Genomic DNA, 72089 nt, shown 5'->3' on the forward strand with positions numbered 1-72089 from the left:
GTTATGTATAAAACAAATTAATGGTGTTCAATTATTAATTTAATTGGCTATTATTATTATTATATTTTAATTAAGCAAGGGTAAGAAATTAAGTTCAATTGGTTTTATTATGCACCATAAGATGTTTTTGTACACATTAGGTAATTTAATTTGTATATACTTAGGATAACCATTAACTTACAGTTTGGGGAGATCCAATTTCAAGGGGGGACCCGATTTGTCATGACACCGGTCCAGAGACACGAAAGCACAGAGTGAATCGATACGAGACACAGAGTGAGAGGAGAAATGATAGCACAGAAGGAATCATATGCCAGCATAAAACATATCAATCCCATTTGAGACATCTTTCAATCAGCAACTTAAAAAATATATATGACATCGTGATATACATGGTCACATTGTAGTTACCTATAGAAAACGGCAATTCATTTTTCAGAATTAACATATAGGCTATATCAATATTAAATTACATTGCTAATAGCTTGCCTGGCATGCAAAGCATTTTTTGTTGTTATTGCGTATCAGTGTGAACGGGGATCGATTTGGTAACGTTGTCATCTATACAAAGAAAAAACATTTTTTAATGTTTTTTTAAAACCGTTTTAAAACATTGTTGTCGTGTAAACGTACCCTAAGAGTCTTAGGCTCAAGCAGGTTTGAGTCTGTCCTGCATCATACTCTTAAATGTTTTTTAAAAAAAATCACTTTTAGCAGATTTACATTTTAATTGTTCAATTTTGATGTTGATGACTCATGTTGTACTACACATATTTTTAACCAATCAAATGTTTTCTAGAATGAGAATGTCCCGCCCCCTAATACTACCTGCAGCCCTAATACTACCTGCAGCCAATCTCATAGCAAACCATGGTTAGAGTATGTAACTTAATATTACTGGTTTTAACAAAATAGTGGATAAACCCTTTGAAACGGTCCACCCAAACATCTAGTTTAAACAGTAAATGCATCAACACATAAAAGAAAACTGTTCACCAAGTTATTTCAATAGATTTATATCAGGCATACACTGTATATTGGTGTGAACTTTAATGCATACAGGTGGCAAAATGGCATCCCATAATGCCTGGAATGTCACCATATTTTATGGTGAATATCCCTCAGTTGCAGTTGCTATAAAAATTTTTAAAGCAACAAATGGATATAAATAATAATAATAATAATGGATTCAGAATGTATTTCTAATTAAATTGCTTATTCTTGTAATATCTATAAAATGTCTTTCCAGGCATCTATACACACAACACAAAGGACCTTTCTGATTAAGTAACTCAATACGATCCACCTCCATAATGCATTAACATTGGTGGAAACGCGGTCCTTCATTTAGCATGCAAGACAAGGACTGCAATCATTCTGTCAGCTACCATTAATAATAACCGGATACAATGCTTCCTGTAGGAATTTCATAAACTGAATACTGTAAGCCTCTGATTGGGTGAGACAGATAGAAGAGAGTTAGTGTCTTTGTGCTTTGTGAATGCATGTGTGTTTGTTCCTCTTGTCTTATTTCATGATGTGTTATCAAACTGTCATCAGTCAAATGGGATGTTTTGCCATTCAATCTGTTTAAATATCCTCCTCTGATGGACGTTCATGTTGGGTTTCAAAGTTAGAAAGCAGTGAAATCAAAGGTTTATGAGACACTTATCACCATTATTTCATACATTAAGAAAACAGTCACGGTGGGTCCTGCCTGGGAATGTCATCTGTGTAAAACATTTGACTTGCTTTTTCCACACCCAGCTTAATGTTGTTGTGTGTGTCGCTTTAAATCTGCGGAAAGAGAAAGAAAATGAGAAACACTTCATGCTGATACTAATTGCAAAATTAACCTCAGGTGTGTTCATATAGGAACAATACATACAATTAAATTACTTTATTAAATAAATAGAATAAAACAAAAAATAAATGCATAAATATATAGGCTTGTGAAATATTTAAAAGGAAAATCAAGAGCTTTGCATCCCATTCAACTTTTTTTTTTAAATGTTGTATTTAATATTACTTTATTAGCCAAATATTAATAGCATTTCAGTGCATTTCATTTTTATTTAAGAATATTTGTTGTTTAATTTTGTAAGACAAAAACACCACTTGATGTTCTGTTCCTTCTAGTTTTTTAAGTTCATATGCAAGAAATCACAGGCCATTTTGATAAACCCATGCCAGCTTGTAAGGTGCAATGAAAGTACAATCTTATCAGTGGATTGCAAGTTTCAGCTTTTACACACATTGCCAAATTCTTGCCCTTTATCAGATGAGTAAATGCTCACTGAACCTGTGAACAGGGAAGCCCATGCCGTAAATGAAGATGGGGCAGGGTTGGGGATGCTCTCCCCTCTTGCTGGCACAGGGGATTGGGTGGGGTGCCTCTCTACCCGCTGCCTGGCACTGGGCATTTCCAGGAGTGCGTCTTTGCCAGGCCTCAATTACGGGGGAGTCATCCAGAACATATTGTAGCAATTACAGCTTCATATAAATCAATATGCTTCTGCTTAAAAAAGTGATCTGATCCCAGCATGCTCTGGATCAAGTCTCCTTCAGGTCCATTTTGATTTCTCTCTCCTTTTCTAAAGGCAAGAGCATTATTTCACATTCGTGAGTGATTAAGGTCATGAACTAGCTTCACATTTTTTGATTTTATGTAACCATTAACTGGAGCCATGTTGGAGGTTAGTGGAGGCTATAAATACGGAGTCAATTTTATTGGCAAACAAGAATTTGGTCTTAATTTGCAGCATAAATATTTTTGGGAAATTGAAATAAGGTTTTATTCTAGATGTCAGTTGACAAAGTGAAATATCAGAAACACACACACACACACACACACACACACACACACACACACACACACACACACACACACACACACACACACACACACACACACACACGTGCGTGCGCGTGTGGGGACTCTCCATAGACATAATGTTTTTTTTGTACTGTACAAACTGCATATTCTCTCCTCTTACACTAACACTAACCCTACCCCTAAACCCACCCATCACAAAACATTTTAACATTTTCAAAAAAACTTATTATATATGCTTTATAATCTTGTTTCCTCATGGAGACCTCATTTTAAGTCGGGGGTCGTGTGCATTCAGGTTGAAGTCCACACCGGTACAAAAACTACACACACCTATTAGAATCTACATATTCCATGTGAGCTCACAGATATTCAGGTAAGACACCACACACACACACACACACACACACACACACACGTAGCCTTCACGTAGCCTATTCACGTAGCCTATAGTGTTTCCTCCATGTTTTATGGGGACTTTCCATTTTCTATCCCCCTACACTGCCCCTGCCCCTAAACTTACCCATCACAGGAAACATTGAGCATTTTTACTTTCTCAAAAAAACTCCTTCTCTGTGATTTATGAGATGTTTTCCTCATGGGGACCTAAAAATGTCCCCACAAGGACAAGGATTTTGGATATTACCATCTTTGGGGAAATTTTGTCCCCTTAACATAGGGATTACCAGCACACACACACACACACACACACACACACACACACACACACACACACACACACACACACACACACACACACGTCTGGTTCACTATCTTTGTGGGGACTCTCCATAGACGTAATGGTTTTTATTCTGTACAAACTGTACATCCTATTCCCCTACACTGCCCCTGCCCCTTAACCTACCCATCACAGGAAACATTCAGCATTTTTACATTTTTACAAACAAAAAAAACAAAAACAAAAAAAAAGTATGCTACTGAATCCATTTACATTGTGGGGACCGCTGGCTGGTCCCCACAATGAAGGTGATCTCAGGTTTATATTATATTGAATTAAAATGAGAGTAATTCAAATTAATTTAGACCCATCGTAAGTGCTTTACATCATTTGTTATATTACGCCATCTTGTGTAGAAAGATTGTACTGCAGCTTTCATAATTATAATAATAATAATAATAATAATAATAATAATAATAATAATAATAATAATAATAATAATAATAATAATAATAATAATAATAATAATAATAATAATGTCATCTCCATTAAATTATTAAGATCAATGAGAAAAAAAGGAGAAAATGTATAGTGGTCAAGACAATGATTTACACTTGAACCGACAAATTGATTGATATATCAGGAGAGCTTTACTAAGGTGGGAAGAACAGCGAACAGCGTCTTTAAAGGAATTTGAGGACTTCGTGTGTGCATGTATGTGGAAGAGATACATTCATTTATTAAAGATGTCTAAGGTAACTAGGGCATGTTATAATAATAAATGTGTGTAAAGTGTGTTCGTAGGACAGCGAAGCACGAAGTGAGAGCGAGTGGAGCTCATACCCTCTCATATATCATCACAATACACAGTCCCAGCATTTTTTTCCTTCATCTATGGTGAACTACACACACACACTCATAGCGTAGCCCACTTGCTTAGGAAAAATAATGTTGTGGGTTAAACTAAAAATGTATGAACAAACTTAAAGTGTTCCACCATATGACATGCAAGTCTTTTTAAGGGTATAAATACATATATTTGATTACATGTTATTATTAATATGACACTAATGAAATATGGACAGGTAGGCCTATATTAAGCAAACAAACAAAACAAACATACAAATAAATATTTTGATGCATAGTTTTTTTAATTCCTGGTATCACATCACAAAATACCCAGTACTTCACTATAATAAGATAGAACAATATCTATATTACACATCTCTAAATGTCTATCATAAAATGTATTTGTGCTTTTGTAACTGTTAAAATCTTTTTTCTATTCCATAATAAATAAGAGATCACTTTGATCATATAAACACCTCACTGATTCTTGAGATAAGAGACCAAACATGTTTTAGATAATAAAAAAATAAACAAAGGTCTTAAATGAACCATGTAAGGATATATTTATTCACTCCATAACTTAATTTGTGTCAACTCCGTCAGACAAAGCATGCTAATTTAATTGAATCTATCCAAAAACAATGTAAGATCTTCAGTATGTAATACTGGTTTTCAGTAAATAATCTAAATCATAAAATACATTCTCTGTTTTTGTTTGTTTTTTCTATTATGAACAACACAGTTTCTAAATTCCTTAATTCTCCTCCCTCCTTTAAATATTAAACATATATCACCAATTTTCTTAGGTATTTAAGACATAATACCATGTAGTAGTTCCATTGATGTTTTAACATTTTTACACAATAAATTGGAAAAATAAATAAATAAGATAGTTCTTTCAAAATGAACAAAAACCTTCACCTGACGGTGTAAAATACAATATTGACGGTGTTGACAAAGGTTAAGCTGAAGCAAAATATGTAAATTGAATCATGAAATAGCAATAGAAGAATTAGATCGTGTTGGCAAAAAAACTTTTCATTAAAAATCACATTGTAGAGACTTTTTGTCAACCATCAGACGTTATAAAACATGACAGAGTTGATGAATGACAGAGTTGACAAAATTGTAAGTACCTAACCAGGTGTTGTACAGTGGAGCAATTTAGTTTTTTTCCTCAGTTGTAGCTGCCTAAATAAGCATACAAATGGCAAGATTTATCCCACAATTATTTGCTATTTGCAGACACTATTACACTGCAGTGACGGAGTTGACTTTGACTTTTGCTGTGAACGGAGAGACTTTTATTGTTTGTTTTAAAATATTTAAAAAAAATATGGCTTCCATGTCCTGCTGTGAGATCCACAACAAGCAGGAAATAGCAAATGCTCCTCAGAGTTAAAGCTGCCCTTGACACAGCCTGATTTATTCAGAATTATAAAAAATCCTGACGGAGTTGACGCAAAGTGAGGACAACTTTTATAATGTGAAATATAATTCAATATTTACTTCTTGTATTGTTTGATATCTTAAAGATCTCTGCCTTTTAATGTAACAGTGTATTTTTTAATTTGTTGCATTTTTAAACACTTTGTTTGGCAGTTTTACATTGTGACCTCGTGCTGAGGGCAGGTTAAATTATATGTTTATAGTATATAGAGTGTGCTTTTGAAATAATAATAAATAAACTATTTAAAAGAATAAGCAATAAATGTCCTGAGTATACAAATTTCCCTTAGATGTAACTTTTTAGGCATTTTTATTGTGTTGACATTCTTACTTTTTTAACATCAATAGGGCTTTTGTGTTTTGGACATGTTTTGTTCCTTATCTCAAGAATCAGTGATCTACAAAGAAATATAACATGGATTTTAAGGTTCCCTTTTTTTAGATGGATTATCTCCATCTAATATAATATAACTCTAAGCTTGTGCGCTTGGAATGGAAGACTTTTACACACTAAATCAGTAATAATCACTATTATCTGCTAAAATGAAACATCAAATTACAGCATAGAAATTTCTTTAAAATGGTATACATTAAACATTGACATTTCTTTAAAAATAAATTTTCTACCACAAAAACATACCTTAAAATATCTATAAATGTCCTTCAGGAGTTTAAAGAGCTTGTGCAATTTGACAGAAATGGCATATTATGATATTATCAATAGCATCAATAATGTGCATTTATAGTTCCACTGAAAGGTAAATCCAACTATACTGTCAGCGACGAAATATCTCATATACCTCAGCTAGTGTTGAATGAAACAATGAAACAGTAATGAAACAACTCATGAACTATATTGATTGAATGGTTACGGATTATTAGAATGAAGTGTATTTGAGAAAATGTGACAATATAGAGGCATCTGAGGGATTTAGACTTTTAAACAAGATATTGCTAGTCAAGGTTTTTTTGTACAAAACAAAACATACATCAACATGGCAGGTGATTATTCCATGTATCCACACATAATGCTTTTTTGTTTAATGTGCATTTAAAATGTGTTGAAGAGCTTGTGTACATTTGACAACAGTGAGGTTCCTTTATATGATGCAAGACCAGTCACTGGATGTCCGTCCATACTGCAATAGGGCAAAAATGTTATAACAATGAAAACAGAATAACAAATTCACACAAAACCTCATAATCATAATGTATGAAAAAACATAAATAAGTGTTCCACCATTACAGCAAATAAAAATAACCAAATATTTATATTATAATATGTGGTTGCTTTTAATATGTGTACAGTTGCAAATAAAGTATGTGAACCGCTTGCAGAATCTGTGAAAATCTGGAGGAAAAGAGTGTTGGGCAGTTTAACTGCTCAGGACAAACAAGGGACTCATGAACAACCATCACAAAGCAAAACAAAAACAGCCGTGGGTCATTCAGGGAACGACACACAGTATTCAGAATCAGTGGCTCATAAATTATTGACTGGAGTCATTTTAATAAATTCAGTTTTTTTTTTCTTGTGGACTATATGTAAAAAATTTTACCTGAATATCTGTGAGCTCCTTTAACAGTCTGGAAGCAAGTGGAGGGAAGCTTCCATCACATGGAATATGTAGATTCTAATGGGCAGAAGATTAGTATAAGATAAAAATATTTCAAAACAATTGGCCAAGTTTTTGACCCAGAAGTGGATATCTGTTGATATGCCAGCATGTTTTGATAATGAACTTGTGTACATGCTCTTAACATCTAAAACAAACTAAACTCACCTCTCCCTGATATAAGATCCTGCCAACTGGACTAACGACACAAGCTGTTCCAGAACCAAACATCTCCCTCACTCGGTTTTCCTCCAGAGCCTGCTGAAGGTCAGCCATGGTCAAATAGCGTTCGGACACTTTAAACTCACCCTGTTAGTAAAAAAGAAAGCCAACCAATTTGAACCAATGCAATACAAAAACTTTGATACATTTTTTTTATCATTTGGCACATGATTTTGTTTTGTTAGTTCTTCCTTCTGTTGTTATGGTTTTTAAGGGTACGTTTACATTCAGACGACATCATTGTCAAAACGATACTCATTCACACGGATTCATGAAAATTATGAAAAACCCTGTATTCTGCTGCCAGGCTATTAGATAGTTATAGACTACAGTTTTCGTTTTTGTTGTTTTCAAAAACTATGTTTTTCTTACACAAATGCATCGCTTCGAAGGCCTTTATTAACCCCCTGGAGCCATGTAGGTTACTTTTATAATGGATGGATTCACTTTTTTGGATGCACTCCCATTCATTGCTATTATAAAGCTTGGATATAATATTCAAGTGTTCGTCTGCAAGAAGAATGTCATATACACATGACTTGAGGGTGAGTAAATCATGAGGTAATTTTCATTTTTGGCAGAACTATCCCTTTAAGGGTACATATTACTACTCTAATATGCACATTTAAAGGGATAGTTCACCCAAAAATGAAAATTTGATGTTTATCTGTTTAATCTGTTTATAGTTTATCTTACTCCCAGGGCTTTCAAGATGTAGGTGTGTAGACCCCATGACATGCATTATACGAGCAACGGTTGGAGTTAAACATCTTCATTTGTGTTCTACTGAAGAAACAAACACACCTACATCTTGGATGCCCTGGGGGTAAGCAGATGAACATCACATTTTCATTTTTTGGTGAACTATCCCTTTAAATGGTACAAAGTGGTTCCTTAAGATATGTTTTTTTCCCCACATTATTTATCTGACAGTATGGTTTTTACCCATTTGCGAGCAAGTTCTAGGATGCTTTGCCGTGTAACGCCCGGCAGAATTATGCCATCTAGAGGTGGTGTTGTGAGCTCCTCCTCTGGAAAAAGAAAGAAAAAATCCATTGGTTTTTACATTCTAAAGGTTTGCTCAAATACCATTCGTGTCTCTTATGAGGAAATGGCAAAGTTGCTCTGAACTGTCACTTTCTTTTTGACCACTAGAGGTCAAGCAAGAGACCGAGAATCTTAATCATCACTGATTTGTAGCCTTTTGAAGGTCCTGCATATTTACATTGAGCTCCATATACTTTGACCTTCCACATACTCCACATATATTGTCTGTTAAAGTAAATATACATCACCAATCTATCAAGACACAGAGTGAACGAGTAACTTTTTACAAATGTTTGATTATCAAAATTCATCACCTCCTTTCTCATTGATCCAGTGGAGGAAAAGGTTCATGGTGCCGACCTCTGTGATCTGATGGTTGTCCCCATACAGCCAAAGAACCTGTTGACAGCCGTAATCCGCAGCCTCATACTGGGCATAGATAGACGCTCCATAGTTCCTTAAAAAAATGTAGGTTTTACACATTGTATCTTCTTCACAATCAGACTTCTGTCTTCACCCTGAAAAGCCCCATTGTCCTGCTGCATTATCCTTACTTCAGAGGCTGACACAGCACTGGCTGCTTTGCTGAGACTAGTTCTGCTCTCATGTGAGACATTTTGAGCCATGTGAGCCACACCGCACAGATTTAAAACATGGCCGTTAATCTAAAAGTTTACTATGAGGCTTTCAAAATTAAACCAAGCTTTCAGGATTTGGATCAAAGGGTAAGAACGTGCCTATAAGTGTGCAACAATGCTCCTCATTCATTTTGATGTGTTTTGTAGTGTTTTGTAGTAAAATACAGTCATGCAGACACAAACAGTGAAATATCTCTCGTTGAGTTGCTTACCCTCCCATCTTGCAGTCTCCTGTCCCTCCTCTCCAAGCTCGGATGTATTTAGAGTCGGCCCACAGAGACACTGGTTTAGCTCCTGTGCTGAAGTACGAGCCCACAGGACTGAGGATGACGAACAGCAATGCACTGGAGGGTTTCTTCACACCAAGGGTTGGCTGCACACACATGCAAATGTAAAGAGAATATTGGAGAGAATTTAAAGGTGTCATGAACTGTTTTATTTTTTTTATACTGTTATCTGAGTTCAACTAATGACGTTTGTGTGGTTTTTACATTCAAAAACATCATAACTAATAAGTAATATAGGCTATTTTCTACACTGGTTTTGAGGCTCTCTCCAAAACGCTGGGTTTTGATGGGCGTGCCGTGCCACACTGGAGACTTGGAAGTAAACGCCCACAGCTAGGATTGGATAAGATTTGCATATTTAATGAGCTTAAATGTCTTTATCAAACAAACACAATGATCTATTTCTCATTCACCTGCAATTGACTGGAATATTATTTCTGCATTGCATGGCCCGGCCAATTGGTCGATATAACTGTGAACCGTGCACACACACACACACACACACACACACACACACACACACACACATGTTGGTCTATGTGGTTTACAGGGACTCTCCATAGGCGTAATGGTTTTTATACTGTACAAACCGTATTTTCTATCCCCTTACACTGCCCCTACCCCTAAACCTACCCATCACAGGAAACATTCTGCATTTTTACTTTCTCAAAAAAACATCATTTAGTATGTTTTTACGGCCATTTGAATTATGAGGACATTTGATATGTCCTCATAAACCACATTTATAGTGTAATACCAGTGTAATACCCATGTAGTTATACAAATTTGTGTCCTCATAAACCACATAAACAGGCTCACACACACACACACACACACACACACACACACACACACACACACACACACACACACACACACACACACGTGCACACACCCAGATCAAAAACAGGCTTACGTTTTGGTAGCCAATCTGGAAAACAAATAGCCCCGGGACTACTATACATATTAAATATACTATATATATTACATTTATATCCATGAAAATATTATGGAGTTAGCTATAGTTATAATTTTTTACAGTATATTACACCAAATGACCAGCTTTTATTGCCAGTCAAAATGATCAAATCATTATATTTAATAAATTATTCTCTTCTGCAGATTATTACATGATTGAAAAATATTAAGAATTTAAACAAATTTACACAGCAAGAAGAAAAAAGCTTTCTATGAAAGAGGACAACTTTTTTTTTAAAAGTTGTGAAGTTAGTTTAGTTGATAATGATATATAGAGAGAATTGAACATTTAAGCTCAGTAAGCTTATTTTTTTAATAGCTTTATTTATTGATTTTAAAGATTATTTGTATGACTGTATAGGCTATTTATATTAATTTTAACAAAGTGCCTATTAATGATTGATTAACTAAAATGATAAATGTGTAGTTGATTAAGGGTAATTACATAAATTATATCTAAATCATTCAAAGTGATTATTATTATAAATAAGCATTGTTAAAAGCCAGATGCTTTAATCTTTAAAAACCATTTGCTATGTTGGTGACCTTTAATTTGGAGCAGAAACAGGGGAAGTGACTTTATTGCATCAGAAGTGTGTCACTTTACTCACAGCTGATTGGTCCAATTTCAGTTTGAGATCTAGCCATGGAGCGTAAGTTACTATGGCAATGAACATAGCTAAAAGCCAAACCACTTTAATGGTACCTAAAACCCAGGATTGGCACAAATTAAGCTTAAACATATCTGGCTAGCCAGCTTCATGGTATAGACCCCTGGTTGGCATAACTAAATAAACACTTTGTTTGGAACTGCATGTTACATTGACAAATTCATAAATGCATGTTCAGACATTAATATACATTTATGAAATATACAAGAAATTTAAAGATGAAAATAATGAGTTTATTGCAAGTTTTGTAACCTCTGTTCCCAGGAAGGTAGGACGGATGTACAAACTGGCAGAGTCTGAGTGAGGAACCCAGTCCTGATCCACCTCCACCAACTTCCTGATGCACTCCAACAACTCTGCGCCATCAAAACTCTAGATAAACAAAGCAAATGAGAAACAGAACTGCTGTTTAGTGTCACCGTCTTAATTATATACCGAATGTGATGGAGGAAAGAGGGGAGAGACGTCAATCTTACAGGCAGACAGGACCTGTGGGCAGACTTCTGCATCCGCTTCATATTCAACATGGGTCTGAAGAGACGCACTTTGTTATCTGCCCCCCGGTACGCCTTCATGCCCTCAAAAAGCTGCACACAGTAGGCATTTACATTTAAACATGAATAAACTGTAATCAGCTGTGGAAGTTATTTTATTTGATGTCTAACCACACAGATGGCGAGGACACACCTGTATAGCGTAATGCAGGGCAGAACATCCTGGATGTATGGACAGGTTCCCAAAAGGCTGGATATGTGGCTTTTGCCAGCCTTCCTCAAGACTCCACTCGATGGTCAGCATGTGGTCAGTAAAAACAGTCCCAAACGTCAGGCCATTCGGGTCAGGCTTTGGCTTATGGGTCTTTGCTAACTCTATCACTGTGTCTGCGGCCTAAACAGAACGTGGCCAAAAATAATCAGCATCAGATGACATAACTGCAACAGCCAAGACATTTTTACAGAGACAGAATAGGGTCAGTCTATGAAATCCATCCCTTTATCCCTCTATTTATTTCTATGGATCTCTCTCCCTGACAGAAATGCACTCAAACGCTAATATTAGAAACTCTCACAGATTACATGTTCCTTCAGCAGGATCTGTAATCCAGGATTATGGTGGAAAGGTATCACACTGCTGTAAGTGTTTGTTTAACTGAGACTGTCCACACCACAGGCAGCGACTGACTATTTGTCTGTCTGTCTGTCTGTCTGTCTGTCTGTCTGTCTGTCTGTCTATCTATCTGTTCATATGCTTTATGGGGCTGCTTTATTGCAGTTTTGGACATCTGCCTAATTCATGGACTGCCAATTAAAATAAAATCAGCTCTTGAGTCAATGTATATAATTCATTTTCAAGGTGCTGACTCTTAAATCAGTGCTAATCGGAAGACTGTGCTATCTGACACCTCAGTACAAGTGCTTTGTGAGTACCTGACTATAAATATGCTAGATCCAATTGAATAACCGTCAATCTCTGCTGAGTCTCAAGTGCAATCATGTGGGAGATTTATAATGGTGGTCAACAGAATTGCTGTTACTGTCATCGGTGACAGTGTTTTCAGCTCTTTAGTTAGTATACTGATTAGTACTTTTACTTAGAAGGATCAGACACATTACTTTCTTGAAAAGCTATCATTTTGTAGTGTTGCATTAATCATCGATTCACTATTTGACCTCATCCACTGCAGTCTTCAGTCCTTTCAAGAGGCTTAAATGTGATAATCCTCATCAATAGGAAAACAATGCTCTGCACACTGCCATGATGAACCCATAAATACATGTTTTTGCAAAAAAAGGGCTATATTAGCAGCATCTAACATGTTTGTGCCTTTTGATCTGATGCCTCTTGTATGAAGAAATAATGTCAGATGACCATTGATCAGTCACAACATTACCAGATTGAGGCATTCCTGTTTGACATCTGATATTCAACTAATGCGATGTGCACTTGAAATTATTACATTAAAGCATGTACTGTATCTTAAAGGAATAGTCCACCAAAAAATGTCAGTATAATCCATCATACAGAGCTCTAATGAGGACATGATCATGGAAAAAATATTAAATTGGAGGAATATATTATATTTTTCAAATTCACTCACAAAACTTTTGCTTTTCCTTGAAATATTTAGGTTCACTTCTGTTCACCTTTCCATGTGAACACAAAACAAGTGAGGAAATAATATAAGATTCAGGAAAAACTCATTTGCTTTTGTGAACGAACCCAAACTTTCTCAGTAACTTAATATTTTATTAGAAAATTAACAAGAAATTGTGAGCAAATGCACACAAAAAGGATTGAAATATATATTTTTTACCCATCTATATTTTATTATCATATTATCATATGACTTTAAACATTTAAAAACATAGATACTTGAATGATATTTTATAGAGTTCTTGTTTCCATTTTCCAGCTTGTAAGCTTCACTCCCCATACTGTAATGAGAACTATCATTGACCAGCAATATAAACAATTTAAATATTTACTACCAAAAATATATACTATTTTAATATTAGATAGTCTCCCATTCCTAAATGAAGGGACTCCTTATTTGAGCCTGAGGCATAATTTCAGAGGCATGATTTTATACCATGTTTACTTTGAGGCAATGAATGGTGTGATTTAGCCTGTGTTGAGAAGAACTTAATCACCACCTGAGTCAGAGAAAGTTAGAGACAGAGGCCATGCCCAAAGCCAAGCCAAGCCAAGCTTGATTGACAGGGCTTACAGTGATCTAAGAGGCTGGATTCTGTTTTACTCAGCACGGGACCTTGTGGAAGAGCCAGGGCCCTTCTGCTAACTGCCAAAAAGAAGGGTCTAAGGTCACATTTTGGACCCATGGAAGCCAAAATATGCCATATATGGGAAAAGAGGTCAACTCAAGACAATAGGACTCAGAATGCTCTTTTGCTATGTTGTGAATGTTTTAGAAACAGTGTGTAGACACTGATATGAGATCAGAACAAAGGTGGATTTATCCAAGGAATCAAGATTTGACTGAGGAGGAGAGTTTCTAACTGTCTGGAGTATCAATCAAACATCAGAATGACTCCACTGGACACCATGCTAAAGGCAAGTGCTGTATCTTATAGTCTATATATATGGTAATAATGTGTGTAATATGCCATACCTTAAAGCTAGAGGCATTGTCAGCCACACCATTATTCTCAAGCTCCTAAAAGGAAACAAACATTTAACATATATTAAATATATAATAAGTATAAGAATATTTGAAGCTGGAATATGCAATCAGATCCTTTAATTTCCAATCTGATACATTTCCAAACTTCTCTGGCACTTTAAGTACTTTAAAAAAAGAAAAGGTATATTATTACAATGCTGCGACTTTTCACTGACTTTAAGCACTTCTCTAAAACATCTTCCCTTACGAAATATCTGTCACATCATGTTTATTATTTTTAAGATTAACTGAGTCATCTTCATTTCATATTTGAATTAAGTATGCATATAGCTGCGATATAAAAAAACTGATAAATTATATATACATATATACTGTGTATTTCTAATTTAAAATCTAAATATACAGCTGAAAACATACATACTTGAATGAAACTAAAAAGCTTAGAAACAGACTGAAGAAATCAAGATGCCAAAAATGTCCTGACCTCTGTCCTGAAACTGAAACCAAAACCTTTATTCAGTATAGCTGTTTATAGAATGATTGCAAACCGAGTTTCAGACTTCAGCAAAAGCTATAATTAAGTTAACGTCTTAAGATTAAAGACTGTGCTGTGGTGAATCAGAAAAAAAGAAAAAGAAAAAATGTGAGCATCACTGGCTTAATGTCAACGGACAAAAAGATAAAACATCCAAGTCATGGTGACATGCAAAAAATTGACTTTGTGCTTTTAAGGTCTAAACGAAAGAGTGAAAAGTATAATTTTTTGCCTTGGAGACGCAATCAAGCAACAATACAAGCATTATGTTTCAATAATACTCCAGTTAATTACAAATTAACCAAAATAATGCTTAAGTAATAAAGTTAGAAAGTCATGATGTCAGCTAAATATCTGCTAAATTAGAAAGTCTGCTAAATATGACCTTTTACTCTGGATGCCTAAATTAAACTGTAAGCTGTGAGTAAAAAGCAAGAATTATAATTTTTAAATGCAAGAGACCACTAAAAATCACAATAATACCTTAAAAAGTAGTCTATATAATTAAGTACTTAACACCTGATGAACTCACCCACTCAGACATCATCACCTTTCATGAAATGAACTTGAAGTGGAATAAAAATGATCTGTGTGAGTGAGCCGGTTTTTTAGTAACCAATCAGATGTGTTGAATTAAAGGCGCACCTCCATATGTGTCCTTCACTTGCAATGTTTACAGAAGATTTGTTGCTTAATGATCTGAAAAGAACGCGACCGTTAAAAACAATAGCCAAATAACAATAGCCAAATAAATGTGCTAGAATATATATAGGCTATATATATATATATATATATATATATATATATATATATAAAGCACGGTAAGTTCGATTTAATGTTTTAGCCTACATAAATTAAGCACAAGAATAAAACACAAACACACAATAATATATATATGAATACCAAGATCTTAATAGCCTATTCCAAGTGCCTTTAACCTGGAAAGCATCAAATGTAACCGGAACATATTTTTATATTTGACTTAAATAAAGAAGAAGAAAAAAGAAACCCTGACAGGGGACTTTGCTTCCCCATGTCATTAGTGACGTAGGCTATGTGTATCAATAGCCAACGGCATCATGTGCGTAACCGCAGCGTGCATCTGACGAAAGCATGCACTTTAGAAATAATAACCTACATACAGCTACGTTATATAACACAACATATTTTCTATATGTCACAATATACGCCTGCGTTGTTATCCATTTCAATACAATACAGAATAATGCATAAAAAATGCGAAAGACAGAGATATTTCGTTAATATTTTGCTTAAGGCACACGCATGACAACCGAGCGTGCATTTGCAGGCATACGCGGTTCTAAGTAAAATATGATGGGGTTTAACTCAATTTATCATCAGACTCGCGAAGGTTGAAACGCTAACGGATGCGATGCGCTATTTACCTTGTGAGAATGAGAGGATGGTGCGCTCGTGGCTGATGCAACGCTCGCCATGATGAATGCGTGCCCTCTGTAAACCTCTTACAGATTACACCATATCAACGCAAGTGTGCCAAAACAAACAAAGCATGATTAAAAAGTGTACTATAATGAAAATGCACGTGTTTTGTGGCTAATGGTATGTGCAATCATTATAAATTACAATGACTGCGGAGAAAACATATTTGCAGAATATATTGATATATGAAAATATTAAAATATTGTTAATTAACAGGGACAGGTATTTAAACATCAACATTTCAGTTAAAATATATTTAAATATATACGGCACACGGGATAGGGCACTTTTTTTACTTCTTCCAAGAAGACACTCGACTGCAACCTGCAACAAACAGCACTTTCCTCTTGATGTAGAATGCCTGAACTACAATAAAGCCTAGACATACTTCTAAATTTTTTATATAATATATGCACATGGTCACAAGTTTTTTTGTTGTTGTATATAGCATACGTTAAATATGTGTTTGTTTGATAACTTGTTTGTAAAAATAGCACATTCATTTGAGTGAAAATATGAGGAATCAATGCTGCATGCAGCCTCGGTCAGTTGCAGTTCCATCATTGGACGCACGGTGTCAGTGCGCCGAAGATTTTAATACGGCCTTCGATCAGCAGTGTGACGCTTCACACGCGCGGCGGCTACGTTTGAACAGATACAGGTGTGTTTGTTTTTCCAACATTAGCATTCCAATATTTGCTTGTCCCGTATAAATGTCCTCAAAAGATAACAGAGACACCACATCAAATTGAAGGTGGTCTTTATTTTCACCTCAAAAGTGACGAAAACGTTTAGCGTTAGTGTCTCGGTTTGTGTAAAGTGTGAAGTAACGTTACATGTTGATGTTTGATTCCCTTTTGGTCGGATTTTGACAGGTTTGTTTGCTTATTTGTTTTTGATAGTTATGTTTGTATGTACAAGAACATACTTTGGCAATGTTTTAAGATAATGGTGTGAGGTTTACTGCTGGCCGTTTTTTTTTTTTTTTTTTTTTACAACATTCACCCATAAAAAGCAAATAACGCAGTGACCGTTAAAATGAATGGAACTTTCGTGTTGTATATTGTAACGATATATTAATTTATCTGTTTATTAACAAGCTTTGTGTTTTTGTCATTATATTGTAACAATTAATTTATCTGTTCATTAACAAGCTTTGTATTTGTGTCAGTATACTGTAACGATATTTTTAAATATCTGTTTATTAATGAGATTTGTTCTATCTATCTATCTATCTATCTATCTATCTATCTATCTATCTATCTATCTATCTATCTATCTATCTATCTATCTATCTATCTATCTATCTATCTATCTATCTATCTATCTGAAAGTATGAATGTGTGGATAAATATACTTTTTAGATCACATTACCTGTCAAATACTATTTGTCTTAAGCTTTAAACTAATTAACTCATGTCCCTCCTGAAGATTGTGGCTTTCTCTCTTTTCCCGCTCCAACATGGATGTCGGAGTCACCCCGAGACGGCACAACCCCGTGGACAGCATCTGCCGCAAGCTGCAGACCATCCAGCGGCGAGATCAAGAGGTTAACTCGCCCTTTCAAATCCCTAAGTTTCAGTCTAGCAGCTACGACAGCCCTCACTCGGGGCTGCGCCTCAACCTGGAGTCTATTCTGAAGAATCGTACTGTCCGACCTGACGAAGAGACTGACGGTGATTCCTCTGAGGGCATGCTGACCCCCACAGCTTCCCCTGGACCGGGGTCTTCGTCCAACACCCCTCGGGCTTCCATCACCCCTGCCAATGCCACCTATACCATCACAAGCACGTTGGGTACATTAGGCACGCTAGGGGAGAGGAGAACCACAGCAACGTACAGCCGGCCACTAAGGCGCAACTGCTCCACCCCAGCGACCCAGACTGGGGACAATTACTTCAACTTTACCCCACGCTACTCCACACAAACCCAGCTGGAAGGACCTGACACGGAGGTGAAGACTTCGAAGATCCCAGCTCCTGGCATGTTCTCATATAACCTGAACTTCTCTTCAGATATTTCTAACATGGATAGCGAACTGACCTACCCGGCCCTTGTGGTCAAGAGACTTTCAATGGGCGAGGGTAATGAAGTGGCTCTTTTTGTTGTTTTCTTTTTAATGTCATAAATGTTTTGTTAATAGTGGTAACTGTTTTTGTCTTTTCATGGGGTTTGAACAGGATCTCTGTTTCCCTCTGAACCCAAGAAAGAGAGCATGGCTGAAGTCAGTCTGATATGTGAGGAAGACCTGTTGGACACTATTTTTCAGGCCTGTGACACACAATGCAGAGGTATGTACATCAGTTTGGGAATTTAGTGCTGTGAAAATTTTTAGTCAGCATGAGTAGTTTTTTACAACCGATTTATGATTTGCTTCCTCATTTATTTAACAAGGTATTTAACAAGAAAATTAAGGCAAGGACTTTGATTTATCAGTCTGGAATGACTTCCATGTTAATAGTTATAATCTTCAATGCGAGTTTGCTAAACTTTGCGTACATTTTTATTTTGCTAAATTGTTATCCAAAAAGCCCACACAGCTTAAGTGACTTCAACAGAAATGTAAAAATTTCTGAGTAAAAGCAAGTTATTGCCTTTTGATAAGCTACATTTAATGATATTTTCTAAACAAAGTTTGGGAGTAACAAGTTCAAATTGCCTAAACAATCAGTACAAAATTAGTCATATATAGCCGACCAGGCCCGGTTCCAGAATCAAATCAATGAGGGTGCTTCTGAAATTACTGAGGGTGCTCTAAGCAACGGCTCCACCATAACAGTGTAGACTGAGAAATGTATGATTATTTTATTTACAGGTCATTTACCAATAATAATTTGCTACAAATTGTCTATTAATCTATTAGTCTGCCTTTACATTGCTTTAATGCATTACTAGTAGGCTATTTTAACATGTAATCTTCCTGAGAACCAGAAAAAAATGTTTTGTGAATTTAGATTTTTATAATTATTAAAAACAATCATTGTTTGGAGAATAAAACTTTTTTTTTATTCTGATGTTATATGCGACATAGTCTACTATACAGAGGACACCGTAACCCCTTTAATGAGGTAATTAAAAGACATGAATAGACATGAATGGTGAATTTTTTCCATTCACCAATCCATTTTTTTAACCCAAACTTTGTATAAAGATGATTCTCAATGATATGAAAGATACAGAATAATTTGATATAGGCTACCATTTTACTTAATGCAATATGTGTAAACATGGCCATAAATGCCATTTCCTTTCTAATTTGCATTTTTAATGTATTTTGGGACTATATGTAATGTAAAAAGACATAATATTTTCATAAGAATGTCTTATATTCTATAATCTATAAGAATATACTGATTTAAAACTGTATGTTGTTAGAGAAATTAGCTAAAAAATGTCCTCTACTGATGCCAAACCTCTATTCTGGGTCTTAGGGGGATGTTTCTGTCTCGTGCAGAGTGCCATTTATACTGTATTTGGATGTCATTTACCGATACTTTGCAGCATGCAATATTAGCCGTCGATTTTATCAATGAATGACTGTAGCCTCGAAAGAGAGCCAAGATAGCTACTGTCACTACAATGCTGTTGTAGCCGCTGCATCACTCACCGCTGTAAATAGATGAATTTGATGCTCCCCAGAGCTCGGATACAAATGTGAAAATCTGCCAAATCTATTTCGTCATTATTATTACTGTGTCAGCTGTCAACTGAGGGTGCTTTTGCTTGCGTTTAAGGGTGCTTAGCAGGTTCGGGCCAAAATTCAGAGCTCGGAGCCCTCCCCTCAGACAACACGCCAAATACGCGTACATTTTATGTCTGATATCTGATAATTTGTGTGAACATTTTTTCTGTGAAGTTTTGCTGCCAAAATCTAGTAATTTCAGTAGGACTCCACAAGGGATTAAGATTAGTCAAGTGAGTCAACAACAACAGAAAGCTTCTTGGTTTGAAAGTGACTTCTTTGTGAAGTGAGATTTGTCTCTTATATCACTAAATTATTGACAATGGGTCATTTTTGGCACATTAATCAAGCGGCAACCTCCTGCGGTCTCTCTTGAAGCTCACATGGAAGTGACTTAAACTGCAATGCATCGACTGCCTGCTAGAGACAGGCTCCAAAATGGAGTAAAATCTGTATCTTCCACAATGTTAAAATGCCCAACTTTACAGCAGAAAAAAATATGTTTACAGCCTGGTACAAAAAGTTGTTTTGGTTTATAGCTAATTTTGCCCTTCATGACAACTGTGAGAGGGGTGAATTTATTTTAATAAATTATCCATTTAAATTCCATTAAGCCTTAAAGTTCTGCATAATTAAGGCCATGGCGACTTGAGTGACAGGTGGATTGCCACTATGGTCGAGCTAGGTGAGCGTGGTTTCAGCAACCAGGCACCACAACTCCACCCATGTCCCACCTCTTTGCCCAATTTCAGTTATCCAGCAGTGATGCACGGTGACGTGCTGCCAAGATGGCGATGACTGGCTTTAGGTTTTAAAACTGCTCTTCAGAAACCTACAGGTTACGTCACAGACACTACGTCCATATTTTTTATAGTCTATGAGTTAGTCATGTTTTGATGTCTTGTGGACTTAAACTGCTCCCTCCTGCGCCAGATTGACTGATGTTATCTAAGAACATTGACTCATTCAGACCCAGCAGCAGAGATGCTTTTCAGCATTCACACCTAGAGGCAAATGCCTTTTGATCTCTCCTCAGTGAGGTCCTGCTCTCTCCTCATGATGTCTCTAACCTGATGTGCTGTCTGTGGCGAGCAGACCGCTAAGCTAAAAGAGAACAAAAGCTGCTTTTATTTACATTCTTCTCATGAATGCAGTTTATGTAAGTAAATGCGAAATGGGTGTTAAAAGTGATGTTAAAAGAGATGATAATGACACTTTAAAAAATATATAGTCTGCCTTAATGTTCAGACATGGTCATGGTGACTCACAACAAGTAGGTGTTGATTTGCAAACTTTCTTTCTGGGTTACTTGGTGGAATGGCTTCTGATAAGACGTTCCTGATAAGTGACTATAGCCACTGTAACCATAGTAACACAGAGTCCTCTGTTGCAGGTAAAGTTTACGTATCGCACATTGTGGACTTCTTGAGACACACCACCTGTCGCAGTTCAGAGGACAGCGGCCTAGAGGAGCTCTGCAATATGCTAGACCCGGAGCACAAAGACATCTCCATTGACCTGGACACATACCATGCCATCATGAAGGAGTGGATTGAAGACTGTCGCAATCAGGGGTATGAAGACGTGCTAATGTTTCCCTGTGAATTACTAAAATAATGGCCATTTTAATAATATTAGTAGTAATAAATTGCACATTTCTGATTATGTGTCCATGCTGAGCCTTTTTGATAGAGCAGAGACAAAAAAGGTTGGGAAAATATTGCACAGAACAAAACATTCTGCTGGTTGTTGATCTACTGTTCAAGCCTTTGGTTAGTTAACAGGAAGCAGTTTTTATTTTTTGCAAACAAATTTATTTGGTATGTCTTTTGTAGCCAACCACCAAAGAGAAATTGCAGATTTTCATCAGTCTGTTATCAATCCACAATCTGTTTTGATCACAAGGCCTTTCTCTCCAACATTTTCCTCATGACAGTTTTTTTTAGATAAAAACCTAACTCAAAATTCCCCTTTTCATATAGGAAGGACTCAATGAATGACACACAACAGGAATCATTTAAACTACGGGACAGTTTATCAGGTGAGATCTTCGAAGTGTGTCAGATTCCTTATGTTCATATGTTTTTGTTGTTTGTTTGTTTTTGTTATGAATTTGTATTAACCACCTCTTGTTTCCTTTAGCAAGGAGATCTGCTCTACTGAATATGACCTCAGGTAGTCTAGAAGCATTCGGAGGGGAAGCCTCCAGAGCTGACCTGTAAGTGCAAGATGTGTGTTTGGACAGATAAAGTGCTAAAAGTAATGTGAATGCGATTTGTCAGTGTATTAACTGTATCAATCAAACCTTTGGACACACTTAAATCAATTTGTTTCTCATGATCTTAAAAACCTTTTGATCTTTAAATACATATGCTTAAATGCTTATTTATGCAAAGTTAGAAATCAAAATATAAAGCTTATTGAATATATATTGTATTTGTTATTCTGTGTTTTTATTGTACAGGGAGACATCAGATCTGGTCTTCTGTCTGGCAGATCTGCAGCTAAATAACCAAAAGCTGCAGGAAGAGGTCCGTAAACTGAAGCAGGCGGTTGAAAACATGGAAGACACCAACCAGAAACTCATAGAGGAAAATGAAGACCTCAAAGCACAAGCTAAAATGTACTGACTCTGTCTCGCTTCTCTTGACCCCTGAAAGCTCAAATCCTTTCTTCACCATCAATTCTCATGTGCAAAACTTTCACCTCTTTACTCCCGTCCCTCATCTCATCTCATCTCAGGAGAGACCCCTGACATGAGTGTGAAGCGCTTTGGGTGTACAGTTGTACATTTGAAAGCGCTATATAAATGACTCATTCATTCATTCATTCATCTCTGATCCTGCAGGGGGCAACAGTTATTACAGAAGGAGAAGATCCTCAAAGAAGAAGTTGAGGAGATGAAGCTCAGTCTGACCTTTTCAGAAGACAGTCGAGCTCAGGCCTCAGCTCAAAGAAAGCAGATGGTGAGGCACAAGACCCTCTCACCTTATTGATGGCACCTCAGATGCTGATAAGCTGTGTTATGAGATGTTCATAAACTAATGCAAACAGATAATGCTTGTAATTAGATTGCTAGTAACGTTACATAAACCAAGGATATTAACATTCAGAGTAAACGCATCTGGTTGCCAGATAAACACCATTACACTGCTAATATTGACATTGACAATATATATTATTAGAACAAACATGAACACATTTATAACCCTTTGTTCTGGTTTACCACAGGAACGGGAAAACCAGAGTCTCATATCCAAGATTGGTGCTTTACAAGAGGAGGTATGGATCTACACATTAATTTCAGTAGTATCACTTAATGACCCTCTTTTTTTTTTTTAATTTGTCTTCCTTGTCTTATATTTCTCCTTCAACCCACATTAAGAACATGAAAGTCACACTGGAGGCAGAGGAGCTTCATAAAAAGATGAAAGACCTCTGTGACCTGAATGCTGACCTTCAGGTAGGCCCCATTTTATTTTACGTACCCCTGCTTGGTCTTTATGCCAAAATAAGCATTTAGCTCTGCCATTGGTGAATGCTTTCTTACACCCACAGGTCCAAGTTCATTCATTTGATGCTATTCTGGCTGACAAGGAGTCTATAATCAAGGAGGTCAGTCCATCTTGCATATCACTAAAACAACGGTTTGAAATTAAACATCAATCTTAATGGAAAAATTAAGTTGTTTGAATAACTTTAGGATGATTGAGGCTCTTTAGTCATTTCTATGAATCATTTAGTGTCGCCATTATAAATTTATGTTCATAGAATCTGCAGTCATGTTCAATTTGTTATCCATTATCATAACAGAATTGTCATCTTTCTCCTCCAGAAAAATAAACAGATAGATGAACTGAAGGTGGCCATCGTGGAGTATTCCTCAGTTACAGAGGTGATCTCAAATTCTCTTTCACTGTGTCTAATATAAGCAAACTTTCATTTAAACAGTGGGTGCTGTTTGTTACTTTTGTTACCAAAATGACTTTGCTATGAAGTAGTTCCAGGATTTCCACATTATACATTGCCATACATTTCCACATAGTTAACGTTTAAAGTGAACCGATCGGCAAAGAGCCATACAGCCTACAGTAAAGCACTCAGCAGTAAGGATTTATTAATTGGCCATGTCGGGCCAGTAGTTAAAATTTCGCAAAAGATAGTCAATTTTAGTTTTCACCAATATATTTTATTTTTGAGAAATATTTATACCTTTTATGAAAGGTATAAATATTTCTCGAAAATAAAATGTATTTTTCCACATGTCCCTACTGATGCTTCCAAGACTTATGCTGTGGCTTATTTTTTTGCATTTTTACAGTCTGCTAACCAGCTAGATAACATTATTTTTATGACAAACAACTAGAAATTGCAACATAGAATACATCGCAGAAAATTAGTTAGTTTTCTCCAGGTGGCAAGAACAAAGTTCTTTCTGGCTGGTACATTCCATATTTCACGAGAAAAGCAGGTGTCAAACAACAAGGTTCACTGCATTAACCCCGCCCACTTTAAATTTGTGACCAATTGCACTATAGTTCTTGGACACCTGCAAAAAGTTCTGCTACATTAAGGATGTATTAAATTGATCAATAGTGTGAAAAAAAAACCTAAATTAAAACATCTTGTTTATTGGACATTTTTATTTACCAAAGAATCCTACAAAAAAGAATTATCATAGGATTCACAAAAATATTAGCAGCATAACTGCTTTAAACACTGATAATAAAGTTTCTTGAGCAGTAAATCAGCATATTAGAATGATTTTTGAAGGATCATGTTAAACTGAAGACTGTAGTAATGACTGCTGAATATTCATTTATGTTAGCAGCTTTAGTATTCTCTTGCTTTTCTCGCTCGCTCGATGCAGAATCTGTTGTTAAGAGTATTTCTAAGGCCGGGGACACACTGCAAGCGTGCCGTGAGCGTCTCGGCTGCGTGGTGTGTCCGTTTTTATTTCGGCTCCCATAGCATAGGCTTAACCGTTTATCGCTTGCATACTGCCTGCGTCAGAGCCGCGCAGAAAACGCGTGCATGCTTCAAATAGAAGAGACTCCTATTTTTCACGCGACACGCGAGCGTGTTGGAAGCGTTTCAAGGCAAAATAGCATACGAAAAGATGTTTATATGCCATTTTGACACGAATACATATTAATAAATGACATTTTCATGTTTGAAATTCTTTAGGTTAACATAAATGCAGATATAGGCCTACTTGTAATAATAAAAAACAACATAATTATCGATTTTGAAATATTAAACCTGTCAATACAGAACGAAATATTCTGTAGCCTATTTTGCCGTCAATACCATAGATATGTATGGTCAATAGGCTACTGCCGACGTTGTCTTTGCTGTATCAATAGGCAATATATTTATATTTAACATAAAGTATAGGGCTTCCCAGCAGCAGCAGCGCCGCGTCAGACACTTCTGGTGTGCAAAGACAGAGAAAACCCTGCGCAGCCGCCCCACGACTGACACGCAGCAGAAACGCCACGCTTGCAGTGTGTCTCCGGCCTAACATTTTTTGGGACCTCAAAACCTGAATTTTTTTCCTAGAGAAGCAAGTGTGCATGTGATAACTGGTATATGAGAACTAACTTACTCCAGAGTATTAAATTGTATACATGTTCATTTTACTTGCTTTAGCTGCTGAGAGCAGACAAGAACAAACTGGAGAGTCAAATGCAGATGATGCAGCCCGATGTAACCATGTAAGAGCTTTATGAAATGCACATGTCAATGAAAATATTAGTTGAGCTTTTTAGTGTGATGCATTATACTTACACAAACTTCCGCAGTTGCTTGACATGTTCCTCTAACTGTGTGTATGGGTTTGCAGCCCGGGTCTCTCTCTCTCCGTGGCCTACAGACTCAATCAGATGAGTTCAGGCTCTCTTCAGACAGAGTTGGCACTGGCACAGAATCCCCTGGAGGTTTGTAGTGTTTTTGTGTGTGTTTGCAATTCCCTTGTCGGTCTTTGTCCCGTCCATGATTTGGAGTGTTTTTTTCTCTCCACTCCCACTAGCACTCATGTGCCGTTCTCTGTCCGCCCACTCTCTCCCACTACACTGCCACAGAGTGCACTCAGTAATCCACACGCTGTCTTTGCTTTACACCAAACTTCGGGCTTTACAATGAGTCTGTTTACATGTGTGCTTTTTTCACAATTTGTTATTTTGCTGTGGGTGAATCCAAATCTTAAATGCTAAAAAAAAAGCAATACAATTTTTCTCTTTATATTGTTTTAAATAAAATATATTTTATTCAATAAGTAAATCTATAAAAAAAAAAATATAAAAATATAAAATGTATTTAGTATAAATATAAAATAATTAATAATTTAATATATTGATATACATTTATTACACACTGCTGACATTGTGTATGTCTGTGTATCTCTGTAGGGTTTGGAGCATCTGTCTTCCTCTGTCTGTTTTGCATCTTCTCTGGATGAGACTCTAGATCGTGAGGTTCTTCTGCTCCTCCAAGGCCCGACTCCGGAGCAGCTGTCTCTGGAGTTCAAAACGCTGATCAGCAGACTGGTAATCAAACTAACCAGCCATCACACACACACAGTTTTGAAGCGACCCATCACCTGCACAGTTAGGTTAATTTAGCCAGCTCTCCATCACCATACACCTGAACAGACACACATCAGTTTTGTATGATTTTGGTCCATAATGATATAGAAGTTTTATTGAGTATCAAACATGAATCGTTCCAGAAGAGGGAGTTTAAGGAAGACGGCGTGACCTTTCTCACAGCTTTCAGAGGCCTTACAGAGAACAGTGAAACTCAGGAGGCCAACAATGACCTCAAGATACAGGTGAGAGGATTTCAGCCAAATAGTATAAATCAAATAATATAATTATAAATCAGCCAGACAGTATAAATCAAAAATCAAAAAATAAACACATTTATGCACATGCAGTTTGTAAAAATCAAATCATGATACTATTATATAGAGATAAACATCGGCTCTTGAAAATTATACAAGTACTCATTTTCCTTTATCTAAGCCCTTATCTACAATTATTGCATAACTGCCTGGCTGGACATGGTCACTCTTATTGTGTGTATTCAGCGGACCGCATCAGTACGTGCAGTTTTCCCCTGTGGTCAACTATATAGGCCAATATTTCTCTCACTCCAATTCCCACAACGCACAGGGGCAGCGTGTCGGGTCAGAGCAACTCTGTGACTCTCCTTAAGAGCACTTTGAAACTTAGATTTATTTTTCACATTCAGCAAGATTTAGCTTTTATTAATGACGTTGTGGTTCACGGTATATTTTATTTTTCATTGAGCCTCATTGTTGAACTTGCAAACTGCTGTAGGGCCTGGAGGTGCAGCTTGGGCAGAGGAGGAGTGACTGGAACCGCAGTCTGGAGCAGTTGGACCAGTACACAGACTCTCTAGAGAGGGAGCTTCTGAAGATGGCCAGCAACATGCGACGTTCTCGTACTGAGATCCTACACCTGTCTGTCAAGTGAGTCGGTTGCAGAGATGTTTTTTTTATTAGCTGTCTTTTTATAACAGTTTGTTGAAATGAGTTTATTTTTCTCTATATATTTAACCAGTAACATTTACAGTTGTTCTGTGAATATTCGCAGGCAAAATCCATTTCAGTTGGAATCTTTGTAATCTGGAATTTTGAAAATGAAAGCTGCTTGGTTTGAAATGTGCTTTATAGCTCATATACTACACAGAGAAAAGGGGTGTCAATATTGTACCTTACTACAGTTTGTCACTGGGGCAGTGCCCTTAGAATGACTTTTTTTTTCTTCTTACTTTACCACAAAAAGGTTCATAATAGAACCTTTAAGATACTTATTTGTATGATGTGTGTCAAGAAAGCCAATCAGTGAAGAGCTTATTGAAACTTTTGGCTTGACAGGTTATCAAACTGGGCACCTGTCATCCTCAAGTTGCGCTGGAAGCGGCTGTCATCCAGGCGCAGTTCCTGGAGAAGACATGAATTTGTATGCACCTCTGGATGGTGCTGTGAACCCCAGACATGTCTGCGTATGGCTTTCCGGCGTATTTAGGAATTCCCCAACAGATACAGAGCAGCAATAGTTATCTCAATCATGTTTGATAATGGAAAAATTGCTGAAAGAAATGTGGATTCACACAAGTGATGTGAGTAAACTAGAGCGAGAATGTTTGCTTTGCGTTTGGTGTGAACACACCATAAGGTACTAATATTTTTAGGATTGAAACGAAAAATGTTCTTTTAAGGGTACAACAGTGACTGAACAATTTTGACACCATTTTTCTATGTGTGTATTAATTATAGACAATGGACTTTGCCAACAAAATTTTGGTAATGTGATTTCAGGTTTTGTAAACCAATCACCTTAGCTGTAGTAAATGCCTTGAGAGTAGTATTCTTAGCTATAGCCAAGTTTCCATCCACATTTTGCACTTTTGTTATCGACTAAGTGAATATGTGTTAAAAAAAAAGAAATGTCCATCCAATTGGCATTTTACAGATAAAATGTGTGCGTAATGACGTCATCCCTAAAAAACGCATTGTAACTACTTAACATAGTTTTGTTGTATCGCTTAAAAAATCTGTCCTTGAGTCGTTTCCATATATAATTTTGAGTATATCACAAATTATCATAATCTTTTGCATCCCAAATATTTATTAAATGCAAAAAGGAATGAGACAATTGAAATTCACCAGTTTACTGGTTACTATTTTCACAAATAATAGGCCTATTACAAAATTAGGTATTATTTATTAGAAGATCACAGTGAAGTGGGGCAGCTTGTCTGACATGACTGCATGTAACTGCCTTTGTGATGAAGCCCAAGGGTTTGTGCACATCTCATTTGTCCTGCATTAAAAATGTATTAAAAAGACTGGTACAGTAAAATGTTTGCTCATGAAGCAATTATTTTACCTTTCTTTTTTTCAGTATTGAAAACTCCAACAGCGTTCCTTAGTTTGACAGAAGCCCAATTGTTATTGGTATTTTAAAATGTGCTATATTTTCCTTATCCATTTTGAAACAAAACTTTATTATATATTATTAAATTGTAACAAGTGTCATGTTTTTGTACTTTGTTTTAAAGTCTATTTAGATCTTGGATTTAGATTAATTTTAGTAATAAAATAATTTAATATACAATTTAATAATATGATGCACCTTTAAATAAAATAATATAATTAAATAAAATAATATAATTTAATGCACCTTTGAACTACAAAGAATGGTGCTTTAAGGGTGTATAGGCTAATACTCTCTTGTGACACCACATTTATTTGCGTTAAAGCCATTTTTCTCGATTTAAAAAGTGTTTCCTAACTAGTTTTTAATGACATTTGAAGTATAGACAGAATTGATTTGCTAAAGTTAAACGGAAACAAATCGTCTAAATTTGCACAAAAGAAGGTATTTTGAAGAATATTGGTAACCAAATGGTTGATGGAACCATACGTTTTACAGCTTACAGTTTGGTTACCCATATTTTTCAAAATATCATCTTTTGTGTTTAGCAGAAGAAATAATTTCATACAGGTTTCACTTGAGGGTGTGTAAAACGACAGAATTTTCATTTTTGGGCGAAATATCCCTTTAATTTAGATTGAGTTGTTTTTTTTTTTTGTTGGATATTGGTAGTAAAGAACATCCGCATGATCATACAGTTAACAGAGACTATATGGAAGCCTTTAGATTGCAAAAAAACAATGATTTAAATTCATAGAAAAGTGCACTTAAAAAAAAACCCACAGTATATTCACATTGAAACATCACCCCTTTCTAGGCAGTGGAAGGATTTTGAGGTGAGGCTTTACCAATTTAGTCCATGTCTGTGAACGTCTCTTGAAGCTTTTGTCAAGGGGCTGTTCTGGTTGACCCCCTCAAGCTGTTTTTGGTTCATTGGTGTGTCTTATCTGACATAACATGGTTTTCAAGGCTATGGCACTCAGCGTACTGTGAATAAAAGGCAAAGGCGGTTGTGAGAAACCAGGGAAGTTAAGGGGTTGCACTGTCCAGTGGTGCTCTAAGATTAGGGTGAAGGAGCAATGGGACACTGCTTGGGCCTGCGGATTGGGTATAGTATGTCTGACTTTTTGTTAGTCTTGTGCACAGTTTAGATTTGTGGATGATGGTTATTAGAAGTTGTCAGGCTGCACTGAAATCTAGTTCAGTCTGTGTAATAGGAGAATCTTTAGGCACCTAAAAAATGGTTTTGATTAAAGGTGTCAGATACGATTCTTAAAGTATTTATTTTATCTTTTTTTATCAACATTCTCATGTGCACTACTCTTCAATAACCAGAATAATTGTGATTTTGTGTCACATTATTCTTTAGTGCATAAGTTGTATTATAGTGAGTTTGGTTGGCGAAAGACAATCTGTGGAATTTTGTGAATTCAGTGGTTTTCATCTACCTTTTTAGGGTTCAAGAGCAAGAGAGCCAGAAACAGCAGTTGCAAGAGGAACTCGACCGACTAAAGGCTCCTCCGCTGGACAGCAGAGAGTCCAGCAGCCAAACACCGGATCACCTACAGCAGGTATTGAGGCTCATCAAACAATTGCTTTCACTGCCTGCACATGCTTCAGCATATGTGGGCTTTAAATCGCACAACAGATTTAGATTCAGCCTTGGGCAAAACAGAAATAAAGTAGTTTTTTTCCACGAGATTCTGCAGATCACAGATGGATACTTTTACAGTCTCATTACAAGATGATGGGAGCTTTGTGTGTAGGAGGCAAGTGTGGTTTGTGGGCCAGTTTGAATCTTGACTTCTTCTTGAACTTCTCTCAAGAGATTAGACACCATTTACAGACTACCCCACAACATTTTATGTTCAGAACTTGCCACGTCTTGAGTTTGATTCACTTTTAATACTGTATTTTCCAATCCAGTTTATATATATCTTACAAAGCATATTGTTCCAAAGACTCCAAAAGCTTGGCTGAGGAAGCCCACCTAGTTTTATTATAGTGTTTGAGGAGAGCTTTTATCACCACCTGATGACATGTGACTGGTGTTATTGTGTATCTTCAGGTTGTGGAAGAGCTAGATGGCCCTTCTCTTGAATGGGATGAGGAATATGTGTTGTCTGAGTCACCTCCTTTACAAGAGCTCAGACCTGATCAGGAGATCTGTTGTGATGAAGAGAAACTACAGGTCCTGAAACAGGAGGAAGAGGAGGAAGCCGGGGAGCACACAGAGACTTTGAGGGACAAGATCACAGGAAGGACTGAGAAAGAAGGTGAAACAGTGCAGGATTCTAGATTAGAGACCCAAGATCCACAAAGAGACTTCACACATTCTCAGACGATTCCACCAAATGCCTCCACTGAGGGAGAATCACAAGGTGAGAAATGCATTAATTAGTAAGGGTTATTTTTCTCGTAGTAAGATTCAGTTTAGTTTGCAAACAAGCTTCTAAAGACCTTTCAAAGTTACAGGCTGAAATTGCAAGATGAAGAAGGTTTTATAAATAGTTAAATGCAGGAACAGACCCAAACGCTAGGGGTTTCCTCTCTAAAGAAGAATAGTTTAGGATGTGAATAGATCTCATAGTAAGTCTCATAGTAGTGTGAGATTCATAGTTGTCTAGTGGAAATGGGCAAATCTACAGGACAACAGGCCTGTCAAGTCAACTTTATTTATATAGCGCATTTACAATGCCGATTGTTTCAAAGCAGCTTCACAGTGTTAACAGGAAAATAATGCAACAGAATTTGATTCAGCTGTACAGCCGTTCTGGAGAAAACGGTGATGTCATCAGCTCATTTCAATTGTCATATAGTGACAATGTGGGCAGATCAGTAATTTTGTTGATATAGTTAATTTAGTTTAGTAATTCAATTTATTTGGATATTTAGTTGAAATGTTATTGTCCCTGACTGCGGAAGCCAAACCAAAGGTAACATTGGCAAGGAACCATATGCATCAGGTGCATAGAAGAGAAAAACCTTGCGAGAAACCAGGCTCGGTCGGGGTGCCAGTTCTCCTCTGGCCATTTAACAAAAAGTGTATGACTATAACTCTGGCAACCTAACAGGTCAGAAGTTATATTAGATCTGAATATTTGAAAGATTGGAGACATCATGCCTGAGACGGGTTTTTACAGGATGACGTTTCGATTAAACAATTATTAAATAGGAATAATCAAAGGATCGTAGTCATCACGCCGGAGACTGGTTTATTGAGGATGCCATGTCAGATTCATCAGGCTATATAATCCTTCCTTAATCCCTAGTGACACAGGGCAGGCAGCCATGCCTGAATCTCAAACACAAGATGGAATGTGGGGTCAGTCTAGTCCCCAAGCCTTTTTTGGCTTTTCTTCTCCACTTGTTCTGCCTTCTTTGGTCAGTAATGTAAAGTAATCCCTGGGTACTTATTCTTGTTCCTTATTCTATCCTTCACCGCATGACTGCTGACTAAAGGCTTGTTCAAACCAAGGATGATAACCTTAAAGATATACACTCACCTAAAGGATTATAAGGAACACCTGTTCAATTTCTCTTTCATTCAATTATCTAATCAACCAATCACATGGCAGTTGCTTCACTGCATTTAGGGGTGTATTCCTGGTCAAGACAATCTCCTGAACTCCAAACTGAATGTCAGAATGGGAAAGAAAGGTGATTTAAGCAATTTTGAGTGTGGCATTTCACAATCTGCTCAGTTACTGGGATTTTCATGCACAACCATTTCTAGGGTTTACAAAGAATGGTGTGAAAAGAGAAAAACATCCAATATGCGGCAGTCCCTGTGGGCAGTCCCTTGTTGATTCTAGAGGTCAGAGGAGAATGGGCCGACTGATTCAAGCTGATAGAAGAGCAGCTTTGACTGAAATAACCACTCGTTACAACCGAGGTATGCAGCAAAGCATTTGTGAAGCCACAACACGCACAACCTTGCGGTGGATGGGCTACAACAGCAGAAGATCCCACCGAGTACTACTCATCTCCACTACAAATAGGAAAAAGAGGCTACAATTTGCACAAGCTCACAAAAATTGGACTGTTGAAGACTAGAAAAATGTTGCCTGGTCTGATGAGTCTGGATTTCTGTTGAGACATTCAGATGGTTGAGTCAGAATTTGGCATAAACAGAATGACAACATGGATCCATCATGCCTTGTTACCACTGTGCGGGCTGGTGGTGGTGGTGTAATGGTGTGGGGATGTTTTCTTGGCACACTTTAGGCCCCTTAGTGCCAATTGGACATCGTTTAAATGCCACGGCCTACCTGAGCATTGTTTCTGACCATGTTCATCCCTTTATGACCATCATGTACCCATCCTCTGATGGCTACTTCCAGCAGGATAATGCACCATGACACAAAGCTCAAATCATTTAAAATTGTTTTCTTGAACATGACAATGAGTTCACTGTACTAAAATGTCCCCCCAGTCACCAGATCTCAACCAAATAGAGCATCTTTAGGATGTGGAGCTTGTCAACTGCAAGATGATATCCTATTAATATGGGCCAACATTTCTAAAGAATGCTTTCAGCACCTTGTTGAATTAATGCCACGTAGAATTAAGACTCTCTGTTTTTCAGAAACTCCCTTTGAGGGTGTGGGAGGAATGCAGAGGCCTTGCACATCTCTAAAGGTAAATTTGTTACATCCTCTTCATTTTCCATAATCCCTCTCTACAAATTACTGGAAAATTAAATATTTATGTAAATGTTATCATTCTTGTGAGCATATCTTATGATGCAGTGATGCAAGACCAATCATTTTATGCACATTTTATATGCAAGTTCAAAGTGTTTCATATGTTTAGTTTAAAAAAAATACAAGCTTTCGGAGTGCCTGACCATGAATTTCAAAAACAAATTTTTTGGTGACCTTGTGATGTGTTAGACATGTTAAGCCACATTGTTCTTTTTGATGTCATGGACAATTAGTGATTGACATGGTCAGCCATGTGACTGACTGCTGTCAGGGTGCAGTGTTAAAGGGAATGCTGCTTCCCTGAATGCTAGCGGGAAATGGGATGACCCTTAGAACAAGTGTACACACACATTATGTTGCACATCACACCTGAATGAACTTGGCTCAATTTGCATTGCAAATGTCTGAAGTTTGGAATTTTGCCCATCATTTAAAAGTATCCAAAGACAATATGTCGTCTTTGGGGAGTAATTCTCTCTGCCAGAATAAAGGTTCATTTTTGCTGGCCTTCTGAATCTTTTCCTGGCTGCTGCAGGTGGAAGCCAGACTCCCAGAATGCACTGGGCCTGAGGACGCCCACGGGCAGGCTGCTCCTCTGCCTCACACCCACAGTCAGTGTGCTGGTAAGAGCTCTTTCTCTCACTGGCCTTCTCTGCTTAGTGTGCTCTATCATATTATTAACTTACTTGAGTGAAATATATTTCATTTGAATTGAATGACATTTTTGAATTTTTGCATGTTGTATGTCTGCACACACTTCTCCCATTCGCACTCCAGATGACCCATGTTTGAGCTCAGAGACATCCCATGAACAGGTGGCATCAGTCAAAAATCTAATTTCATCTACTAAACCTCACTCCCTTGTGACCTCTGAGATGGTATCTGTCTCCACGGGCCAGCCTGAAGCTGATGATTCCATTACAGGAAGGTGAGACACAGCAAACTTTTTTTTTGTCTCTTTCTTTTTGTGTGTACATATAATTTTACTGCATCAGTGTTTGCTTGTGGATTTCCGCCGGCTAGTTAATGATTCACTAAAAAGAAATTATGGTCTACTTTTTTTCGAAATGCCTCTCACACCCAAAGATCATATTTGCTAGTCAAATGCATGTCTTCTCTTCCTGTGTGCTGGGCTGTTTTGTGTTGACTTATTAAGGAGTTATTACTACTCACAGAGCCTCGCTTTGCATGTTCACCATGCACCTGTGTGGTCAGGCTTGCACCGACGCTCCATCAACTCACTGATGGAGTGCGCATACTGCTGTTGCATTTACTGAGAGCAGCTGCATCCTGAAAACATAGAAAAAACGAATCAATAATATAGTAACACTTTCTCTTTTTTTTTTCTGGGTCAGGACCCAGCAGTCTGAGGCAACAAACGGAGGACGTGAAGTAGAACGTGCGGCCGCCACAGCCGACATGAGTGACTCGCAGGTCAGTTTTAGGAAGCTGAGGAAACCAAGGGGAAGCTTGTAGCGTTTGTAATGACACTAACCATTTCTTTCACTTCCCCTTTTGTTTCTCTTTCTTTGTGGGTTTTGCCCTTTTCTCACCATGCTAATTTTCAAAATACTTCCTGTTGATCAGTCCAGTGTAGCGAGAGAGTAGCTAACATTTCTTGTGCTGTAAACGAAAGCAGTTGGCTGGTTTGAGAGGGTTCTGGATGGCGGTAAGCAGGAATGACTGCTCATGGCAGGATGTGCCCACTCGTATCGATGTGATGTTCTTGGGCTTTCAGTGTTTAAAATTGCTTTGTGTGAGCTGCTTTGAAATTTTATATAAGCACCTGTTATCTGACAGCGTAGTTCTATAAGTGTAATGTGCCTGTTTGTTCAGATGCAAACTATTTTATTAATCTGCAAAGCCAAGCGTTATTCTCTGACGTATGCACTGTGCTAATTGCCTTATTGTAGTCTCGTGTAATTTGTCAATTTAATAATAAGATGGGAGATATTCAGGTGAAATTGGAGTGCTTCCAAAATAAACTGCACTTCATCTGAGGGCTTTTTTGTTTTTTAGTTCTTAGAGAGAGTGGGCAGTGTTAGACCTCTATGAATATGTACTGTAGCACATTATTAGACATCAGTGCAAGTAGGTGATAAATGGACTATCCTATAGCTAATATTAGTCTGGTGTGTTTTTATGGAAAACCCTCATAATCAAGTCCTGCCTGAACACAGAAAAGATGGCTGCTTTACACTACTCGTGGCTCGCAAAATCGCCTGCCTGATGTCCCAGGGCTAATGTGCTTTCCAGTCGGGCTACTAAAATGTACCACAGCCCTGCCCGACAGGGTATCTTAAATTGTGAAAGGATTCCTTTCTTGATGTGTGTTGTTCACACTCTTGACTTGTTATCTGAAGGAAAAATATGATCGCAGAAGTTTTGATCATGCTGATTTGACCGCAGAAAATGTTGCTGTGCGTATGGAGAGCAGGAGCAGCTGAACCACGACTTGTGTAGTGCAAGTACAGACGAATATCATCCATTCTGTCACCTTTTCCGCTGTTCTCCTCCGACACCTGTCTGTCTCATGCTTTGATTTATGATGGGCAGCATATATCTGCTGCAAATGCGACCATGTTCCCCTCTGTCCCAAACACATGTATATAACATGCTGTATATAGGTAGTTTACATGATAAAAGTAATCTTAAAGTTAAGATATGCCTCTAGTTTTAATCATTTAAACGCCTCTGTGTGCGGTGTAACTGCTCTAGTCTGTTAACACGGATGCCAGTAAAAAGTAAGCGCTGCTTATGCTCTGTTAACGCGTGCGGCTGGCTTGTTTTTTTTAAAGCTACACTGTGTGATATTTTCCCCCATCTAGTGGTGAAAAGGTATATGACCATCCCGTGAATAATAGTTTCTGTTCCTCTCAATTTCAATTTCGTTTCAACTCCTACGGTGGCCGATTTAGTCATGGCTTCCAGTTCGACCTCTTCGATGAGTTGCTTCAAGTGATGAGGTTACTTTTGAAAACTATTATGTTATTTAATTTACCAAATGATCTATGATCAAATTAATCTATGTGAAATGAATAATAGTTTTACGTTTTCGTTGTTTTTTTAGTTTTTTTTTACCATTTCATTGCTAACATCAGCTATCAGGTTCCCAGACGAATGCAAGCTAATCTTAGTAAAGTAACCTTTATCAGTGCTATCGTTATTCTGTATATTGTACGACATCACTAGCGTACGGCAAAGTTTACATTGTAGGCTATATAATTTTCTCTAATGACCTAACGTTACCAGTGCCCCATTCATAGGTGTAGGCTAGTCATAATAAGGTGTCATAGTGTGAAATATATTTACATCGTACAATAATACGTCTTAAATGAATAAGATTACAGGACAGATGTAAAATAAAGGTGAAAGTCTCGCTTAGAAACAGCTAACTTACACTTGCATTATCAGATTAGACTACATTAATTGTGTATACAGTACAAAATGAAAAAGAACTAAAATTTAAAGTGCCTACATATAGCCTACAAATTATAATGCAATTAAAATATTAATTTCATGTTATCCGTCATAGAACACGGTAAACAATACTTTTTCATCATTGCCGCGAGGAAAACTATCCTAGACGTCGTTCTAGTGTTATGCAAAGCACACCATGATATAATTAGCCAAGCAACAATAAAACTGCCGATATACACAAATAGGCTGAATTAATATTACCTGTCAAGAAGAAAGCAGGCAACGTCGGCGTCCTTTTTAAAATCGTTGCTCCTCATGAGCTCTTTCCATCTTGGAAAGGCCACTCCAATATTTACTTTTGTCTTGTTGATTTGCCCGTTGCGTTGCCGTCTTAATTCTCTTTTCCGCTTCCTTGGCAACTCTGGCAAATATCCTCGAGAATAAGAGTGATCCTCCATCATCATATAGCAGCCTCAAGCAATCCCCCTCTTCACATTCGACACGGTGCCACCGAGTGTACAAAGCTTGAATTTACGGGTATGTCCCTCTTTGGCAAATGTACTTTAAAGATGGAGGAGTAACATGGCGACCGCCATCCGAACCCCTCACCCATATGTATTTTCAATGGTATATTATAAACTTACGAGAATACTTTATTACTTGAAAGAAGTAAATATACATTAATGAACACATATATTTCTGAAAGAACTAAGTGATTTTAGCTAAGAATAAACTAAAAAAGTTACACAGTGTAGCTTTAAGAGACAACTCTCATTTCATGTTAAAATTCAACAAACATGCATTACGTTTTTACCTTCATTTCAACTCTACAGGGAAAACCAATCAAGGAAAACGTACGCCTGTATAAAACACAAAGGAACATACATTCAACATTTTAATAACTTGGGCAACTCTGTGAAAACGGTGTGCATATGACGGCTAATAAAGCATATTCAGTTTCAGCTTGGATTGGACATATTTAGTGTTGTGTGTTTGGGAAGCTGCAGTGATGGAAACGGTGATCATTTAAGATGATGTTTATTAAGGAAATGTAATTTTGCCCAAAAATGTTTTGCATGTTTATACTGGAGATATAATAATAAAACATTTTTGGTTGCTGAATGAAAGAGATATGAGTAGTGGGGAAAATTATGAAAACAATGACACTTTACTGTGTGTGCAAAAATGTTAAGAGGTGCATGGATTTACTATGGTATTTCAGTTCTGCTTTTTCAAAAAAAAAAAAAAAGAACGGTCAGGATAGGAATAGATAGAAATTTCAGCTCAGTTACCAAATACATGTGTTTTTGTTTTTGATGTTTCGACTCCTGTCCATCTTTCTACATCATTTTATTTATTTTTTTATTTTTTATTTTCTAGTTAAATTATTTTCGGGCTACCAAAATCTCAAGGGTGCCTGCCTGCCTATTTATTTTTTCTTTTTTTTCTGAGACCTGAGCCCTGCTACTGTTCAAAAGTTTGGGGTCAGTAAGAATTTTTTTTTTTTTTTTTTTTTTTTTTTTTTTAAAGAAATAAATAATCTGACTCTGCAAAAATTCTCAAAATGATCAAACGTGACCATAAAGAATTTTGTAATGTTACAAAATATGTCTTTTTCAAATACATGCGGATATTTTGAACTTTCCATTCATCAAAGAATTTTAAAATATATCTGATCATGGTTTCCACAAAACATTGAAAGCAGCATTTCAGCATCGATAATAATAAAAAATGTTTCATATCTAATCAGCATATTAGAAGGAAGGATTTCTGAGGGGTCATGTGACAGAAGACTGGAGTACTGGCAGCTGTGTATATATAGGTTTATATGTATATAAACAGTAGCCATACTGCAGTCTTCTGTCACATGACCCCTCAGAAATCAGGAAAAAATCACTACTGTATTTTTGATCAAATAAATGCAATTAGAGGAAGCATGAGTCTTCTTTCAAAAACATGAAAGTCTTATCGACTCCAAACTTTTGAACTGTAGTGTATATAAGTGATTCTTAACTGGTTTTGCTTCAGTACCTGGATACTACATAGGACATTAAGTGGCATCCATGTTGTGAACTGCCTAATTTGGCTAGCTTCTACAAAATGACAGATTGGGTGTTCAGCCTTTGACGTCAACAGAAAATATGGGAAGCTATTTATTTTTCTATTTTGCTAAAGAGTAACTAACCAATAAATCATGCATTTGTTTCTTGCTTGGTGACTGACTCGGCCGGAACAGACCTGAAACCATTTTTGGTGTTATATGTTGGTTGTTTGATTATTTTGCTTCAATTTTATTAACATGATGATAAAATATGTTGCTCAGGCTGTGTGTGTGGTTTTTCATCAGTATGTTTGGAACAAGTATAGCACTTTTTCACTCCCACTTCAATGAACTCTGCCAGTACAAGTGCTCTCCCCCTCCCTCTCTTTCTGTCACTCCCTCTCTCCCTCTCTCCCTCTCTCCCTCTCTCCCTCTCTCCCTCTCTCCCTCTCTCCCTCTCTCCCTCTCTCCCTCTCTCCCTCTCTCTCTCTCTCTCTCTCTCTCTCTCTCTCTCTCTCTCTCTCTCTCTCTCTCTCTCCTTCACCATCCTCTCTCTCTTTCTCTGCCAGCTGTAGAGCTCTCATACACATTATGTAAGTATCTAGCACTACTCTTTCTGTAAGGCAGAGTGTATCTCTTCATTTGCCATGTCATGGGACAGGTATGGAACTGTGTGCATGTGATGCTTATTCACCCAAGACAAGTTTTTCACAAATGTATGTGTTGCTGTATGTGTTGAGTGTGTCACTGGGTCATAATGCCATGCTGTTGTCATCTATAGAGACTGAGCGAGGGTCTGCTTTCTAAAGTGTCTGCAAAATCGGACAAGTGAGTATTTCTTCATAATTTGTTTAATATATTTATAATGGACTTGAATAGCAGACGTTGCTGGACTGAGTGTGTTAGTGTTGTGCATATCTTGTATTGTTTAATGTTGTCTATTTGTGTAGAAGTCTCTTGTTGCCAGTAGCAGAGGAAGAGGAGGCCATGCCAGAGGCAGTGGAGGTGACGTCAACTGGGGTTAACTCACCAGGTAGGAGGAAGTTCCCTGTTGACATTAGACGTAGGGATGTCAAATGTACATGTATTTCAGCAACTGTTTAATAGAAAAAAGAGATAAAATAAAATAGTACAGAGAAGCAAATAATTTTAGTACCCATGTACCAAATGTATGACTGAACCATACCAGCTTTTGCAACAATTAAATCTACTTCTTGTCTATTAATTGATATTGATAATCATGGAATTTTGCTGGTATTGCTATTGGCTACTGAAATGTTGGTATTGTGACAAGCTAATGAAAAACATCTGATAACTCCGTAGCTTTGTTGCCAAACCATATGAGCTACTGAGTTATTGTTAATTAAAAGTATTAATATGATATGGCAAATATAACCTCTTAAGACCCAGGAAAACAAACTCTTTGAATTTAGTATTTTTATCATGTCATTACATTGTTTAGAGCATAAGAAACAAATGAATTTTAATTTTATGTTATATTTTATTAATATGTTATGCTATGTTCTTGTAAGTGAACACTTTTCACTTTTTTTTTTTTGGAACAATTTCTTTAAGAACTGAGATGCAAATTTATTTATTTGTTTATGTATGTCTTTTATTTCCAGAAGTTCAGAAATGTTATATTTCAGGCACTGTGCACAACTGCTACTTTTACTGTTACTTTCACTATGCTGTATTTATCACTATATCACTATATTTCAGTATGCTATTTCACTTAGTAAATAGCGATAACTGCTATTTACACTTAATGCAAATAGTGATAGATGCTAAGAGTGTAAATAGAATCTAGTTGATTTTTGCCCTTAGTCTATAGCCATATGAATATTGAATACTATTTAAAGCTACACTGTGTAACTTTTTTTAGTTTATTCTTAGCTAAAAAACAATTAGTTCTTTCAAAAATATGTGCTCATTAATGTATATTTAATTCTTTCAAGTAATAAAGTATTCTCGTAAGTTTATAATATGCCATTGAAAATACATATGGGTGAGGGGTTCGAATGCCAGTGTCATGACAAATCCTGTCCCCCTGTGAAATCGTGTCCGCTGGTAGCGGTTTTAAATGCCTGATCCAAAAGTTGTTATACATGGTTCTGGACAATTAATTGTTTGAAAATAACTAAATAATAAACTAATAAACTATAAATTCATTGCCATAATAAGTACACACGCAAAACATTTATTTAAAATATTTAATTGATTGCTATAATGGGAGCAAAAACATGTTCTGAATTATATACTTATATAAGCACTTATAGCTTCAGTTAAATACTACTAATATATGAAACATATGCTTTGTAAGACATTAAAGACTATTTTAACACAATTTAAACAGCAAAAATCAAAACGCGATTGTGTAAGAATTGTAATCAGGCTCTGAACAGATTACCTATTAAAATTTCTTTCAGCCAATAGAATCGCTCTTGGGGTCCTTGCGGACACGATTTCACAGGGGGACAGGATTTTTCATGACACCGGTCGCCATGTTGCCCCTCCATCTTGAAAGTACATTAACCAAAGAGGGACATACCCATAAATTCAAGCTTCGCCTTTCGTGTTTTAACACTCGGTGGCACCGTTTCGAATGTGAAAGGGGGATTGCCGTGTTAATCTTGGACTAAATCGGCCACTGTAGGAGTTCAAAATCAGAATTGAGAGGAACAGAAACTATTATTCACTGGATGGTCATATACCTTTTCACCGCTAGATGGGGGAAAATATCACACAGTGTAGCTTTAATAAATATTTAGTACTTAAAGGTCCCATTCTTCGTGTTTTCAAAGCTTTGATTATGTTTACAGTGTGCAGTATAACATGAGTTCATGTTTCGTGTGTAAAAAAACAATATTTTTCACACAATTTACTTATCTGTACAGCGCTGTTTCCTCTGTCCTAAAAATGGCCTGATGATTTCCTTGTTCTATGAAGTCCCTCCTTTAAAAAATACGTAACGAGTCCTGATAGGGCCAGCGCTTCCCGTGTTGTGATTGGACAGCAGCTTAGCACACTTTGCCCGGAAAGGTCCTGTCTCTTACCATAACGGGGAGATGCAAGCGCTGAATGTGTGCTCTTCTCCACGTGGGAGAGCATCAAGACCACGCCCCCTTTTATGCGTGTTCTTGTGGGCGGAGTTCTAGTGACGTCATTACATCCCTGCACTTCCTGCTGTAGTCCAAACCGGCCGTTCGCTGTAGGCTTTGAAAGGGAACTTCTGTTAAATAAAATATCTTGCTTGGCATTGAACTCTGAGCTTTATAATTTTACAGGTATTATTTATGCTCTAACAGCAACATTACACACTAACTAAAGTTTGAAAGATGGAATCGCGAAGAACGGGACCTTTAATACTATAATAGTCAATATATAATACTTACAGTAAATAACACTGGTTAGCTGCATTGAGATGTACCACCTGCATATGGCACATTCTAACTAAAATGGTATCTCAAAGTGACTGATTTGGACGTCGTAACAGAAGAGCAGATGAGACTCAACTGATTCCAGTGGAGTTTGCTGTTAGCATGCTGCTAAGATAACTGCAATATTCCAAACATAAATTTTCATAGCAAACAAAAATAATAGGAAAACTCCCTTTTTTATTACACCAAACTATGTTTTGAATAATAAAATGTAGTATTTATTGTTAAATAAGCCTACATCAACATTTCTCTTACATTGTCTGCTTGGCAGCTTACTAGGTTTTGGAACATAGCTGCTTATCTCTCGCTAAATGCCCCTTCTGTTTTCTTTATTTGTTTTTAGACAAAGACCAGACAGACAGAAAAAGGAAAGTGCTCACATCTGATTCAAACTCAACAGCCTCACCTGACTTATCAAAGGGTCCTTCTGAAAAAGCAAAGGACATGACCTCTGGCCCCGCTGCCAGTGAGGAAAATCTTCCAACAATTCCTGCTGTGCAAGGCTCCAAAAAAGACCCCCTGACTCTGAGGAACAAGCTAAAGAAGGTAAGCACTCTCACCAGCATATACTCAAAATGTGCTATAGTACTCACTAAACAAAATGTAACAAAAGCAAGGACGATGCAGCCCTACTTGCTGTTCCAGATATGTTGATGAAATACTCAACATATCTGGAGACATATACACAAGATGTTTGTGCTTGTATTAATCAACATTCATAACATGACATCCAGTGTAAACTACTGTAGTAAATGTACTCAAGTTGACATGCCTGTATTGCATATATACAAAGTGAAATGTCCTCTTACAGGAAGTGAGCAGCATGGAAGCCATTGAGGAACAAAAAGCTCAGGAGGACAGCGAACCTACAGTGGCCACAGAAAAAGAAGGTGCTAGTAGTAAATATTCTCTCTCCTGCTGATTGTCTTTCTCATCTAGTTCTATTTAAGATATTTTCTTGTCTTTCCTCAATGCCAATCTCCTCCTCCACCCTCAGGTGACGCATCTGTCATCTCTGAAAATGCCAGCGATTCCACCAAAGATGACAAGAACAGGTTATAATGCTTTGTGTACTGAATTGATATCCATAAATTTGAATCTGTTTCAAGCATATCTTCACATATTCTTGTTCCCATTAATCTGATATATGCATTTCATCTGCAGCCTGTCCCCAAGTGACAAAGAGATTGAGGTAAGTTTTTTTTTTTTCATTTAGTCCCATGTCAGTGTGTAGTGTATTTCTGTTTAACCATATTTTTAAATGTGAAGAATTTCAAGGAATTCTGCAGATTTTTTTTAATAATGGTGTATGTTATAGACAGCATGTTCTTGCCATTATTAATCATGTTATCAGTCACTAATATTTTACTTCCGAACAGGTTGGGATGACCAAAATCTTATTTCATGATACGAGTAATTTAATATATTTTAATTTCAGTGTAATTTTATAATTATAATTATAGATTTTTTTATTGTATCTTTGTTTTTAAAAATAAGCAAAAAATGAAAATTACAAACAATATGACAAAAACAGTGCTTTATTTTTCAGCTACATTAGGTCTATTTAACAGTAGCAAGTCAAGAAAGAAATTAAACAATCAAATATAAAACTGCTTACTTAGTCTTCACTCTATAATTTAACAGTAAACTGATTCTTAATAAATATATTTTAGTTATTTAGCAAAGCATGTTATGGTTTTCTATTTTTTTTTATTTGTGTTTGATTAACATTGATCACACAGAATATTAGGTCTGTATTAAGACCTGCATGGATCTAATTACCTCATCTGTATACGTTCGTTCACTAAAGACATATCCGACTGTGTTTACCTGAATACTCGCCAGACCATGGATTTTTACATATGTTTGACCATTTAAACCCAAACAATCCAAGAAAAGAACTGAAAAGTACCTCCTTAAAGTACCGGTACTAATAAAAGTCCATATTGTACCGTTTGTGACAGCAGGGTATCACAATACTTTTCTAGTACCGGTATATCGTGCAACACTATTCTGAACTAGTGAATAAGCTAAAATATTTACAAAAGCATATCAGTTTTCTTAGTATGAAATGTTTTCAAAGTGTTTACTTGTGTCCTCTCCTGCCAGGCGGAGTTCCACCGTCTCTCTCTGGGCTTCAAATGTGACATGTTTACCCTGGAGAAGAGGCTACGCATGGAGGAACGCTCACGAGACCTAGCCGAGGATAACGTCCGCAAGGAATTGAATGGTTGTAAAGGTCTTCTGCAGGTCTGTCATTTTGTGCACTCTGTGGGAATAAAATCATTTTATTCTTTAGAAAGTGCATTTAGATGCAAGTCTATTTTGTTGAGGCAAGTAGCCTTCTCCACATCACAATGAATTTTCAGCTCGCACATTTCTCCCCCAATTTGTTACTCAAACTCTGTTTGAATAAGTAGCTTGAGTATAATACTGTTTTGTTTAATAGGCCCTGATCCCACGGTGTGAGGAGGATAACCAATCCATGGAAATCATCCATCGTCTGCAGAAGAACCTTGAGATCCTCATCCAGTCCATGACCAGAGTTTCTAGCCGTTCAGAAATGCTTGGGGCCATTCATCAGGTTTGTGTGTTTACTGTGGCGGAAGTAGCCCACTAAAGCCAACGTTGGTAAAGAAGCTTGCTTGTTTACTTCTCAACTTACTTGCATGTATAGGAGACCAGAGTGGGTAAAACGGTGGAGGTGATGATTCAGCATGTGGAGAACTTGAGGAGGATGTACACCAAGGAGCATGCAGAGCTGTTGGAGCTCAGGGAGAACCTTGCACCAAATGAGAGGCCCTTTGGGTCCTCAGAGAGGGGTAAGTCACTACCAATATAATACAAAAATGTAATAATACCAGTCTCTTGTGTGTCTTAATCACTTGGAATTTATTTTGTACTTGCAGATGATTTTAGAATCAAGAAGCAGTCAGCCGCAAACATTTTCAAAGTGAGTTATAGAACAAAACACACCATGACGTTAAGATCATGGATCATCTTGCAGTTTATTTTGACTAATCTTTGTGTTCTGTTCTGTCCCAAGACGACTAGCCGACGCATCAGTATAGCTACCATTCCCCGCAGCATTGGAGGACAGACCCATTTTGACATGGTGAATAGTCCACTTTCTTCTTAGAGAGATGCTTTTGGTAAAGAGAAGGAACCTCTGAATAAACGGTGGTTTCTATTTCACAGCCCAAAGACATGGCAGAGTCTGAGGTCGAGAGACTCTCCCGTCGCTCACCATGGTAAGTGTACAGATGCTGTTTTTGACATTGCATGGTCCACAAAACACAATTGCCTTTTACTGTCCCCCAAAACAAAGGTTATTGTGACCCAAAACTTCAAATCAAAACCAAAACATTTTTATTGAAAGCGACAAAGTGCATTGGAAATCGAATCCATGACGTCTACTGGAGTTGCATGCCAAATGTTTTTATAAACTTTTGCACTTTGCACTGCGAGAAAGGATGTCATGGTTGTGTGTCAACCGCTTTACAGGATCATGACAGCCAAGAGGCCACCTCTAAAGCGCTTCGTTAGCTCTGGTACTTGGGCCGACATTGACGAGCCCACTCTGACAAATAGGTAAGGTCACGCGTTAACTGTTGTGCACCGTTCGTCTTTTGCATCAATTTCATGTCAAAATCATAAAGCAAATGTGCCATGCAGACCCACAATGGAGGCATTGAGCCAAGATGGTGGACACTCAGTACAGTGTGAAACTTTGCACAGGTATGGATATGATACAGACTCTCACTCAGAGGAGGAGCCTAAAGAGGAACCAGTGGACAGAAGGAGTAGCTTAACAGAACTAGGCATCAAAATCACCTCCTTCATAATGCCAACTAAGACGTTAGTGTGTCTTCCGCCTCCATTATTTCTCTGCTTCAGCATCCAGGCATTATCTACTTCAAATTGAAGGGTTTCTGTCAATAATGTCACTGCCTTTTGCTCCTACAGCTAAGCTAGGGAAAAGTAACTAATTATGTTCTGAATGGACGCTGGACATCGTAATGTTTGTTAGCCTTGCATTTATCTTCAGCACACATGACTCACTGCTTGTCTTCAGCTTCTGTTTGCAACAATCTAATCTAATCAGCCCACCTGTGGTTTCAGAGAGAACACAAAGTTCTTGAAAATCCGTTTTTTATTTTTGCCCTCGTTGTTGGACAGTTGTGGGCATTTGCAAATTTGCCAATGTACTTTGATTCCACAGTTGTGCGCTGACGATCTCTGGGGTGTTTTCTTAAAAACAGGATGAGTGGTAGACCGATAACAAGAAAGGATGGAGATATTTATGTGTGTATACTACTGTTTAAAATGTTTGGGTCTGTAAGTTTTTTTGTTTGTTTGTTTTTGAAAGGTTTTTATTTTTAATTCAGCAAAGATTTGTTAAATTGATTTAAAATTACAGCAAACATACTCATATGTTACAAAATATTTCTTGTTTCAATTCCAGTTCTGTTCTTTTGATCATCACAGGAATAAATAGCATGTAATATGTTAAAATAGAAAACTGCAATATTTTACTGTATATTTGAACTTTGTGAGCATAATAGACTTTCTTTAAAATTCTTACAGACCCCAAACTTTTGAACTCTAAGTGAGTGTGTGTATATATAATGTAAAATATGAAAAGCAATAAAATGGCAATTAAACACACTTCACTGAATTTAAATACACACTCAAAATTCAAATATGAAATTGACCTAGCTGATATATTTTGAAAATGCTGCTGCTTCTGTAACCAGCTGTTATTAATCAGTTATTGGCTGACCTCAAAATGGTAGGTCGAGTAACCGACCTGATCTGTTTATGTATCGGTCTATCACAGAGCATACATATTTGTCTTATCATGTGCTTTGTCAAACATTGCTTTCAGCAACAGCTGTAATTTTTCACATTCCTTTTAAATGTTCAACCTATTCTCTTCAGGTCGCCTCAGCCATCTCACCCAATCAGACTGACTTTTTTTTTCCTTTCTTTTTTTTTTTTTTTTTTACATCATTTGTTGCTTTTTATGATCTGCTTTGTTTTCTAAAAATAAGGGCCCAGAGCATACTCTATACAAGTATGTAAGTCAATGCTTCTAGCTGTGTAAGCTCAATTTCATGTGTTATTGATTTCCGAAGGAATGCATGTTAAGTATGCACAATGAGACCCATGATTGCTATTCATTGCCAAGTCTACGTTTCTTGCTTGTACAGAGTATGTTACTGGCCTAACGATATATACTGTATGAAGTGTGCTGCAGCTGATTACAATAATGTAAACATTTTACTTGCTCTTCCCTGGTTTAGTATAAAAAGCCTTGCTGCTTGTGACTGAACGCATGCTGTTGTACTTTTCTTTAAACATTTCTTTCTCTCTCCATCCCAGTCCCAGCCCCAGCCCAACAGATCACGCTCCACCCAGTCTGACAGTGGGGCGGCCTGCAGTGTCCAGGGGCACCAGGGGCATTTGGATTTGGGTGGCCTTGTTTGTAGTGCTAGCTGTTCTGCTGGCCCTCTTGGCAAGCCTGATGCTACAGCCTGCAGTAGATGCAGCACCTGTGGGCACCGGGGACTCCTGGATGACCATCCAGCAGCTTCTGTGGCCCTATACTGGGTTGAGGCACAACGCCCAGCCTCCTGTGTGACACCAAGGGGGTCTGCAAGGCTGGAGTAGCCCATCCTGACATTCAGAAAAACTCCTCTGGCTACTCGAGCTGTGATGCAACACTGCTGCCTGTCCTTCTAACAGAACAATTTGTGACCATTTCTTTCTGACGGTAAAGAGAAATGTGGGTGTCTTGAGAGAGATGTGCTGAAAACTGCAGACTGCTTGGATGCTGTGTACAACCGTTGTGTTGTTAAAAGCATTTGTATGAGACACTAAGTGCCAGCAGTCACACGGTGAATATTTGGATTGGAGTGAGATGAGCAGACTGCAACAGTGTGAATGTCGATCATCATATATTGGTTGCCCAATAAGGCTGCCTTTTTTAAGCATTTTGAAATTGATCAGTGTATTTTTATGGGAAGTTTGAAAGAGTATTCAGATTTTTTTTTTAAATATTTTTTTCTTCTTTTTGTTAACTTATTGTTTTACAGTTTTATGCAGTAGATGTTTTTTTCCTGATATTATTAATTGTAACAAACACAATTTTTAACCTCATTAAGCTGTTGGTTTGGTGTTCATTGTTAAATGTTCACTTTTGTATGTTCCAAAGAGGGGGGAGAAAAACTTTGCACAATAAAAGAAACTGATCCAAATAACCACCTATTTATTGCAGGAATACAAGCTTAATAGGTAATGAGGCTTCAGTCAATGTATAATGCTCCTGTTTTGGTGTGTCCTGCCTTTAATTTTTTAATCAAAGGCTGCTGATATAAAATAGTACCTATTTCAACATAAATGAAACAAGCTATACATTTTATTTGGAATAATTGATTAACCATATAAGTATGGTTGTGATAATGTAAATACTTTTAATACTTTTTTAAAATTTCATTCACACTGCTAAAATTTATTTTATTTTAGGGGAAGCCTGGACATGTTTTTTGTCAGATTAGATTCAACTATGAGTTTTATATTCTGGCACTATAAACTTTATCTCAACGTCAATGATTTAGCCCAGTGATCCATGCTCTTATATCTCTTATTTATTTCTTTTACACATTTCTTAATATTGTTTTTGTTATATATTTTATTGCTGGTGTTAGAATTGCAATATGATTTGGCTCCACTTGCTGGTTATATAGAGAAGTATGCAGGATGTTATTTCATATCCTCTGCATATTTTCAAATTGTTGCATTAAAGGGTTAGTTCACCCAAAAATGAAATTTCGGTAATTAATGACTCACCCTAATGTTGTCCCACTCCCGTAAGACCTCCGTTCATCTTCAGAACACAGGTTAAGATATTTTATAATTAGTCTGAGTGCGTATCCAAGTGTATGCACACTATACTGTCCATGTCCAGAAAGGTAATAAAAACATCCTCAAAGTAGTCCATTTGTGACATCAGTTAGTTAATTTGAATTTCGTGAAGCATCGAAAATACATTTTAGTCCAAAAATAACAAAAACTACGACTTTATTCAGCATTGTCTTCTTTTCTGTCTTTTCTCTCAAATAAAGATTAAAACGGGCATGAATTGATGTATTGATCCATGATTTGGATCGTGTGTCAACCTGCCAAACTGCTGATATCACGTGACATTGGCGATCCGAATCATGAATCAGTCTGCTGATTCATGACTGTTTTAATCTTTATTTGAGGTTTGAAAACAAACGTCGAAGAGAAGAATGCTGAATAAAGTCGTAGTTTTTGCTATTTTTGGACCAAAATGTATTTTCAATGCTTCAAGAGATTCTAATTAACTAACTGATGTCACATATGGACTACTTTGATGGTTTGTATTCCTTTTTTTGTGCCTACATTCAGATATGCTCTCAGACTAAATATAAAATATCTTAAACTGTGTTCTGAAGATGAACGGTCTTAGATGAGGTCTTACGGTTGAGGAACGACATTAGGGAGAGTCAATAATTACATAAATGTCATTTTTGGGTGAACTAACCCTTTAATGATTATCACAAGTTCAAAACAGGAGTCAATTGTTTTTGATGCATGCATATTGGCTGTTTGTGGAAGTTTATGCTTTCTCATCTCAGGAATATGTGAGGACACGTGTTGCACACAGGATCCTCTGTACGGTGTCTGTGTAGAGATAGTGAGACTGACGGACTCTAGCTTGTCCCTCGATGCTCATGTCCTGTCTGAGCATGTGTAGAAAAGTGGAATGGAACTCGCTGCCCTCGGCCAGTTCAGGAGAGAAGCTGTTGTCATGCTCCTTCATCTTCAGATGTTGATTCCTCTGAGCACCCAGGAGGTAAAGAGACCATGCCTCCTCAGCCACTGGCACTGCTTTCAGCTGCTCACACGCCTACAAGTCAAAAGGTCAGAGGTACAGTACTGCCTGCTTAAAAAGAACATATACAGTAGTTCAATGGGGCTTCAATCTGTCTATAGGAATGTATGACATACCTGAAGAACAAGGTGCTCTTGTCCGCATTGTGTGTTCCAGCGGCTCCAGGAAAAAGCCACAGCTGAGGACATTAGAGCCATTTGTTCATATACTGTGTGCTCTATTAATGGGTCCTAAAAATGAGAAAATATATATAGGTAAGCTCAAAGCTGTCACATCATGGGCTTCTATAACTGTTCTATTTAATAGTTAGTGAATTGGCTCATGCAATTCAGCCTCTTTGTTACCTTTGAGTTGACACTGACATACTTGTCTGAATACTCATTCACAAATATATTGATCCCAGCTCTCTTCATGGTCTTCTGCAGTTCCCAGGGGCTCATCCACTTCCCTAGAAGATGATCCAGGTCTTTTGTCTCCTCCATTTGCAGCATACACTGCTTACCCTGAGAAACAAAAAAGCTATCGATCAGTCCTGGTGATTGCACACAGAGAGCAAACTATGTATTGAATACAATCTGGCTTTGAAATGAAGGCTTAGATCAATTAAATGCCTCAATGACGGGATGCTATTTTTGTTGCCTATTCATGTATTTAAAATACATAAATTTACTTCATACATAATTTTGAGTTCATCTACTGTGTGACAACCATGTAATTTTAATGAAACTACACTTCACTATATTGCCAAAGGTTTTGGGACACCTGCCTTCACATGAACATGAATGATATCGCATTCTTAATCTGTAGGGTTTAATATGGAGCTGACCCCCTCTTTGCAGCTATAACGGCTTCAATTCTTCTTTCCACAAGGTTTAGGAGTGTATTTACAGGAATTTTGACCATTCTTCTAGAAGCGCATTTGTGAGGTCAGGCACTGATGTAGGACGAGAAGGCCTGGCTCACAGTCCCTGCTCTAATTCATCCCAAATGTGTTCTATCGGGTTGAGGTCAGAATTCTGTGCAGGCCAGTCAAGTTCCTCCACACCTAACTCACTCATCCATATATCTGTGTATATGTACAGCTCTGGAAAAAAATGAAGAAACCACATGACATTGAGAAATCTTAATATCTCTTATTTTTTCCAGAGCTGTGTGTATAATTATTTTTAAATGTATGTATGTATATATATATATAGGGGCGGAAGGGACCAACCCCAAACTGTTCTAACGAAGTTGGTAGCATGAAATTGTCCGTTTTCGCATGCTGAAGCATTAGGTTATTATCGCTGGAACTTAGGGGGCCAAGCCCAACCCCTGAAAAACAACCTCACACCATAACCCCCTCCACCAAACTTTACACTTTGCACAATGAGACTGACTGGAATATTTAGTAGTGAGGAAACTTCACAAATGGACTTTGCACAGATGGCAACCACGCTTGATTTTACTGAGCACCTGAGAGCGACCCATTCTTTCAGAAATGTTAGTAGCTAGGTGCTTCCTTGAACTGAAGTGTAGTTTCATTAAACTAGGTTATAAAATCCTTGATTTTATATGTGGCAAGGAAGTGACTGGACACCTGAATTCAATGATTTGGTGGGGTGTCCCAATACCTAAATGGACTGCATTTATATGGACTGCAATTATTTACAGTTTTGCCTCACATTCACCCATTCATACACTGACGGCGATGTCAGCCATGTAAGGGGCCATCCAGCTCGTCGGGGGCAGCTGGGGTTAGGTGTCTTGCTCATGGACACTTCGACACTTGGTCAGGTGGAACCGGGGATTGAACCACCAACCTTCTGGTTTGTAGACAACCTACATGAACCACTGAGCCACTGCCGCCCCAATACCTTTGGCAATACAATGTATTTTGCTGCTTGTTAATATTTGAAAAACTCATCCTCCATATCAAATTCATGTGGTGGAATCAACATGCAGAAACGGGCAGGAAAGAAAATGTAAAATAGGAAATGTCAGGGAGAGCAGACCCCTAAAGTCAACAACTTTAAATATTTTATGAAAATATAAGATGGAGAAAGTGTAACCCCTATTTTCCACAACAATATTTGAAGGACACCATAACCCAATAAAATATTTTAGTGCTAGGCATAACTAGAATAATGTATTTTTGTTATAAAATAACAAAATACTAAGGAATATTTTGACTTAGGTATTAGGTGTTATTTTAAGAATTTGGAACACATTTTTAGATCTCTTTGAACAGGTCTCTCTTGCCTTGATGGTGATGCTGACTTCAGTAAGAGCTCCAGTGATTGTGAACAATGCTGAGTCTTGGCCCAGGGGCCTTAGCTCCCATGACTGGAAAGGCATATTAGCGTAAGACTCTTGCAGTAATGTGAAGGCATAGAACGCATTCATTCGAAAGGAGATGCTGCGGGTCTCTACGTCATAATTTGTCTCAGAGATGCAGTCCATCCGCCAGTGTTGGCCTACAGAAAACAGTGACCAATAACAGGCATAAGGTAAAATAATGATAAGATATGAATGTTTACAATATAAAATCTATTGTTGCATGTACTCTATGTGGTGTTAATTTATTCACCGATAGGATCCCAGCGTGCCACTTGCGGCTCCTCCAGAAACATTATTGAGTCAGGCAGAGCTACAGTGACCCCTACAGGCAATGAGGCACCAGCGCTACTTTGTTCATCCAGCTTCACCGAGGTAGAGCTCTGAAAGTGAGACTGCTCTGTCGAATAGGGGAAGACCTGGAGACCGGTCTCTAACAACTGTGTGGAAGCACAACAGCAAATTATTATTAATGCAAATTACTCTCTGATCTCTTCAGAGTGTTCCTGATTACATCCCAGGATATACCTCTCTCATTTCCCAGCCCTTCACTATATGACACTGGGGTGGTAGATGGAAGACATCAAAGTAGAAGACTCCGCCCAAGGGTGTGAACTGTTGCAGATCCACTATATGTATGTCAGCACTGTCAAACATCAGTTCAGCGTGTGATGGGTTGGAGCCATTTTGATCTAGAGACAATGTATTAAAGATTAGATTAAAAACACAATGTAATCTTTAGCAGATCTCAAAATGAAAATCCATCTTTCATACTTTTGTTACAATGTAGTGATGCCTAAATTCATTGCAGTAGTTTTTTTTATTCAATTAAAAGTAGTATAGCATTTTGACATCAACGATTTATTGTATATCATCCTAACATGTAAGCAGGGTTTCAGGCGTCAGGGAAAGCATATTTTAATCAAAAAACTCACTTACTTTTGTTTAATTTCTCAAAGAGCAACACTTAATTTCTTAATTTTTCATGTCAAGTAAATGTATCTTGATTTAAGTATGTTTTGAATTTGTGCTAGAAAAGGAAGAACATAATTTTTTGCAGTGCATGCAATTTAATTTTGCAATTATATATAGGGCTTTATAAAATCTGTTATTTTTTTGTTTTGTTGTATAGTTTATTCTGTTAAATTTTTTTTCTGGAATCTGCTTTATTTGGTTAAATGAAATGTTACTGACTCTTATTCATCTTCAGAGCACATATGAAGATATTTTTTTATGAAATTGGAAAGATTTCTGTCCTTCCATTGACAGTCCAAGCAACTACCACTTTGACACTTCAAAAAGTTCATAAAGAGATCATAAAACTAATCCATATGAATGAAGTGGTTTATTCCAATTTGTCTGAAGAGACTTGGCTGCATATGGGTTTGGAAAGACATTAGGGTAGAGTAAATGATGACAGAATTTTCATTTTTGGGTGAACTATCCCTTTAAGTCCCTTTCATCCAAAATTTGACAAATTCTGTGACAGTCTGCATTATAGAGTAAATTCCAATTTTATGAATGGATTCTGCAATTTCATCCACATTTTCTGCATCACAAAATTCATAGGGCCATAATTTAATGCTATATCACTGAATTTAAGACTACTGCTCCAATTTAAGACATTTTCGTGGCCTTAGTTTGAGACCAGTGGAAACCCTGTAACTCAAACTCATGTAGTCACAGATGTGCGGTTTATGATTCTGTGAGGTAGACTATGATGTGACATCCTTCAGTGGTTTATTGCTTTTATAAAATCGAGGCAGCAGTGTCCATATACATACACAATTAATAATAACCACAATAAAATTATTCTGCCAGTTAATTGGCCTGTGATAATATTAAACGCATAGCATTTTGTCTATTAACTCTATTATTATAACTAAACTGATGTGCCAAATTTGACTATTATAAAGGGTATTTACATTTATTTTTCAAATTTACATTTTATTTTTTAGTTTATAATTTAAAGCATTGGCTATCTTCTGCAAATGATAGTTAACTAAAACAAATTATAAATGTTATTTTTTTTATAATTTTATGTGATAAGGATTTCATCCCACTCATGTTTTGTTTCATAGAAAGAAAGAAAGAAAGAAAGAAAGAAAGAAAGAAAGAAAGAAAGAAAGAAAGAAAGAAAGAAGTGAGGAGAATCTGGAAGTGAAAGACGATAAAAAGAAGGGACCAAACCTGCTTCTATTCCTGTAGTGATTCCCTCCATCTGACTTTCTCCTTCCTCTAACAGCTTGATTGAAGAGCTCTTCCTCCCCTCCTTAGCTGAGGTCACGCTCACAGCACTCTGACACATGGACACTGATATTAACAGCAACAGAATCCACTAGAAAACAAGTACACAGTGTACACATGATCAAAGCCTCACTCACCCTCTTCCTGCTCTCTGATCTGACTGAACGGCTTTCTTCCTCCTGCTTTGAGCCTTCTCCCGCATCCCCCTCTCCCTCCACCTTCCCATCTTGCACTGCTGCAGCACTCTCCGTTGGTAAAGTGAGAATGCCCTCCATCATGGATCTCCTTCTCTGGACCTGTTCACGTTCACTGTGGTGGGACAGGTGGTCATAGCGCGTGTGAAGGATCCGAACAGCGATGTCACTTACAGCCAGCGGCTTCGGCAGCTCAAAGCCCAGACCCACTTCCTCGAATTGGTAACCTTTAAACCTGGAAAACATAGATTGTCAAATATTTCCTTTGTCCTACAATCGGGCCTACATTTCATCATGAAAGCTGACAAACCTTGGATTTTTGTTGAGGTTTGCCCACAGACAAAGAGTCAAGTTCTCATCCTGGACCACAGTTTGCATGTTGCCAGTCTCAATGTCAGAACTAGATTTTGCAAACTGGATGGGAAGCAAAACGCATCTTATATCCAATATTTTATGAAATAGAAATATGCATGGGAAAACAGAAGAACTTGCACCTTAAGTAGCTCCTCAGTGGCCTGGTTGAGTTTGTAGAGGATGATACTCTGTAGACAAAGGGCAGTTTCTCGATACTGTTGAGCAGCGCATGGCTCAGGACCCTCACTCAAGAGGAAGTCCAGTTCATCTGTCAACTGTCCAAGATAAATTGTTTTAGACTTTCTGAAGAAAACATGGCTGTGCAAAACTCACCACCATGATGGTACAATGTTTTGGGTGGCTGCCAGAGTATTGCTATGTGGTTGGTAGTGTAATTAAAGCTACACTGTGTGATATTTTCCCCCATCTAGCGATGAAAAGGTATATGATCATCCAGTGAATAATAGTTTCTGTTCCTCTCAATTCTGATAATAAAGTTACACATTGTTAGCCTGACAAGCTCACCATTGACAGGGCTCAATATGAGGGGCGGGATAAACGGTTGTCTTTTAAACTCCCTCTGCACGCGATAGGATAGCGCTACCACCAACCAGAGCAACGAAGGTGAAGCAGAGCTTGTTGATAGATTAAACATTTGCCGTATCCGGTCGGCAAAACTCTGAACACATCTTCCCTTTTTAAGAATGACTTCAGTGCCGTTCTTTGTTCTTTTCTCAGAGAAAAGCTTAACTCCAAGTCTTCCAGAGTCGCGGTCAAAGCTGATTCGAAAGACCGCCGTTCGCCAGTTTCTGTGTTTACTAGAAGCACGCAAACGCAACTCGGCCATCTTCATTATGGCCCCGCCCACCGACTCTATACACGATGTGATTGGCCTGGCAAGAGTTAGGCGAATACAGCTCAGAAGGGTATTGAAAGTTGCTAGATGACACTCGCGGGCAGTTCAAACACACACATTTTAACATTTAGCAATGCATCCTTAGCATGTTGTGTATGTGTTAAAATGTGTTTATTTGAAAAGGTTAGTTCACCTAAGATGGAAATTTCTGTCATTAATTTGCTCACTCTCATGTTGTTTCAAACCTGTAAGACCTTAAAGATATTTAAGGAATCCGAGAGCTTTCTGACCCTACATAGTCATAGACAACAACACAAAGACCACTTTCAAAGGTAGTAAAGACATCGTTAAAATAGTCAATGTGACTCCAGTGGTTCAACGTTAATGTTATGAAGCATTGAGAAAACTTTGTGCACAAAAAACAGACAAACAGACAAAAAACAGACTCTTTACTACCTTTCTGGGCCTTGAAAGTGAATGTTGTGTTGCTGTCTATGTGGGGTCAAAGAGCTCTCGGATTTCATCAAAAAATATCTTAATCTGTGTTCCGAAGATGAACATCATGATGGTAAGTCATTTTATTTTTGGGTGAATTTACCCAATAACTGCCTGGTGAGCCATAACTTAACAGTTATTTCCTCTGCTGCTTTAAATTCTCAAGTTCTTTAACGTTAGACTGATTCTGGTTTAGATGGAAAGAAAATAGGGCTGAAAAGAATTCTAATGATAATGTTCTTTTGTCATTATTGTTGTAGAATTAGAATGACTATTAAAACTTTATATTTATATCATTATAGCATTATAGTTATCGTTCTTGCAGTAGTGGCCTTTTCTATGTTTCACCAGTTTCACTTCTGCTTGCACTCGAAAAAGATCACCTTATCACCTTAGCCATCAATAATTGACATGAAACCATGAAAACAACATATCCAGGGTGCTGGTCTCACCTGAAGAGCCAGAGCACATTTTTCTAAGACCTGCTGGATTTGGGTTTCTGAATCTTCTCTCCACAAACTGATGAAGGAATTAATTTCCGGCTGCACAGTTGGGTCTGGACTTCCGTCGCAACGCATGTAACGCTCCCACTAGAAAAGACCAGAGAACAAATCATCCTGAACACACTTAAAGAAGAAGAGATCTTAAAGAGATACCTGAATAAAGCTACGTGAGTCTTGTACCTTAGCTTTGTTCCTGCATTCTGATTCCCACGTGGTGACTGCAGAGTGATTCTCGTCTAGAATGTGCCGCAGTTCATTCAGCTCGTCCTCTCTGCGCTCTCTGTCCTGTGGACATTGGCAGGCGTCAATCAATCATCACAACCAAATTTGTCACACACAATCCATCAGTACAGACAGCTGCATATGCACACTCTAAAGCCTGCAAGTAAATGTCTGCAACCCAACTGTGAATGTTCAAATGAAAGTTCATCAGACCTTTATTTCAAGTAGCTGTTGTTTCTCTTGTTCTATTCGCTCCCTCTCCAGCCGTTCAATCTCCTCATGTTCAGCAATGAGACGAGCTTCTTCTACAGTACAAAACACAGTGTTCAGATTAGTTATAATCAATTTAAAAACTAATTTAAATTATATTAATTTAATTAATATTGCAGATTTACCTTCCTGTATCAATTTTTGTTCATCTGCCTCTCTCTGCAGTCTCTCCCTCTCAGCCTTGCTTGTGTTTCCTCCTTTCTTTTTTGCAGACTGGATACAAAATGCAAATTATTTATGTTAGCAGATTATATGTATTTCCTTTTTAATAAAACACATTTTGAGCTTAAAATGTATAGCTGTTCTACAAAACTCTTTGAACGAATGAAACTTTATTTTACTGGCAACATTTGTATTTTATTCTTAAGAACAAACTTACCCGATCAACAAACATGTATATGTTAATATAATAAAACTACTTGTAAGTTGAAAGCTGTAGTTTAAAACATATTGACTCCCATCAAACAACATACCTTTCCGTCCTTAGGTGGCTGTTGAAGAGCAAATAAAATAATTAAAGGGAAAACATGACAGAGAAAAGTCAAAGGTAACATAATAAATCAGACAGACATAACATGCCAGGATGCTAAGTTAACATTTTGCATCGGGACTTTCGTTTTTGCTATTTATGTTTTATTAAATACGCAACCATGATTGTTTGATTTGAAATAGAGTGTAGAGAACAAATGTGCATATATTTTGTAGTTTTTTCAAAAACGTTAGGAAAGCTTGACTCACCATGTTGACAAGCTCTCGGGAACGCGGGCGTCCTGTCACCATGGCAACGGCGCGCGCGAGGTAGAAACAATCACCGCCCGGCGGCTATTAGAAAAAATATCTCAAACACACATTATGGTGAAAAACTAACAGACAACCATTAAAAGTGTACTCAACGTCCCAATACAGCAGACCAATAGACTTTAGTTCATTTAGCAAAAAATAAGCTTGTATGAAAGCTTGTCAATATTGCCATCTCCTGGTCACGTTTACGAAGACTTTTTGACTTTTGCAGCAGTATTGTCTTCTTTACACAAGATGGCGCGCAAGACGAGTCGTCTTCGTTTTTTTTTGATCACACAGACTTCTTGAATCTTCTCTACATGGTATTCAATCCTGCACTATGTTTGTCTACTCCTGTTCTGAATGGTAGGCAAGCTAACACTAATTCACTTGATGACAAATGCTGTTTCAATCTATACTGCCCTTATTATGTACAGTTAATCATAGTTAAGCTAAGTTAGTGTCGTGTCTGTGGTTTCAGAGTGGCTACATTTCTTATGTTATCTGTTTTAAAGCTAAACACATGAACCCTCATTGCATTAAACCATTAACTAGTTATGGTAAAGGTTATTTACAAAAAGCATGGTACATTCCAGTCATGAAGTTTGAAGTTTAAAATAGAAAAATAGTTTGTGTCTACTTGTTAATGTAATATTGAGCTAAGTTAACTGAATCCTCATTTTCTTCCCAGTGGCAGCTCGAATCTCTCCAGCCAGTGCCCCACTATATTTTGAGTTAACATTTGGGGTTTTGTGGTTGAGAGGGTCGTCAACCTAAATTAATCTGCTGGTCAAAGGTAATTTGCACTTCATATGTTTGGGACAGTCTTCACCCGTCTTGAGGAAGGCTGGCAGAAGCAACACATCCAGCTTTTTGGGAACCTGTCCACACACCCAGGCTGTTCTTTCTTGCATTACGCTGCACAGGTCTGTCCTCGCCATCTGGAGTTTCATCTGTGTGCTTACACACCACATGTCTATCCAGACACTGAAACAGGAGCGTGACATTGTCATGACAAATGCAGCCACTTGTTAGACAGACAGACAATAACATTATTATATTTATTTGGATCATTGCTGTTGTTTGTAAATATGATGTTGTCATCTATCTTGGAATGATCTTTAATTCTTCGCTATTTTATTTATTTATTTATGTGACAAACAAATTTGAGCTGTTATTAAAGGAATAGATCTGAGATTTACTGAAAATCTGAAATACTGAAATATCACATCAAGATTGGATTACTGTAATTTTCTTTATATTAGTATACCTCTACATTGTCTCGGGTGCATGTTGTCCAAAACATGGCTTCCTGTTAAGTTCAGGGTCAATTTTAAAATTCTTTTGTTGTATACACAGCATTGCCTGGCCATGCACAAAAATGTTTTAGTGACCTTCTTTAACTACACGGTCCTACCAGAGTGCTCAGATCTTCTAATCATGTACTCTTATCGATTCCACAGTGGCGCTATAATACTATGGGTGATGGTGATCCATCCATCCATCCATCCATCCATCCATCCATCCATCCATCCATCCATCCATCCTCATCGTCCAATATTATGAATAAATAATTAACAATATTATAGCATTTTTGAACAAACTAAAACATAATTATTTTTTTCCTTTAGTGTATTTAAACAGCTCTTGTCTCCAGACTGCCAAAAGAGCTTGCAGATATTTACGTGCAGAACTTTTGTCACACACTCATTGACACACAGCATGGAGTGTAAAAATCCCTAAATCAGGTACGTTACTGGAGTATTTATAAAGCTAATCGAAAAAGGTGTTTTCTTGTCAAAACGACAGAAACACGCTACAAGGCTGTTTACGGCACGCTTTCTTGAGCTTATTTTGAGCTAAACAACTGCAAACCAGATAATGGTTGTTTAGGCTTGTGTAAGGCCAACTCCTTGCTTTATAGTGCTCTGTTAAATTACTTTTTCTCTCATTATTTCTGTTGTTTAGGGTCAAATGCAGGCAGCTTGCTGACAGTATCTAAACCCCAGTGTTTTACAACACAGCTGAAGTGAGCCAACTTCTCCCTAACATCTTTGATATCAAATTCAGTATCTGTCTGTGACCTGGTCATCTGACAATACCATCTTTCTCAAAGCCATTGTTTGGAGTGACAGTGCAGGGCTAATGTGGGATTAATGGTTATCCGGAGAGAGGCAGTGAGCAGATAGGGCCAGACATTTCCCTTCAACTCTTTCATTATGCTCAGTTCGTAATTACACTAAACCTAATTATTGTCCCAGGCCTTTGTGATCTTCAAAGCCAAGATGTGACAAATAAAGCTGCTTGAGCGCAAGCAATGCTAAAGAAAAAAAAACGCTTAATGAACAATAAAATCGACAAAACGCTCCAGAAAAAAATGAGATTGGAGCCGATGTTAAATCTGTTGACATTTAATTTGCTGGCGAAACGGAAACACGCTTCCCTCTTAAAGACAACATTCGGGCACAAACAAATGTGCTGGCTATGAGGAGAGGAGAAGGATGAAAGATGGGTTTACTAACACGTCTCTTCGCCTCTCTTTCATGTTAATTAGAAATCGCATCCCTTTGTTTCCTTTTGCAGGCACTTATTTATTTTCCTATTCCATCCATTAGAACAAATTTGCAACATGAGACACAAATAATTGGATTTGTCTTCATGGCCGTCGTGGAAGGGGGATGTTTTTCTTTTGTTTTGGTATTTTTTATTTCCTGTAGTTGAGTTTGCCTCAGATTTGCCTTTGGATATTTTGTCCTTTTGCGGTCAGATAGAGAAGATTGAGAGGTTTCTAGCGATCTCTGAGTGATCTTATTCTCAGCTCAGTGACATTCTATCCCTTACCTTTCTCCTTTTAATCATCTTGGTTTCAAATGATTGGAATTTGATTGATTGGGTTTGATTGATTGTAGGAGAGCATGTGTGTATGTTGATACAGCGTTTCATCCACTTACATTTAAATTAGTGTGATCTACAATAATGTTTTTTTTTTAAACCTCCTTTTTTAAAAACCTCCATTTTTTTTCATGCTGCTAAAAATATTTTTGTGGAACGGTTAGAAAATTCTTCAGGATCATTTGATGAATAGAACTTTCAAAGCAATGGCATTTATTCTAGACAGAAAACTGTTGTAACATTATAAATATATTTACTGTCACATTTGACCGTCACAATTTAATGCATTCTTGCTGAAACTTTTTTTAAAAATTAAAAGTATTTCTTTCTTTCAAAAACCTACACAACACCAACATTTTGAATGGTAGTGTATTGATATACTCTATATTGCCAAAAGTTTTGTGACGTCTGCCTTTGCATGTACTTGAACTTCAATGACAATATGGAGTTGACCCACCCTTTGTAGCTATAAAAGCGTCAACTCTTCTGGGAAGGCTTTTGCACAAGGTTTAGGAGTGTGTTTATGGAAATTTTTTCCTCTTCTTCTATAAGTGCCTTTGTGAGATCAGGCACTGATGTAGGACGAGAAGGCCTGGCTTGCAGTCTCTGCTCTAATTCATCCCAAAGGTGTTCTATCGGGTTGAGGTCAAGGCTCTGTGCAGGCCAGTCAAGTTCCTCCACACCTAACTCGCTCATCCATGTCTAATGGGCTAAGCCCAACCCCTGAAAAACAACCCCACACTTTAATCCTCCATAACCTAATTTTACACTTAGTCAGGCAAGTACCGTTCTCCTGGCAACCGCCAAACCCAGACTCGTCCATCTGATTGCCAGACAGAGAAGTGTGATTCGTCACTTTAGAGAACTCATCTCCACTGCTCTAGTGTCCAGTAGCGGCGTGCTTTACACCAATGCATCCGATGCATTGCGCTTGGTGATGTAAGGCTTGGATGCAGCTGCTCGGCCATGGAAACCCATTCCACGAAACACTATATTCTTGAACTAATCTGAAGGCCAAATGGAGTTTGGAGTTCTGTAGCTATTGACTCCGCAGGAAGTTGGTGTCTTCTGCACACTCTGCACCTCAGCATGTGCTGACCCCGCTCGGTGATTTTACGAGGCCTACCACTTTGTGGCGGAGTTGCTCTGGTTCCCAATTGCTTCCACTTTGTTATTTTACCACTAAAAGTTGACTGGGGAACATTTAGTAGTTAGGACATGTTACAAATGCTCTGGTAGCAACCTATCACGGTACCATGCTTGAATTCACTGAACTCCTGAGAGCGACCCATTCTTTCACAAATGTTTATAGAAGCAGTCTGCATGTCTAGGTGCTTGATTTTATATACCTGTGGCCATGGAAGTGACTGGAACACCTGAATTCAGTGATTTGGAAGGGTGTCTCAATAATTTTTTTCAATATAGTGTATGATTAGAGTATTCCTCTTACCGATACCAAAAACTATACCAAAACTGCTTATTAAACCTTTTTTTCATATACTGTATATTGATACTTTTGTGAACATACACACATTTTAAGTAGGCCTAGTTCCTTTAAAAATGATAATGTTGTTCCAAAACCAAATGACTTAATGAAATCATGCATTGCTTATTATCATTATTCATTCAAAATATCAATATAAAATTCCATTGTTTTGTATTTTTGGACAGAAAAGAGCACCTGGGACAAGCTGCTAAACTTTTCTCATCATAATCCAGGAAAGAAAAAAGGCATACAGGCTTGGATCGACATGTGGGTGAGTAAATTATGTCATATTTGATTGAACTATCCCTTTCATTTTTGTTACTCTTTAGTTTTTGGCCTATAACATTCTAAAGCATCTTGTAGGAAATGTGCATACATGCTGAAGGGGCAGTTAGAGCACATAGGAATGAGGGAGAGGAGTTCTGGGACTGTGTATCGTGATGATATATGATAGGATTTGTTGGAGAGCATCTCTTAGAGTTTAGAAGCTGCAGGGCTGAAGCTGAGCTCCACTCGCTCACACTTACTTCCTGCTTCGCTGTCCTATGAACTCACTTTACACACATTCATCATCATAACATGCCCTACTTACTTTAGACATCATTAATTCATTCATGCCTCTCTTTTGCACACACATACACACGTAAGAGCCCAGGAAGGAAGAGAAGCACACCTCCTCTTACTTAAATTTCCAGAGACAAAGGAGTTCTCTGGCACGCTCAAGGAGAGAATATGAACTAGAATTGGTGTGAACAACCCGCTTTTGGACTCGGATCAGGTGTGACTGAGTGACAAAGTGTCGGTGTGCTCACCAGCGCAGGTGATGGAGTCGGCTGCCAGCTCACTGTGTGAGTGTGAAGCCACTGACGGCTCTGGAACCGAGTCAACCTCATCAGCATAATAGATCAGATTAAAGCTGCAAACGCTTGACAGCGCCAAGCCAGCGGGCACTCGCCGTCTAAACGTTCCTGTAAATCTCGGCTTAAACAATGTAACATGGAAAGCTTCCAGAAACTGTTGTTGTTGCGCACACTCCTTTCGAGCATCGGACGTCAGAATGTTTGTTGTCTCTATCTACAGTGGCCTCAAACCATATTTGGACACTTAAGTCACATTAAACAAAATGTATGTCAGTCAGTAATATAATAAAATTCAAGCAAATATAACTTAAACACAATTTCTAAGGATTAAAATAACAAAAAAATAATGTTTAAAATGGCAACAAAAGATATATAATGTATTATATAACTATACTATTATAATTAATTATAATATATATATATATATATATATATATATATATATATATATATATATATATATATATATATATATATATATATATATATATAGCACATTATACAAATGAGCTTTACAAGTAATAACAGTAAAATTATGTATTTTGATCTTTAGCATTTGTACTTTTTGCTGAAGTCAGTTCAGTGTTGATTCTGTTCCATTTTAAAGATCATCTATTATTAAAGTTTAAGTTCACCCAAAAATTTAAATTCTGTCATTAATTACTCACCATTAGACCTTTGTTTATCTTCGGAACACAAATGAAAATATTTTTGTTGAAATCCTATAAAGGGTACTTAAGACATCGTTACAAAGTCCATCTCAGTGGTTCTACAATAATTTTATGAATCGATACACTGATTCATAACGTTCAAGCTTTGTTTTGAAATCGGTCCATAACTATATAAGTCATAGTTTATTTTTTTTATATTTTTTTTTATTTATATACACTATATAAGTCATTATTTTGTTTTTTTGGAGCACAAAAAATATTCTTGTGTGCAGCGCTGTGGTTATGTCTAGGTGCAAGTCCACCATCTGATCTGGATATGGACCAGATCCTGCTCATTATGGTAACCTCGGGATAAGCATGAGACAGACAGACTAATATTAGTGTATATGCCATTTTTCTTAAGATGTAACAAGTACATCGGGTGTCATAGGGAGTGTTCCAGGGTTCCGGTTAACCTAATTTATGCAGCCTAACAATCATTTAACTGATTTAGAAATTGATTATGAGTTATTTGTATGACAGGTTAAAGAGATGTGTTTTTAGTCTAGATTTAAACTGACAGAGTGTGTCTGCTTGTGTCTGTCTGTTAGTGGAACATTAATCAGTATAATCATCTATTCTTGCATACTTAAACAGCCAGTAGTGTTTTGTTTGTATCAAAGTTTGACTAGAGCCTTTCAGCTCGGTAAAGCCGCAGTTTCCTCTTAATCTTTAACCGTTTCTCATCATAATCTCCTCCGTATCGCTTTGAAATGCAGAATTCAAATGGCTCTGATATGTTTTGTTGTCTGCGCTGACTCGCGCATGCGATCCACTTTGTGTTCTCGTGTTTCTGGACCGGAGCAGACTGTGTGTGTGTGTGTGTGTGTGTGCATGCTTGCTGCGGCAGTGCGCGTGAAACTAACGTGACACCAGTCGTCGCCTCAACTGAAAGCATATTTACACTGTCTGAATTGTTCCCTATGTAGTGCACTATATGACATTCACCATGTAGAAAATATAAAATGTGTGAACAAGTTACCCATTTCAGATTCTAGAGAGTATTTGATTGGATAGAAGATGTGATGTGAAGCTGAAGTCCGTGGTGATGCCATAAAAATATTTGATCCATTTTAGCGGAAGTGGGAGACTGTATGTTTTGAATGCTTATCTGCTAAATGCAAATGCTGTCACTGTTTGGAACACATCTGCTTAATCATAACCCTAAGGCTAATATATTCATCCTAAAAGCTAAAAAAAACTTTTCAGGGAGCCTTTAAGACAAAACAATGGCAGTGCCATATTTTAAGATATATCAGTGCAAGTTGCTTTCAGTGAAAACAGCTCAAATATGTATTTTAGTCTGGGACTAGGCTTAAGCCTTGTCTGTAAAACTGGGGGATAAATTAACAGTAATGATAAATGGTAATGATAATGGTAACACTTGGTTTCGATATTCAAATACATGTCAACTAGCAGTCATTAAAGTAGACTGTCTGCTTAATATCAGCTACTTCAAATTGATGGTCCCCTCAGCAGACATCCTACTAAGTAACTTAAGCAAGTACAACTTATCCTACTAACCCTAACCTTACAATCTACTAATACTCTAATGAGAGTTATTTGCAAATTTACTTATAGTTTGCAGAATGTCTAAAGTGGACTTGATATAAATTGTCTATATTATAATAAATCTAAATAAATTCACAATAGGTGCAATTGTGAGATATAAATTCAAAATTGGGAAATTTTATGTTATAAGAGAAATAATGTCACAATTATATATTTGATTTGATTTATTTAAGCAGAAATCGGCCTCCATAGAAAGCTGCCTTGATCCCAAATTTATTAAAATAAAACAAGCATCTATTAGCTTGCAGATTCGGTTTTATTTAATGCAATGTCATTGAGACTATTTTAAATGTCCAAAACATGGAGTCTATAATTTAGGTATCATATGTCTGTTGCCTGTTTCTTGCTCGGTGGCTGTGCCAAGCTCTCTAGATGAACTATATTTTATGTCTATGAAGGTGCAATGATGAAGCCTCGAATTGATGCCCCTTTGTTCTCATCCTTTCCAGTCGATGACCTCTGTTCTACTTTAAAGAGTTTGGGTAAATCTGAAATGGATCCTTCATTGGCTGTGCTCCGAAACTTTGGTCTCTGTAGGGTGGAGGTCTGGAACTTTGTGCCCTCACTGAGGCCAGGCTAGTTTGGCTTCATCTCCCTCAGTGCTGCAGCTGTCTACTGACTGACCTGGTATTCTGCCCAAACAACCTCTCTGTTTCAGCCTTCCACTTTCTCCACTGTGTCCCTTACAAAGAGTCAAACACATAGCCCTTTCTCAAGCTTTTCAGTGTCATTTAATCATTCAGATGCTTTTATCTAAAATAACTTAAGTGAGAATAAAAGCAGAAGCGATTCATTCAGAGTACCACACAATATAGCTAGTTCTACAATACTGAATTTCCTTAATTCGTGAGTAGTACTTTGCTGAAGTGCATGTGTAGAAGAGTGCTCTCAGAAAAAGATTTTTAAAGGAATAGTTCACCCTAAAATAAAAATTAAGTCATCATTTACTCACACACTGGTGTTGTGCTAATGCATTATGCCATTCTTTCTTTTTCAAACCACAATAGGAAAAATAAAATAAAAATATTATCGATATAATGGCATGAATAGAGACCAGCATCAAGCTTTTTAAAAGATGCAGAAATATAATCGAATGGTTGAATTTCCCCCGTGTTGTAATTAAAGTGTTCTGGGGGGTATGTGATACGGTTTGGTGAAAATCTAAATTTAAAGGAGTAGTTTTTGCTTACCCTCTAGTTGTTCCAAATCTGAGTTTCTTTCTTACATTGAACACAAAAGAAGATATTTTAAAGAATGTTGATAACCAGACAGAGTTGACTACCCATTGACTTCCATTGCAGGAAAAAATGACTATGAAAGTCAATGGGTGCCGTCAACTATCTGGTTACCAAAATTCTTCCAAACCTTTAAAATCATCTTTCTCACTTTCTCACTCGCTCTCTATTTACCCCACAGCATCTGAAGTAGCACACAGTCAATCTAGTCCTTAATATTCTCCTTTGCCTTAAAGGCACATTTTCAGCCTTCCCTCTTCTTTCACTGACCCTCTGGTGCCCTAAGAGGTTGTGTTACTCTGCCTTACCCATTGGTGCTGGGCCTGAGGACAGCCATCATCACTTTGACCCCTGCTTCATGCCTGGGGGGCAGATACGACAGTTTCTGTGGCCTCTCACCTCGCCCGCTCTGGCCCCGTGGTGAACAGCACTCCGCCAGCCTTGCCAGCACATCTTGATTTGGAGCGCCTTAAGAGAATGTTTTAATTGTCACTTCTCATTTAGGGGGAGAGTGACATCGCAAGGCGGACAGGCGGGAAAAAGGCGGGCCGCAGTAATCAGAGGCGATGAAGACGGCTTACACGCTGCAGTAATCGCACACACACTTACGCTCATATGCGCAGATACACACAGAATCCCCAGGAAGCTGTTTGCGATGAGCTGTTCCTGCTTTTGGCTCCAAGCACCGGGAGGTTCTCCGCTCTGCTAGGCCATGATCTGATTTGACAAGCGCGCTGCTGTCATCTCAAGTTTGTCCGATTTGAAATTCTAATTAATGAACTTGCAGCCACTTTTGCGTTGTATCCTTTGCATCTGTTTTCCCCCCTCTTTATTTGCCCAAGTTGCTGTTTATTTCCTTTGCAGGATTCGTCTTCTATTTGTCTTTTCCTCATCCTTCTAAGTCTCCTTTGTTCTCTCAACTAATTGACTCCTGAGCCCCAGCGTGTTTGAGCATGTGACCTTTCCCGCCACATTGCTGATGTTATCGGGTACAGCAGAATGAGGGTCACACTCTTGTAATTAAACCTTGCATAAGCTAACACATAATGACTTGAGATCGGTATAGTTGATGGCCTTGAGTCAGCACTGAAGATTTGATCATTTAATAATATTTCCCTCACTTCCTCAACACTTCTAGCCCTCATTTTGATTATTTGGGCAGCGCAAGAGCCTGTGAATGTCCATGATTTGGGATTTCATATGATCGCCTGGACATTTACTCACCCTCATGTTGTTCCAAATTAACCCATATGACCTTCTTTTTTCAATGGAAAACATATGAGATATTTTTGAAGAATCTTCATATAGGCTTCTATACAAAATAGTTTGCATATAGTCAAAAAATGCCCGGACATTAACAGGAAATAGCTTGCTTGCACGTTGGAAATGGTATTGTTGGGAGACATACAATATTTGTGTGAGGAACAGGGTGAAAATTAACTTGACAGCACTTTAAAATAAGGATTCCATTTATCAACATTAGTTAGACTAAATTCTTCTAAAGCATTTATTAATTTTTGTTCATTTCAAAATACAGACTAATACATTAAAATTAATATTCAAAGAACCTAAGCTAACGCTAACTAACAGTGACATGTTGTATCTTTAACAAAGATTAATAAATACTGTAACAAATGCATTGCTCATTATTACTTAATGTTAGTTAATTCATTAACTGATTGTTGTAAAGTGTCACCTTTATCTTACTATTTGATAACATCACTATTTTCTCCAGAACGACTGTACAGCCAAATCTAATTTTGTTGCAATATTGTCCTGTTTGACACTGTGGAGCTGCTTTGACACAATCGTGATTGTAAAAGTGCTATATAAATAAAGTTGATATTTACAGAAAATCTTTCCTTTCAGTGAACCTTTACTTTGAGAAGCACTGTGAACAGATCATTGAATCGATTTGTTCAGTTCCATTTGTGAACCAGATCAACCCGTTCATATCTAAAATTATTCATCCACTTGTCTGGTTCAACTAACTGACTTTTGAGCTTGACTGACGTGTTAACTATAACATTCTCATAAATTCTCCTTTTTGTGTTTCACATGAAAAAAATAACACCATATGGGGTTGGAAAGCTCAGTAAATAACATAATTTATTTTTTAGGGTGAACTATTCCTCTAACCGAGCAACTGAGGGTTATATGTTCCCATCACCACCAGCAGGTGGCGGTAGTGCTCTTAGTGGCGCTCTTCAGGTCACTTGTGCTCCATCTGTCACAGCATGCCTCATTCTTCATATTTCCATCTCTGAGCTTTTTGGGTCTCTGCCAGTCAGAGTGAAAATGGATGTAGAACTAATCTATTTCCACGGACATCTTAATCCCCTAATACAGTGATGGAATCATTAAATCGCAAATCATCATCATCTCCTGCCTCTCCCCTCCACTGTTGCGTTAAATGTTTAAATAACAGGGTTTGATGAAGAGCGGCTTTGGACCCCGTTTTTGTGCCACGTTGTTGTGACATTAGATCTGCGTTTATCCGCTCTTCTCTCACATTATCTGCCTTTGCTGAAGTTTTAGCCCATTTTTTTAAATTCATAGGCTTAACACGGCCTTGTGGTAATGTAGGAAAAGAATCACGCCTCACTCATTTTCCATAAACTCTTGTCAGGGACAGGAACTTAACGTCTCCTGTCACATTGAAGGATTTTTTTTTTCAGCCTTTTTACTATTTTCCTCTGTCCATACGCAAATTACCTTGAATATTCTTTGGATTACAGATCAGACATTGGTCTGAAAGCGTCCGTCAGTGCTGCTTGGCTACTTGGAAGTGTTTATAAATATAAAAATTCACCATCGCAACTTGTTCCTTGGGTTTGCTAAACCACTCAAGCCACCCACTTGTACCATAATTACCTTTACGTCATTAGAAATGTCTTTTCTCTCAAGTGTACTGTATAGTGATTTTCCAATACCCTCCCGTTGCACATTTGCAGCTGGAAAGTAGTGTCTTGAAACAGTAGGGTTCCTTATGGGGCGTAGAGACCTCAGTCTGTGACCCGCATGACACTTTAATATCAGGCCCGTTCCTCCGATTGCTAACAGATGACATGCGGTTGCAGCTCTGCGTCCCTGGCACTCCCTGAGAGTGTAGCAGTTTCACCGTCTTCAAAATCACCTACATCAACAGAGGCCTTGTCTGAGCACAGGGGTCCCGATACGGTTCAGGACAGAACGACAGGAGGCGCTGCCTGCGACCTGGCTAAACGTATGAGAGAGCCGTCTCACTGGTGAGTAAAGCCTCTTCAGGGCTTTGGTGCGGCCAATTTTGCTGCAGGTGGGTGTGCAAGTGTTGTGTGTGTGTGTCGGCCTCTCTCTTTTTGTGTGACTCAGATTGGCCATTTCTGTGCCAGCTCAGCCATCCAGCAAACCATCGCTATGTCAGTCAAGGAGCCACGGGGCATTTCAACCAGCGGGCATTATCGCGCGCCAGGACATGCCGGCACAGAAGCAAGATCCCATTCTCTTGCTGTGCAGAAGAGCTAATGACCATACACTACACGCTCGTGCTAATTGCTAATGCTAAGCAATGGAGCAGCACTATGACAATATTCAAATTCTAAAACTGGATTTGAAAAAGTGCACAAGAGTCGGACAAATGCACATTGTCTTTGGTGGTGAACCATTCACATGCATTTGTTTTTGGAGGGAAATGAGAGAATAAGAAGCTCGGTTTCATATTACAGCGATTTGCCTAACCAGTTACAGAGGGAACAGGCAGTGAGTTTTTCACTTGATTTTCAGTGCAGTTCACCTGGTAAACTGACTCTTAGCTGAGAACATGATTTGATCAAGTCCATGGTTTTGAGTCTACCATAAATCAGACCAAAAAAATAAAGAAAGACTGAAAAGGTGACAGAGGTAAATATTTCCCTACTGAAAAGACCAGCACATGCTGTGTTTTGGATGCTGGCAACCAGCTGCAGGTTAAGGGATAATTCATCCAGAAAGTACAATTCTGGCATCATTTTTTCATTATTGTATTGTTTCAAACCATTTGATTTCCTTCATCAGTAGAACACAAAAGGAAATGTTTTGTTCACTTTTATTGCATTCCCCCCCATTACTGTACAATTAATGCGAATAGTTTCAAAACATGCAGTGGCATGTCCTTTTTGTCACTTGGCATATATGGGTTTAATCCATGTAAAGGTAAAAAAAGGAAGAAAACAAACTTCCCATCACCACCAAAAATCAGTTCTGACTTTATTCTTGGTGCATTATTGCCTATAAAGGTTACAGAGAGAGAGAGAGAGAGAGAGAGAGAGAGAAGGAAAGGCATAGATAGAGGTCTGAGATTGGAGTCCCAGGTGCTCTGTGTATGTGTGTGAGGTCTCTCATCCCCTCCATCAATTTTGCACAATGCCCCGAGGCAGCCATGGGACTTTGTGTTGCCTTCCTCCTCCTCTCCCTCCATTTTACCTCTTTTCTTCTCCCTTCTTCAATTTGCTCATCCACCACTCATTATCCCTCTTGCTTTCCATTTTTCAGACTTC

The 72089-nt window shown here is 37.6% G+C and overlaps 3 protein-coding genes across 8 annotated transcripts; 1 reads left to right on the forward strand and 2 right to left on the reverse strand.

Moving 5' to 3' along the window:
* Positions 1–1038: 1038 nt before the first annotated feature.
* bcat1 (branched chain amino-acid transaminase 1, cytosolic) lies at positions 1039–16463 on the reverse strand. Of its 3 annotated transcripts, none has more exons than XM_067426939.1 (11): positions 16353–16463; positions 14400–14444; positions 11957–12157; positions 11746–11856; positions 11522–11641; positions 9546–9706; positions 9010–9152; positions 8594–8679; positions 7595–7735; positions 7370–7444; positions 1039–1797 (listed from the first exon to the last, which is right to left on the reverse strand). In XM_067426939.1, exons 1-11 carry the CDS (start codon positions 16401–16403, stop codon positions 1792–1794), a joined length of 1140 nt encoding a protein of 379 aa, XP_067283040.1. In that variant the 5' UTR covers positions 16404–16463; the 3' UTR covers positions 1039–1791. The 3 variants fall into 3 exon arrangements, with proteins under 3 accessions (XP_067283040.1, XP_067283039.1, XP_067283041.1); XM_067426938.1 differs by lacking the exon at positions 1039–1797 and adding an exon at positions 6104–6949; XM_067426940.1 differs by lacking the exons at positions 1039–1797; positions 16353–16463 and adding exons at positions 6104–6949; positions 15479–15575.
* A 478-nt stretch (positions 16464–16941) lies between these two features.
* lrmp (lymphoid-restricted membrane protein) lies at positions 16942–49522 on the forward strand. 4 transcript variants are annotated; one of them, XM_067427255.1, is made up of 38 exons: positions 16942–17068; positions 17839–18491; positions 18588–18698; positions 21483–21663; positions 22072–22130; positions 22232–22307; positions 22554–22712; positions 22938–23055; positions 23321–23371; positions 23475–23552; positions 23648–23704; positions 23925–23984; positions 25742–25806; positions 25935–26028; positions 26500–26637; positions 26820–26921; positions 27433–27584; positions 30512–30626; positions 31124–31436; positions 33644–33696; positions 34297–34384; positions 34539–34689; positions 35117–35195; positions 40004–40050; positions 40173–40255; positions 43006–43208; positions 43474–43552; positions 43660–43717; positions 43827–43854; positions 44772–44912; positions 45112–45246; positions 45340–45484; positions 45572–45615; positions 45709–45777; positions 45861–45913; positions 46167–46253; positions 46401–46520; positions 48048–49522. In XM_067427255.1, the coding sequence occupies exons 2-38, from the start codon at positions 17870–17872 to the stop codon at positions 48304–48306; spliced, it is 4473 nt and encodes a 1490-aa protein (XP_067283356.1). In that variant the 5' UTR covers positions 16942–17068; positions 17839–17869; the 3' UTR covers positions 48307–49522. The 4 variants fall into 4 exon arrangements, with proteins under 4 accessions (XP_067283356.1, XP_067283358.1, XP_067283359.1 ...); XM_067427256.1 differs by lacking the exon at positions 16942–17068 and adding an exon at positions 17156–17282; XM_067427257.1 differs by lacking the exon at positions 46401–46520.
* Positions 49523–50179: 657 nt separating this feature from the next.
* Positions 50180–58342, reverse strand: dnai7 (dynein axonemal intermediate chain 7). The gene is made up of 14 exons (XM_067427234.1): positions 58166–58342; positions 57984–58075; positions 57729–57833; positions 57498–57635; positions 55835–55969; positions 55651–55754; positions 55284–55575; positions 55090–55198; positions 53428–53591; positions 53153–53339; positions 52825–53039; positions 50928–51086; positions 50700–50813; positions 50180–50598 (listed from the first exon to the last, which is right to left on the reverse strand). Exons 4-14 carry the CDS (start codon positions 57621–57623, stop codon positions 50323–50325), a joined length of 1881 nt encoding a protein of 626 aa, XP_067283335.1. The 5' UTR covers positions 57624–57635; positions 57729–57833; positions 57984–58075; positions 58166–58342; the 3' UTR covers positions 50180–50322.
* Positions 58343–72089: the final 13747 nt, after the last annotated feature.

The sequence above is a fragment of the Pseudorasbora parva genome, chromosome 20 (genome assembly GCF_024679245.1).
Source record: "Pseudorasbora parva isolate DD20220531a chromosome 20, ASM2467924v1, whole genome shotgun sequence".
Classification (NCBI taxonomy): Eukaryota; Metazoa; Chordata; class Actinopteri; order Cypriniformes; family Gobionidae; genus Pseudorasbora; species Pseudorasbora parva.

Coding starts and splice junctions, on each gene's coding strand:
- bcat1 (XM_067426938.1), bottom strand. CDS start 16,403: ATGGCGAGCGTTGCATCAGCCACGAGCGCACCATCCTCTCATTCTCAC. Junction 14,445..16,352: donor CATCCTCTCATTCTCACAAG/GTAAATAGCGCA, acceptor GTTTCCTTTTAG/GAGCTTGAGAATAATGGTGT. Junction 11,642..11,745: donor CCCACAGGTCCTGTCTGCCT/GTAAGATTGACG, acceptor TTGTTTATCTAG/AGTTTTGATGGCGCAGAGTT.
- lrmp (XM_067427255.1), top strand. CDS start 17,870: ATGGATGTCGGAGTCACCCCGAGACGGCACAACCCCGTGGACAGCATC. Junction 22,308..22,553: donor GAAGCCTCCAGAGCTGACCT/GTAAGTGCAAGA, acceptor TTTATTGTACAG/GGAGACATCAGATCTGGTCT. Junction 45,247..45,339: donor TGCTTGGGGCCATTCATCAG/GTTTGTGTGTTT, acceptor TTGCATGTATAG/GAGACCAGAGTGGGTAAAAC.
- dnai7 (XM_067427234.1), bottom strand. CDS start 57,623: ATGCGTTGCGACGGAAGTCCAGACCCAACTGTGCAGCCGGAAATTAAT. Junction 53,592..55,089: donor CACTACAGGAATAGAAGCAG/GTTTGGTCCCTT, acceptor CATTGTCTCTAG/ATCAAAATGGCTCCAACCCA. Junction 50,599..50,699: donor AAGAGCACCTTGTTCTTCAG/GTATGTCATACA, acceptor TTTGACTTGTAG/GCGTGTGAGCAGCTGAAAGC.